This window comes from Acinonyx jubatus, chromosome D2 (assembly GCF_027475565.1).
Source record: "Acinonyx jubatus isolate Ajub_Pintada_27869175 chromosome D2, VMU_Ajub_asm_v1.0, whole genome shotgun sequence".
In the NCBI taxonomy this organism is placed as follows: Eukaryota; Metazoa; Chordata; class Mammalia; order Carnivora; family Felidae; genus Acinonyx; species Acinonyx jubatus.
This window is the reverse complement of record NC_069393.1, coordinates 45,816,254-45,886,498: the sequence shown is the minus strand read 5'-3', so window position 1 is coordinate 45,886,498 and position 70,245 is coordinate 45,816,254. Positions and strand designations below refer to the sequence as shown.

Here is a 70,245-nt window from a genome sequence, read left to right as displayed (position 1 = left end):
CCTGGGAGACCACATTGGAGGAACAGAAGCACACCGGTGTGGCAGAAACAAGCCCAGGGGAGGCAGGTTAAACCCAAAGACGAGACAGAGGCTCTCAGAGACGTACAATATTCACTTAACAAATGATAACACAGCTCCATTTCTGGGCCAGTCTTGGACACAGCCAGGCTTCAGAGAACTCAATGTTTGGTGATTTTCTTTCTAGGACTTGGCCAAGCATCCTGGTTATGAATGGATGCCAGGGCTGTGGAACACTCCAGGTGTCCTCTTGAGCCATCCCCAGATGCCTGACCATGTCTAAACCCCCCTCGCAATGACAACAAAGCTCTGGACTCTGAATCTGGACCCCCCGGGGCCCTAGCACCACTCAGTGCTGTCCGAGGTGGATAGTGAGCTGAGGCCTGGCTGGCAGGCCCAAGGGATCTCCAGTCTTTGTGTTTAAGAGAAATGACTACATCCTGTCCCCTAGCTTGAGCTGATCTCCTGGCCAAGCCAGGCCCAGATGCTCCCTCGGTCCTAGAGCAAGATCCAGAATCTATCCCTAAACCCACCAGGAAGGGGCTGCCTCTTGCCTGGACGTGGACTTTTAAACCACCTTTTTCTGAGCTGCCTCAAAACAAAGCAATGTATCTTGGTGGAGGGTAGCATCGTCTGGGTACCCTAGAAGCATCTACGGTCCTTACATTCTGTAGGATAGGGCTTCGGAGGCTGGGCCTCGGTGTTGAGCCTTCTCTTCCTGCTGCTGTCCGCCATCTGCTCTCAGGCTTCTGAGCTGGAAGGTTGGCCCCTGCTGGGCAAAACACCTTCTTTTCCGAGCCTGGCTCTGTGCAGGAGGTGGGCTATTGTGCTTTAGTGATCTTCCTTAGGGCTTGGGCACCTGCTGCTAGTTCCCCGGACTCTGCTGGGTGCATCTGGGCTCCAGAACTGTGGCAGGGACCCGGGCACGTGGTCAGTGCTGGGGCTGTGGCTGTGGACTCTGGCCTGGATCAGCTGGGTGCCCCAGATGTCATGGCAACCCCTATCCTGAGATGCCCGTGCTGCTGGCGGGCAGAGGAGGTTTGCCAGCTGTAGAATGGCTGTGAAGCCTTGACTGGGGCATTTGTCCAGCTTGAGCAAAGGATCCAGAGGGCGTGGGAGGTGTGGGATAATTGACCTAAGCTGGGGACCCACCACGTCAAGGGCTGCTTGGGCTGTGCCAATGGGGCAGGTGCTCCTAGGGGTCAGGGCTACGTCCTCTGGCAGCCTCGTCCTCCACTTGGCAGAGAGGAATGGCCCTTGCCCTACCCCTGGCTCTGGAGACTCTGCTTTGAGGCTGAGCTCCCCATACAGGTAACACCCCAGTGGGGTCATAGCAGTGTGGGGCAGGCGACACTATTGGCTGTGTGACATTGCACAAGCTGCCTAGCCTCTCTGTGCCTAATTTCTTTTTCTGTATAGTGGAGATAATAATCCTAATTTCAGTTCCATAGGGTGTGTGCGGGTCAAGGGAAACAATACATGTGAAGGCAGTTTGTGAACAACTTTCAGGAGAACAAGGTCATTGGCAGCACGTTGAAATCATGCTGCCTGAAGCTGCCTTTTGCTGCAGCAACTGGGGCCTGGCGAGATGCAGCCTAAGGGCAGAGAGGAAGCGGGTGGCCAGGAAGTGAATCTCAAGGACCCTCCCCTGAGTTTTGCATGCCTCGTGGCCCCTCCCTCTCCCAAGGTCTGGATGGGGCAGCGAGAGAGGCTGAATGACCGTGTAATGGCCATATCTGTCAGCACTGGCCAAATGGTTTTTCCAGGAGTCAGCGAGCTAATGGCCCCGCAGCCTGGAGACAGTTTCTCCTAAGTGGATCACTTTATCTACCGGGGAACACAAGAGCAGCATGGCCCCAGGCCGCCGGGATTCGGAGAACAGCTGCTCCTCTGGCAGCCTTGAATTAGCGCCCTGTCCCCACCGGCTTGTCTCGCACCTGCTGCCACATGCCAGCCTGCAGGTGGCAGCTGAGGTGGCCAGTAGGGGGGCATGGGAACCCAACTGGGGGTGTCATCAGACCTGTCCTTGAATCCAAACCACGGCCGGCTTTGGGACCTTGGCAAGTCCCTTGCCCCCCCCCTCCCCACCCCCGCCCAAGCCTCAGTTTCCTCATCTAAAAAGCAGAGACAGTGAAGATTAGGCGGGATGAGACGATGCTGGGCACTATGTCTGGCACTCGGGGGTTACTGCTGCAAAGGGGGACCATAAGCTCTTCTAGGTGATGACGATGATGAAGAGATTCAGACTGAAGAGGGAGAAGGACCCTGTGGTGAGGGAGAAGCCCTGGTAGGTGGAAGGGGATGCAAGAGTGCCGTGAACCTGGGGCGCCAAGGATGCTGTGTCGACAGGCCCTGATTTCTCCCCGAGTGCACCTCAGAGGGCACGAATGTCCTGCAGACAGAGGTCAATGGCCACTTACACCTTATAGAATGGGCTCTGTCTCCAGAGACCTACATGGTATCACAAATTCTTCAAATATTGGGTGCATATTTTTGAAAAAGTCCTTTTACTGTAAAATAGTTTCAGATTTACATGCAAGTTGCAAAAACAGTAGAGTTCCCATGTACCTGTCACCCATTTTACCCCAAAGACACAGTTCACATAACCTTAGTGATCAAAACCAGGACATTGACATTGGTGCAATATTATAAACTACAGGCCTGACCTGGATTTCCTTAGGTTTTCCATGTGCTAATTTTTTTTTGCGGGGGGGGGGGAGGGTGGATATTGAAATCTGATCTATATCTCCCTATAACCATACTACAGTCAGGGTACAGAACTGCTTCACTCCAGAGTTGTCCCCCCACCCCCGACCCCACCCCTAACCCCTGCAACCACGGATGTTTGCTATCGCTATATTTTTCTCATTTCAAAACCTCTACACAACATAGAATCACAGAGCGAGTGCATATGTTTTAAAAAGGGAGTGTGAAACATGATGCGGTATTCATGATGATTTAAAACATTACATAGAGAGTAAACATTAACTATATACAACGTGACTTCTAAGGGGCTCTGTCAGATAACATGTGGTGACGTTTATGAGACAGAGGAAATTTATTTTTATTAACTTACTTTTCATTGCGGTTAAATACACGTTAACGTAAAATTTATCGTCTTAACCATTTTTAAGCGCACAGTTCAATCGTCGTAAGCATATTCACATATTCTTAACATATCGTTGTGCGAACCATCACCAAAAGTGTTTCATTTTGCACAGCTGAAGCTCTATGCCCATTAAGCAACCACCTCCCATTTCCCCCCTTCCCTCAGCCCCTGGCACCCACCAGTCTATTTTCTGTTTCTGAGTCTGACTACTCCGGGTATTTCGTATAAGTGGAGTCATGTGGTATTTACCCCTTTGTGGCCAGCTTACTTCACTTAATACCCTCAAGGTTCATCCATATTGTAGATGTAGCAGTATGTATCAGAATTTCCTCCCCTTGAAGGCTGAATAATATTCCATGGTAGGCATCCATCACATTTTACCCATCGATCGATGGACACTTGGGTTGCTTCCACTTTTTGGCAACCATTATGGTGACTAATGCTGCTATGAATATGGCTGTTCAAATATCTTATCAGGACCCTGCTTGCAATTTATTTATTTATTTATTTGGGCTCCATGCCCAGTGCGGGACTTGAACTCACAGCCCCAATTTCAAGAGTTGCATATTCTCCCCAACTAAGCCAGCCAGGCGGCTCTCAATCCTTTTACATGTACGTCCAGAATGGGATGTTGGATCATAGGGTAGTTCCAGGTTGAACTTTCTGAAGAGCTTTCGTATCGTTTTCCACAGCGGCTCCTCCATTTTACATTCCCTCCACAAGTGCGCAGGGGTTGCAATTTCTCCAGGGCGTCGCCAACACTTGTTAATTTGTTTAATTGATAGTGGCCATCCTAACAGGTGTGAGCTGGTATCTCATTGTGGTTTGGATTTGCATTTCCCTAATGACCAATGATCTGGAGCATCTTTTCATGTGCTTGCTGGAGGAAATTATCTTTAATGTGAAAAAGGCTTCCTTGCTGATAGGGATCCTGCAAAGGATTGAGCAGGAGAATGTGAAGTTGACTTTGGTGATGTTTTATTAACTTCTCGGAATGATTGTCCAGAGAAGATGGCAATATAATGTCTGAAAATTCTGCTTATGGGAGAGTTGAGGTATTCTTGTCAAGAACCAATGTAGTCCCAAGAGAGAAGAGCAAAGCCAGGAAGGACTGGGGTGTTGGGAGAGGAGTAGAGAACACAGGCTGGGGGCCGACCAGACAGGCCTTGTGAGACAGGGTCAGCTTTACCCTGGCAGGGATGCAGGGAAGTCTTGGCATCTGAATGGTTGTTGGGTTGACTTTGTCTTTTATTTTATTTATTTATTTATAAAGTTTATATGTTTATTTTGGGGGGGGAGAGAGAGAGAGAGAGAGAGCAAGTGTATGTCAGCAGGAGAGGGACAGAGAGAGAGAGAGAGAGAGAGAGGAGAGAAAGAGAATCCCAAGCAGGCTCTGCACTGTCAGTGCAGAGCCCGATGCAGGGCTTGAACCCACAAACTGTGAGATCATGACCTGAGCCGAAGGAAGCTTAACCAACTGAGCCACCCAGGCACCCCTGTCTTTTATTTTAAAAATAACGATTGCTGATGGATACCATCTCTGGGCCAGGCGTTCTACCAGATGCTTCTCACGTATTATTTCTAATGCTCGCATGAATTCATGAGGTTGGTTTCTTCTTCTCACTTTGTATCTGGAAAAAGCAAGGCTGGGAGGGTTTAAGTGACATCTCCAGCGTCAAAGAGCTCGTGATTGGTGGAGTCAGATTTTTCACGTGGGGTCATCAACGCCAAAGCCCTGGCTCTTTGCCTTTCACTGCACTTCCTTTCCTACTATTGCTGTCTCAAAGTGAAGGCATGTTCCGTGGTGAACACCAAGCTGTTGTGAGCCCTCCCGCTGGGTTGGAGTCAGGAGAGTGTCCTGCCGACTGCAGTGTTGGCCAGTGGATTGGATGGTGCGCTTTCCCTTGGCTTCCAAATAGAGGCGGGCCCTCAGCCCCTGTCCACTTCAAGGCAGAGAGCTTGATTCCCTGTCTTTGGGCAGAGTAACCAGGCATCCCACTTCCCATCCCTCCAAGGCTGCTGTGGGGCTCATGCCCTCCCTGTGAGCAAGCTGCATGTCCCAAGCATGGAGCTGGAGAGAGCTTCCCAGAGTGTGGGCATTGCACACGGACCCCAGCCTGTGAGGCAGCCGGACACCTCTGCACAGCCATCAGATCTGCCTGGCTGGCTCAGCCCCTGGTCACCAGAGCATTCCTCCCCTCTGTCCAGTTATCACTCCTGCCTTATCTCCACCAGCTCCCAGCTCTTGGCAGATTCTAGCCCATCTCTAGCAGTCAGGGTCCAGCAGGTACCCTCACATGGGTGATGGAGGAGATCTTAAGAGATGGACTGTTTTCAAGGATGTAGGTGGGGTAAAGGTGGTAAAGCCCCGAAGGATTGGTAATGGTGGGAGCCATTCCCATCCCTGAACCCAATGGGAGGGCACTAGAACCAGTAGGCTCTGTCCCTTGGAGAGGGACATCAGGGAGAGGAATCTAGACACTTCCAGCCCTCAGCCTTCCACCAAGAGAGTCAGGGGAATACATATTCTTGACCCACTTTCCTCCTGCCCTAATTCCTGCCAGTTGTCCATTGCTCAAACAGAAGCCAGAGGGCAAGAAAGCTCCTTGATGCAGCTGAGTGGGCAGAGGGGACATGGGGAGGGATTGGAGGCCAGCTACACACCATCACTCCGGTGCCTTTGGGACATGAGTCTGATTCAGACTTCCACTGTCCTGGCTGGGCCTCCTGCCGTTCCCCCACCACAGTGAGGAAAACTTGACCCTACTCTGCCCTTCCCGGGCTTCCTGGGAGGTGCGTGAGTAGGTAGCAGAATGAGGACAAGACGTGGAAGAAAATGTGAGAGTCCTTAGGAGGTCCTGAACAGAGTAACAAGGGCCTTTGGGGCCCCTCTGTCCTGTCTCGGGGAGCACACCGAGGCTGTCCACCACCCTGGCTCTGTTGGTTTCCGGAGCTCCAGCTCTGCCCTTCCTGACAGTTTAAGTGGTCATCAATTACTCATGGAAATGGATGGCATGGCTACTCTCTCACTTTCATTAATGTCTATATCTCTTTCTCCAGATGTCTGTTCAGAGCTGACTCCCCACTGGCAGTCCTGGGCCAGACGCCCATGTTCCTTCTGAGCTCCTTCCTCCCAGGAACCAGGCGGAGCCACAGCCCCTCTGGGGTGAGCCAGTGAGCGGGAGCCCTGAGGACGGAGGGGACCCCAGATGCCATATGAGTTGGGCTAGCTCATCATTGTACCGAAAAGGTGGTCTGTTTCTTGGTTCCTACTTCTCTATGGGCCACCCTCTCTTGTGGGTGCAGGAGGAGTGGGCATGGGTGGAGGGGTCCTGGAAGAGAAGAGGGTGGGTGTGGACCAGCAGGCCTGGGCTGCTGGCCACACCCACTGCCCCATTTTCTCCAAGGATCCCCTTTACTCTCTGTTATTTGGAATCTGCATCAGCATGTTTATGGGGGAATTAAGGAGCAGATGTGGGGTTAACACAAATCTTAAATTCCTTGTTACTTTCATTACATCTTGTACTGCTGGGGGAAATGTAACACAACTTGGGGAGAAAATATCACATCTTGTATGAACTTCTTCCACCTCCCTCCCTGTCTCCCTCCTTCTTTCCCTGCCTCCCTCCTTCCATTCTTCCTTCTCTCCCTCTCCTTTACCTACTTTGGCTCTCTGGCTTCCTCTCAGCCGGCAGGCTCCTCTGACCATCGGCCCCATCTTTTCACCCCACTCACCCACATGTAGTGAGTGTGGCACGCAGCTTTTAAAATGACCCCCGATGATGCCCACCTCCCATTTAATCCCCTTCCCTTGAGCAGGGTCTGGATTTTGTAACTCATTTCTTTTTTTTTAAAGTATTTAAAAATATATATTTATTATTTATTTATTTATATATAATTTATTATGTTTATTTATTTAATATTTATTTATTTTTGAGAGAGAGACAGAGTGAGAACAGGGAAGGGGCAGAGAGAGAGAGAGAGGGAGACACAGCATCTGAAGTAGGCTCCAAGCTCCGAGCTGTCAGCACAGAGCCCGACGTGGGGCTCGAACCCACGAACTGTGAGATCATGACCTGAGCTGAAGTCGGACGCTCAACCGACTGAGCCAGCCAGGCGCCCCTAACTCATTTCTAATGAATAGAAGTTATGGGATGCGTTTTGGTTTGTGTCTTTTTTCCCACATTGTTCACTCGTTTTGTTTCTCAAATTCCACGTATGAGTGTAGTCATGTGGTATTTGTGTTTATCTGACTGACTTATTTCACTTTGCATATACTCTCTATTTCCATCCATGTTGTTGCAAATGGCAAGGCTTCATTCTGTTTTATGACTGAATAATATTCCTGTGTGTGTGTGTGTGTGCGCGTGCGTGTGTGTGTATCTCACATCTTCTTTATTCATTCATCTATTGATGGACACTTGGGCTGGGATGTGGCTTCTCAGATTCGGCTATGAAAAGACGGTGGTTTCCATCTTGGGGACCACTCACTCAGGGTGTGTGTGTGTGTGTGTGTTTAAGGAAGCCAGATGATGAGTCATGAAGCCATCCTGTGGAGAGGCCACATGAAAAGACATTGAGGGAGGCCTCAATTGAACAGCTTCAAGGATCAGAGGCCCATCATGTCAGCTTGCAAAAACCCTTCCCCAGAAGTCTTCAGATAAGACCGCAGCCCAGCGAACAGCTTGGTGGCAACCTCATGAGACACCCTGAGCCAGATATCGGCCAAGCCATGCCCAATTCCTGACTCACAGAACTGTGAGACAGTAAATGTTTTGAACTGTTGAGTTTTGGGATAATTTGTTGTGCAAATAGTTGGGAGGCTCATTAAAGCATGGCAAGGAGGGGCTGGACCCAAATGTAAGTTGACAGTGGGATCGTGCGAGTCCTGCCTGCTTTCAGAGCAGGAGAAAGGGAGCTGGGTGTCTCTCCATGGCTGTGGCATTGTCTGACAGCCTCACCACTCTTGGAGCTGATATCAGCCTGAGCTCAATGCCAAGGATGAGGGACAGTGGGTGACTTTATTGGGGTGGGGAAGGCTGGGGTTCCTTTCCTTTTATTATTGACGGAGCTCAATGTCTATTTTATTCACAATACATGACTTGTGGTGATGCCTGTGAATGAATGTTTGTCTCCCACATCTAATTGTTCTGTCGGGCATCCCCCCTGTAGATTTGTCATTCAGTCTCTATTTGGTAGTTTTCTTGCCAGTGACTAGTAATGGCAGCAGTTGGAGTCCCTCTTTATGGGAAAGAGTCATCTCTGTTTACTAATGGGATGAATCTGGAACGAGGAGGCCAGGGGGCCTTGAGTCATAACACCCCTGAGCTCCCCTTCCTGCCCCTCCCTCAGCACCATCTTATAACATCACACTTTGGGCAGACTTTTCGAGCTGGAGAGATGTCCCTGCTGCAGACCTGGAGGTGTGGGCCACTCGCTGCCACCACCAGACAGTGTGAGATCCCCCTACTGCCGGACCCACTATTGCTGTCTGACATAGGTTGCTATGTCCCAGGATGGAGCTTTCTAACTTTGAGTGAACTTGACCTTCTGTTGCAGTGCCCTTGATGGCAGCCATGCCTCCAGGCATGGCCCCAAACCTGCAGGACTCAAGGCCAGGGTTTAGGTGGGGTTCTCATTCCTGGTATGACCTGCCTATGTACGATGCATCTTTGCTGATGCACCTGTTCCCTGTCTGATTTCTGAGAGCTAAATGGGCTATGAAGTGAACCTCTTCTGCGTTTATGGAGAAGGTGGAGAGCTGTAGGGGTGAAGCAGTTGCCAGTGAGAGGTTTGTGGGGAGGGGCACATTTCTGTGGATGGATGTAGTTATGCCTCGTGAGGAAAGTGGCTCCAGCCGTTGTGCAGCGCACTGACCTCTCCGAGGCTGGCTCCTCCCAGGGCATCCAGTTGCCCTTTCAGGGCTCCTTCTGATCCCCTCCTGCACTGGTTCGGGCTGCACAGCATGGCTGGGCTCTTCCTTGCAGAGACATGGAGTTGGCGGAGCAGGTCTGGCTCTGCAGTTGGACAAACCTGGGGTTTGGATCCCAGCTCAGCTCCGTGCATGCACTGAACTGTTTGGACCTTAGATTTTTCTTCATCAAAATGTAGAGAATAACAGCTTACCTGTAAAGGGGCTCCCCAGGCTCCTATAGGGTGAGCTGTGCTCCTTGAGGAAAGGAGGGGTGGCTGGCTAGAGCTTATAGCCTTAATGTCTGCCTTGGAGATTTCCCTTGCTGCTGTGGTACTGACCAGCTGCCTCCTCCATGCTGGCTAGGGGATGCGCCTCCTTTAACCCAGTCACAGATACCCCATCTTTCCCTATTCTCCATTCTTTCCTTCCCTTCTTCCTTCCTCCCTTCCTTCTTCCCTTCTGTCTTCAACACATATTCACATATACTATGCATTCAGGCATCTACTGTGTTTTAGCTTCTTTGGATACAGATAGAGATCCCTGTTCTGTGGGTTATCTTATCACAGAGGGCAAAGAGACAATAAGGAATAGGCATGATTCAATCCTAAATTATGTAGTATGTTAGCAGGTGATGTGCATGTGGAAAAAGTACCAAAGAGGAATAAGGGAGGGGAGCCTGGCATGAGGTGGGCAGTGGGTAGGTTTTGGCAGTCAGAGTAGGCCTTATCTAGAAGATGAAGCCTTGAAGGAAGGGAATGAAAGAGCCAGGGGACAGTCTGGGGAAGACCAGTCATAGCAAAGGAAACAGCCGCTGCGGCCAGTGCAAAGGCCCTGGGGCTGCAGCATTAGAGGAGCAACAAGAGGTCAGAGTGGCTAGGGAGACTGTAGAAGTGCAAGGAGACAAGGTTAGAGAGTGACATCAAGGACTGAGGAGCCCTTGTGGGTGGGATGGGGGGGCTGGTGGGAGCCTAAATCCTTCTGGCATCTGGCTTTTCTCACACCAGGCACTGCAAAGTCCAGGGCCTGCCCCAAGAGCTCTGGGCAGAGTATCAGCCTTCCTTCCTCAGTGAACACTTCTCAGAGGGAGTTCAAGGGAGTTCTCTGCTTGGGGCCTGAGTTCGAGCCCAGGACACCGTCCCAGAAGAGCTCTGGCTGGGCCACAGATCAGACAGTGTCTCCGATTCTGCCTCAGGAGCAAGGCCACTCTGGGAGGCCGTGGCCACTCCTGCCATGCTTGCTTCTCAGATTCTGGTCCTGGGGTTGGCCCGAGGAAGGAGGGAGTAACTTTTTTCCAATTAAGCCGCGTCCGCTTTGTCATCTGAATCCAATTCCCCTTCAGTCTCTCAGTCTAGGAATTATCCTTTATTAAACCCGGGCCTTTCCTGCGTGTGCAAGGCTCCAGCTGCCACCGCAGCAGAATCCAGAGCGGTCCCCCAGGTGCCGCGGGGCCCTGCACTCCTGGAGGTTTGCCTCTCGCCGCTTTTCCAGGCCTGCTTGGTGGAAGGAAGCCAGCGGATGAATGAGCTCAGCGTCCTGGAATGGGTGCTGTGGCTGGGGCAGGCAGGACCTAGCCCCTGGCCCAGTCCAGAGGGGTCGTCTGTAGCCAGGCTGCCACCAGACTGTGAGGCGTCTGCTGAGCGGTGAGGGGTTACGGCGGAGGGAACCAGACGGATGAGCACGTCGTGGGTGTTGGGCACTGGGCTAAGTGCTTTGCAGACACTCACTCACCTAATCCTTACTGCCATCCCATAAGGCTGGGGTTAGAATGATCTCTGTCTTACGGATGAAGATATCGAGGGTCAGAGTGACCGGCTCAGGCACTGAGGAAGTGGTCCGGTAGGGATGCGAACCCAGGCAGCCTGATTCCAGGCCTGGGCCTGAGCTCCTTACAGGTGGGGCGTCTTCTCTGATGTCCAACTAAGGGTCGGGTCATTGCTTTCACTGCAGGTCTTCAGGCTTCCCTTCTGGGGCATTGAGGAGAGACCTCTACCTCCTCTCAGACTCCTCGGCTCAGGAAGGCCAGATGAACGTAGCCCTAACAGACATCCCGACTCACTTTCAGGAGAGGCCTGCAGCTAAGCCACGTCTTAGCTCCCGCACGTGTGACCCATGGTATTCAGTGTGAACATAAACCTTTGTGGTTTTAAGCCACGAAGGCTGGTGGTATTTCATCCCACATCAACAGGTAACTAACAGTGTGTGTACGAGTTTGCATTCTCACAAGCAGCCTGTGGGACCTGCCATTGTTCTGCGTCCTTGCCAACACTTGGGATTGCTGGAATTTATTATTCTGCCGATCCTGTGGGGAGGGGATGCTAGTTCACCGTGACTTCAATTTGCTTCATTTACTTTAGGGTTCCGTTATTAGATGCAGGCACATTTGGGATTGTGATGTCTTCCTGATTAATGGGCCCCTTTATGATGACGAAAGGGTCCCTATTTATTCCTCATTCTAGAATCTACTCCGATTGGTATGAATATTACCACTCCAGTTTTCTTTCTTTTTTTTTTTTTTACATTTTTTATTCTTCTGCCACTTTGAGTTTATGCCTGTGAACGTTAAATCAGTAAGCCGTCCGTGTTTCTGTGTGTAATTTAAATCTGTTCACGTTTCTTGCCACGTGATATTCATTCATCTTACTCTAGTATTGGCTTATTAACTATATCTCCTTTGATTTTTAGTGGCTGCTTGAAGGTTTGCAGTTCAGACTCTAACTTGTAATAATAAGATTATCCTGCTTTTTCTATAGCTATGCTATAGAGCCTGACAACAGCTTTCTTTCTTTTACCTTTCTTCATCCTCTGCCTTATTGTGGACATATATTTTACTTCTGCTTATGCTCTGCACCCCACCCCACATTGCCATTATTTTTGCTTTAAACAAGTACCTCTTAAATCTATTAATTACAAGGAAAAGTCTTTTAAATTTACCCACATAGTTATCATTTTTAGGGCTTACAACTCTTCAGTGGAAACCCAGATTCCCAGATTTCCATCTGGCATCATTTTCCTTCTGCTTAAAGAACTAGGATTTTTATTTTAAAGTTTATTTAATTATTTTGAGAGAGACAGAGCGAGAGGAAGAGAGAGTCCCAGGCAGGCTCCACATGCTCAGTGCAGAGCTCCAGAGCCCAATGCGGGGCTCGAACTTACGAACCGTGAGATCATGACCTGACCTGAAATCAAGAGTCAGATAACTTACCCAGCGGAGTCACCCAGGTGTCCCAGACTCTTAACTATGGAGAAGAAAGTGATGATTAACAGAGGGGACGTGGGCGGGGGATGGGTGAAATAGGTGATGGGGATTAAGGAATGCGCTTGCTGTGATGAGCACGGGGTAATGTATGGAAGTGTTGAATCACTACATTGTACACCTGAAACTAATGTTACACTGTATGTTAACTATACTGGAATTAAAATAAAAAAAATAATTGGTTGGCATGGTTTTCTTTATACTTATTCTACTTGAGATTTGTTGAATCTATTGGATCTTTGGGCTTATAATTATTACCAAATTTGGAATAAAGAAGTCATTATTCCTTTAATGCTTTTTTCCCCCCCGTCTTCTCTTTTTTAAAAAAATTCACTTAAATGTATCGTAAACCTCTTGATACTGTCCCACAAGTTGCCGATGCCCTGTTAATTTTTTAAAGTCTTTTTACGTGTCTTATTTTGTAGTTTTTATTGCTGTATCTTCTAGTTTAGTAATATTTTCTTCTGGTTATACAATCTGCTTTTCATCTCATCCAGTGTATTTTTCATTTGAACTACTGTATTTTTATTAGAATTTTTTTTCTTACATTTGTTTATTTTTGATAGAGACAGAGCACAAGTGGGGGAGGGGCAGAGAGAGAAGGAGACACAGAATGGGAAGCAGGCTCCAGGCTCCCAGCTGTCAGCACAGAGCCCGACGCGGGGCTCGAACCCACAAACCGTGAGATCATGACCTGAGCTGAAGTCGGACGCTTAACCGGCCGAGCCACCTAGGTGCCCCTGAACTACTGTATTCTTAAACCCTAGAAGATCCATTGGGTAATTTTTTACATCTGACATCTCCTTCCCCATTACGCTCATGTTTTCCTCTGCATTCTGGAGTACATTTAATATATTTAGAAAAGCTGCTTCAGCTCCTCATCTGCTCATCCATTCCTCCTTTTATTTCAGAGTCTGTTTCTAGTGAATGGTCCCCCACCTCTGACACCCCTGTTATGAATCTTATCTTCTTGCTGTTTTGCATGCCTGGTAATATATGATTGGCTGGTGAATATTGTGATTTTTATATTGCTGGTTGCCTGGATTTTATTGCATTCTTTTAAGTGGAGTTGGGTTTTGTCTGATAAGCAACTCAGTTACTTGGAATCTGTTGGATCCTTTAGAACTTGATGAGGAAACGTTCTAGAATCTGTGCTGTTCAAAGTGGTAGGCACTACTTACATGTGGCTCTTGAGCACTTTCTAGATGGCTCGTGCATAGTATTGAATAGCCATGTTTGGCAGTGGCTACCATATTGGACACTGGAGCTTTAGAGGCTTGTGCTTGCCTTCCAGCTTTTTAAAGGCAGATGTAGTGAATTTTTTTAAGTTTATTTATTTATTTTGAGAGAGAGTGAACGGGGAGGGGCAGACGGTCAGCGTAGAGAATCCCAAGCAGGCTCCACGCTATCAGTGTGGAGCTCGATATGGGGCTCGAACTCATGAACCATGAGATCGTGATCTAAGCTGAAACCAAGACACTTAACCGACTGAGCCACTCAGGTGCCCCAGAGCTTTAATTCTAAGATTTATTTAGCTCCACTACTAAGGTGATGCCCCCCCCCCCCACCCGAAGATTCTACCTAATTCCCTGTGTCTTAGGAGGCATTTAAATCCTGATTAGTGGGAGATGAACTATTCTCAACTTTGTAAGAGCCTGTAAATTGTTCCATCTATGCATTTTCTGGTGACTTTTTCCTCAGCATTGGTGGTTTCCTCTCAAACATTTGCATATTTATACTTGGCCAAAGACTCGAGGGGATCCCTTTTCCAAATTTTCAGAGCTTACCTTCTATAAAACCCCTCATCTCTAATACTGTGCCCTGAAAATTCTGGTATTTTTGGCCTCTTGAAATTCTAATCTCTGTATCTACAAAGCCGGACTGCTGGGCTCTGTTTGGGTTCCCCTCCCTGAACGGTGGCCTGGAAATGGCCTCCAGACAATAAGCTGGTGAAATCATGGGGCTCACCTTATCTGCTTTCCTTCTCTTCAGGATCACAGTTCTATGCTGCCCGTTGTCCAGTGTCTAAAACTTGTTTAATGTGTAAGAAGCCAAGAGGGGAAGCAGAAGAAGCAATGCTTTCACCACATGTAGTTTAGTAGTGATAAAGGTTAATTTCAATGTTTGGTAAATTCATTCGTGAAATATGATAAAATTTGATAAAATATGATAAAATTTATTGTTATTATTATTATTTTAAATTTTGGAGAGAGAGCAAGCAGAGGATAGGGGCAGAGGGAGAGAGAGAGAGAGAGAGAGAGAGAGAATCTTAAGCAGGCTCCATGCTCAGTGTGGACCCCAATGCAGGGCTCGATCCCATGACCCTGAGCCAAAATGAAGAGTTAGATGCTCAACCGACTGGGCCACCCAGGCACCCTGATAAAATTATTATCTTTACTTTTTTAAAAAATGTTTATTTATTTTTGAGAGAAAGGGAGAGTGAGACACGGAGCATGAGCTAGAGGGGGCAGAGAGCGAGACGCAGAATCTGAAACAGGCTCCAGGCTCTGGGCTGTCAGCACAGAGCCTGACGCAGGGCTGGAACTCACAAACTGAGATCATGACTTGAGCTGAAGTTGGACACTTAACCAACTGAGTCACCCAAGCGCCCCCTGATAAAATTATTTTTTTAAGACAATTTCTGTTGATACCGAGTTTCATGAAAAATCCCAAAGACTCTTAAATAAAAATGGCCAAATTGGATGGGCCTACTGATGTCACCTTGGAGGGACAGATCTCTTCTGGTTTTCTGGAGTCCCTGCTCAGGTGACAGAAGGGAGTTGCCCTGAGTGTATTTTGGACCTAGCAAATCTTCTCCAGGGCCAGCAACAACGGACTCAGATTTACTTAGAAAAACCCTGTCTCTTAGCATTTTCTGCCAAAGCTTGGAGGATTCAGATTAGATTCAAATATGTTATGGGAATTTTTGGAGGGGATAGCATGTCTTTTCCTTTCCTTACTCCTGCTTTAGGTGGCTTCTGCCCTGCTCCCTCCCTCACTGCTATGCAGAGCACAGATTGGGGGGAAAGATCTCTCCCTGGGCTGGGTGGGCCAGCCCTGTTAGCATGAAACATGCTCTGGGAAGATGGTATGGTCAGGGGTCTTTTAACAAATGTTCTTAGCTGTGGTCTTCTAATTTTAAGTTCTTGAAGACTCCTCAAGAACACACTCAAAGGAAGCGGTTGGAACTTTTAGGGACATCTTAGTGGCTGATTTGACTTCCCAAGAAACTTGAGAATCATGCTGTTTCAAAAACTCATAGAGAAGTTGAGATGTGAAGGTGTCAAGCAGTGTCTCCTCTAGGACTTTCTAAAGCTCTTCCATGCTTGATAATATTCAAATACTACATAAAACTAGATGTGTGGCCCCCTGAGGTAGTGATGCTGTTTATCTTTTAAAGCCATTTTCCCCTGTAATAATATTTATTTCTCCATCCGTGGAACTCAAATTAGGCAGTATCATTGGATTGAGGGGAAGCGAGGAGAGGACGACAGCTAAATTTACCCTCCTTATCCCGAAAGAGAGCAGCCTTAATTTTCTTTGGGTGACCTAAGAGTTAAACCCCATCTATACCAGCCTGGCCTTCCCACCTGGTAGCCAAACATGATGAAATGCTTTGGAAGACAGCGGTCTGATGCCGAGCCCTCCCATGGCAAGAAACACAGAATTCAGGTTCATTCGCAGCTTTCACCTAATACAATTTGTCTAATGTCCTCATTATTTCCCTCATCACCAAACCAAATAACTCATTTCTAATTTGGGTTTTGCACATCGTTGTGAGTGCGGGGCAAGTCTTTGGCCTCCTTTGGTCGGCAGGTGTGAGCTTCTCAGCAAAGAACATTAGATAAATGTGAATGCTGACTTATGGGGTCCATTGTGGGACATCTGTTCCTGGGCCTCAGGTCCCTGAGACCCCATTTGTGGGGCCACAGCCTGCCTGGCTGCCCATGATACAGGGGCAGGGGAGCGGAGTGCCTGCTCTGGTTAGGGATGGGGTTGACTCATCCACATGCTGGCAACAGCTAGGTGGGAAAATGAGGAAATAAGGTCAAAATGGCGTTAGTCGCTTTCCCAAAATATCCCTTTTACTGGCTTCAACTCTTCCATTTAAAGTAAGAATCCCACTGAATTCAATGATGTTTGCCTGTTGCCCACCTTGGATCTTGCACTGCGCTAGCCACTGGGGATGCAGCGATTATGTGGACAGGCAAGATGCCTCCTTCCAAAACTGGCCATTGAGTAGGTGAGGGAGACAGTTAAATAGGCAGTTAAAATATGTGCTGTGATGGCAGGACCACACATCATGGCGGACGTGAGGTGCATGGTCAGGAGCATGGCGTCTAAGCTGGGGCAACTTAGGGTAACAGGAGTTAGACAAGAGGAGGCTGGCAGGGAGAGGGTGAGAGTTGACAGGGAATGGAGGCTGACAGAAAGAGAGAGCTCTGGTCACCTCTTGCTGTGTCACCAGCTACTCTGAAGCTTAATGGCTTAAAATAACAGCAACCGCTTTATTATCTCTCACGGTTTTATGGGGCAAGAATCTGGGAATGGCTTGGTGAGGTGGTTCTGGCTCAGGAGCAGGAGCCAGAAGCAGGAGCTGGAACGGGAGGATCATGGTCTCTCCCTTTCCATATGGTCTCAGGGCCTCTCCAGACCATTTGAACATGGGCCTGTGTTGGTTTCTTTACAGCAGAGTGAGCCAGGGTACATGGATGGCTCCGTGGCAGCTGGGGACTTGAGGAGTGTATTTTCCAGGGACTGGTGATTGTGGCATGGAGTTTTTTGACCTGGCCTTGGCACACCCACTCTATCCTGTTGGGCACACACCAGTGGCCAAGGAGGCACAGGCCCAACCTCCTGTGGAGGGGTCAAAGAATGTGGAGGGGGTCAAAGAATGTGCAAAGGGCTGGAAATGGCCCATTTGGTCAACTCAAAGACGCCCGGGACAACTGAATTCTAAGGAAGCAGGTGATGAGGCCATTGAGATCCAAGGTCCCAGTGTGTGGAGGCATGTCTTCCTCTGGAGCTGGCTCTTTGCTGAGGTGAGCAGGAAGTCCAGGAAGATTCTGGATCAGGGTGGGGCATTAGGTCTTTGGATTCCCTGTGGGGAGGGTGGTTTGGAAGGGGTTTGTGTGAGGAGTGGGGGCAGAGAGGGGGCTCTAATAGCAGTCAGGGTGAGGGGTAGTGGTGGGGCACTGATGAATGGTGCATGTTGACAGAGGCCTGGAGATAGAGTGGACGGGTTTGAGGTCTGACTGAATTGGGGGCAGGAGATTGGGAGCAGTGAGGATGGGGCCTGTGGCTTGGGCCACCAGGAAGTCGGCAATGTGGCTCTAAGCTGGGGAGGCAGGAATGGGGGAGAGCCCTGGATTTTTGTCTTCATCCATTTTTCTCTTTGGAGTCAGGGATAGTTGCACTGCTATCGTCAGAATGTGGGTCTGAGTGGGCTCCCATCCCTTCACGATTTGGGCCACAGTCCCGAATTCTGCCTTCTCTGGTCCCTGTGCCTTTGTCTCCAGGAGAAGGTGGAGCCCAGTCTGTTCTTGTCCCCATGAGGGGCATGGTTTCCTTTAAATGCCATCGCTGTTCTGGGGCCTCAAGGTGAATGGGATGTCTGTGCTGGTCAAAAGGCTTTATGTTTTTGTTCTGTTCTTTAATCCATGACAAAATATACACACCGTCACATTTACCATTTTAACCATTTTTAAGTGTACATTTAAGTACATTCACCACCAACCATCTCCAGAGCTTTTTGATCCTCCCCAGCTGGAACTCTGCAGCCAATAAACATCAACTCCCCATCCTCCCTCCCCCAGCTCCTGGCAACCGCCATTCTACTTTCTGCCTCTATGAATTTGATCATTCAGGTGCCTCATAAAAGTGGAATCATATAGTATTTGTTCATTTGTGACTGGCTTCTTACACATTGCATAATGTCTTCAAGGTTCATCCTTATAGGCTGTATCAGAATTTCTTTCCTTGTTAAGGCTGAATAATATTCCATTGTATGGATATACTACATTTTGTCCATCTTGTTGACTGACATTTGGGTTGCTTCTAGCTTTCGGCTATTGTGAATAAGGCTGCTGTGAACATGAGTGTGAAAATATCTGTTTGAGTCCTTGCTTTCAATTCTTTTGTGCATATGCCTGAGAGTGGAATTTCTAGATCATCTGGTAATTCTATGTTTAGCTTTTTGAGTAATCTTCATTCTGTTTTGTTTTGTTTTGTTTTTTACTGGGGCCACGCCATTTTACATTCCTACAAGCAATGGACAAGGGTTCCAATTTTTCCACATCCTTGCCAATGCCTTTTTTTTTTTTTTTAATATTAGCAATCCTAAGGGATATGATGTGATACCTCTTTGTAGTTTTGATTTACACTTTCCTCAAGAATAGTGATGTTGAGCATTGGTCAAAAGATTTCCATCAGAAGGTATCCACATTCTGGGAAATCAGCAAACTTGGCAGAAGAGATATAGTGGATGTATGGGGGTCATGACAGGTGGGGAAGCCATTGAAATCACATTGCCTGGTGCAGTGATTGCCTGGCTGGACAGAGGGCCCTCCATATACTCCTAACACAGCACACAACTGGCTAGCAGCTCAAGGAAGAGCAAGATGGGGGCTCCACTAATGGCAGTGTTGACTAAGAGTCTCTGCTAGAAGCAGACCATTTGGTTAGTTCTTGACTTGGCTTGCTGGCACTTTCCAGTTTGATCAGCAGGGAAGAAAGAGCTGCTGAACGCACAGGAATGCAGAGTGAGACTGACCATGTCATCTAGAGTTTGTAAATGTGAAAGAAGAGTACGTCAGCCCCAAATTTTCCAAATCCAGAGGAAAATATAGGACTGACCACAGAAGACAGGATGGCAGGCACCAACAATGTCACTTGGCAAATTATGAAGGGGGGGAGTGGTGAGAGGGCTCTAAAGAGAGCAAGGGGCATCTCCGAGCTCAGGAAGAATGGCAACGAGAGATGGAGGTCAGGGCTGGGACCCAGGAGGAGCTTGAGAACAATGTTGGGACAGTGAAAGGGCTTACAGATGAAACTGCATTTGGATGAATGGTGAACACAGCAAGGCTGGCTTTGCTTGGGGGTGATAATGTGCATAGCGCCTTAATCCTCCATTATCTCCTTGTGTAGTGAGGTCACCGGCTCCACCATGCTGGAAGGGAGCCCTCGCTCCCCACAATGCCCCTCTTCCTCTCTTCTGAGATCAGTCCATGGCTGCCTTTCAGAGCTTCCGGGCATGCCTGGGCCTGGCTCTGGGCAGGGCTGGTGGCTGCATGGACAGTGCTAGAACCGGCTGTGCCTTTGCCTGTCCGCAGTTTTCCACCTGGAGGAGTGTCTCTGTGTCCTCCCTGCCCATAGGCAAACCCAGATGTGTCCTTCCTCCTCAGATTCCTCCACTGAAGGGTCTCCACTGGCTGGAACTCTGGGCCTGGGCAGCTCCAGGCCATTCGTGTGGGAAACCTGCGTTTATGAATCAGGGTATAGCAGAATCTCCTGGGGAGCTTCTCCATTTACAACTGTCCTTTTCCCACACGTAGAGTGTCTGATGAGGGGAGTCAGCAGTGGAGCCGGAACTGTCTGGCTAACAGCTGCCTGGGTGATGGAAAAGCCCAGACAGGCTTAGGCTTCCTTCCTGACAGCCGGCAGGTGAGGGAGAGAAGCACTACCAGAATGCAGTGATGGGTCCGTGTGGAGTCCCAGTGCAAGGAGGAGGCCTCTGCTCGGATGGCCCTGCTACGGTGGTACTAAGGACAGGTAAGCAGATGGTGACAGGCTCCGGTGACAGGGCCCGGAGCTCTCTCTGCTAAACTGGGACTACATATCCGCATGGTGTAGAAGGTCCACACAAGACAACTGTGTGTAACATTGTGGTGTTATCTGGGCCAAAGCGCTTTCCACATGCGTAGAATTTGGGTTTTGCCTACAGCTCCTCTTGCAAATGCCAAAGTCTCACTCATATCTTTCCCTCCTGGGGGCACCCCCTGTTTAGACTTTAGACTCATGACATTGTTACACGGGAGCCCCACATGCAGCCTGCGGTCTCAAAAGATGTCGTTAGGACCCGTCTGACATTGAATCCATCCCTGTCTTAGAAAAGGGTTCGCTAGCTTCTGTGGCACATTTCCGGTGACGGGGGGCTTTGTGCCCCCCAAGCCACCCTAGCCATGTGGAGGCTGTAGTTAGGAGACATGCCCTTCTTGTAGTGGGTGTGAACCAGCCTCCCTGCAACTCTCCCACCCGACGTGTAAGGCTCTCTTCCCGTGCCCATGGCAAAGTTGTAGATATGAGGGCCTGGATGCATGTCTCTGAAATCTTTCCTTTCTGGGCCAGACAGAGGCTCCTAGCACTTTTCAAATTGTAATGCGCAAATGAATAACCGGGTAATCTTGTGGAAATGCAGACCAAGCTTCTGGGTTTCTAACAAGCTCCCTGGTAATGTGGAGACTGCCGATCCATTGGCCACACTTAGAGAAGCGTGAGTGGGGTGTCCACTCAGTGAGAGTGAGAGTGACCTGAGTTCCTGGCTTGGCTCCCTCCCTCAGTGACTGTGTGACTTTGGGAAGTTACTCAACATCTCAGTGCCTTTGCTTCCTTTATGGTAATATGAGGCTAATGAGGGTACCTCTCCTAGGTCTGTTGAGGATGAAGGCCAGTCTCAAAGCTCCTGGCTCCAGGGCTGGCACATGCCATGTGGTTGACAATGTGAACCCTTGGTCACTTTCCACTGAGTAGCCCCAGGACCTTTGATTGTTCCCTTGAGGTACTCTACATCTGTGTACCTTTACCAGAAACACGTAGAGGGGCCAAAACTCATAGGAGGGCCCGTGCACTAAATAGAAGATGTAGGCATGGACTTGACCCACAAGTTCTACAAATAATATGTTTTCACAATTCTCACCACTGCTCTATTAAACACAGTGGTAGAAATAATGGTTTTTCTGGGCAACTCAGAGGAGTGAAATATTAATTCAGAAGCTGAAGGGACATATCAACAAAGGTCTATCCTGTGAGGCTACATTGGTTTCATTCCTGTGTTGGTTAAAAATGCTAAGTAACAATTAGCTAAACCATTGTACGTTGGTGTGGCAAGGCAAGTCTATTAGTATTTAACAAATGTCATCTTTGTTTGCTAGATAAAAGCTGGGAAGTTCTGGTGTCTTCAAAAGCTGATGTATTACTTGGTGTTTCCTAACTCAGTGTAGGTGCCGTTTCCTGTAGGAAACCCCTTTTCTTCCCAGGCTGAGTTAAGTGCTCCTCAGACCACCCTATTAAATGACTTACCACGCTGGACTATAATTATCTTTCTTCTCTGTTAGATTTTACCAGATCTTATTATCATGGTATATCTTTAGTGTCCAGTGAAGTGCCTGGCATAGGGTGGGAACTCTAAAAATGTTTGCAAAAGGGGGGCGGGAGGAAAATAGAGAGAAAGAGAGATAGAGAAAAGGAAGGAAGGGAGGAAGAGAGGGAAAAAGAAAGGAAGAGAGGGAAGGAGGGAGGGAGGAAGGAAAGAGGAGAACGGCATTTACAACTGAGTTGGTCTTCATTGACTTTTGTCCCTCGGAAGCATTACCTGCTTCTTAGCAATATAGGCACCTTGCTGTAAGTGATGGAGGCCCTCCTTCTGGCTGACCTGCTGGGGAGCCAGGTGTCCAAGGAATCCCTGCTCTCTGTGTGCATGTTGCATGCTGCCAGACACCCTGTTCCTTTTGTGCATTCATAGGGAAGTTGACCTTGATCTCTAAATATCTACCTTTATGCTTTTAGCTCCATCAGTAGCCCTGCTTATATTGTTTCTAAGACAGAAGATGGCTGCCTCCCCAAACATAAGCTCCCCTTGAGAAAAGTATATTTTTCCTTGTGGGGACGTCGTTACTACCACTACGGTTGTTTTTTAATTAAGGGACTCTACTTTTTTGGGGCAATTCTTTTCCTGGACCCTGAGAATTCTAAGATGAGGTATCACCTTCCATGTTTAAGAGGAAAGCAAGGTGAGGGGATGCTTGGCCCTGGTGGCAGAGCCAAGATTGCAGCTCGTTCTTCTCACTGGCATCCCAGTGGGTGACTCCTGGGAACCACACTTCTCGGACAGCAGCCTGCCTGTGTCCCTGCCTAAGCATCTGGTTGTCTCACCGCGGCCCTGAGCTGGGGGACTTGTGTAGTATTTGCCCAGTGAAATTAAGGTGTGGCCGTACTTATTGGGAAAACAAACGGGTATAAGATCCTGAGTCCAAATCGTGATCAGGAATATGCTCAGAATCCTTGTATCTGTGCGAGTCCGGGACTTGGTGAGTTCTGCGCCTTCCCGTCTGTTTCCAGCCCGGAAACAGCTATCTTTGCCAAAAGAACCAGGATGATGCGTTTTGTGGGGTCCCCTGGGACGTGGGCAGCATAGTCCCAACAGCTGCCTCGACAGCTGTCCTTTCTAAACAGAGAGGGAGACGAGTTTGCTCCCGTATTTCCCATAGCACAAGAATTACATTGCTTCAGCAGATGCCCTGGGTGGAAGCCTGTGGGGACAGTCCTGCTTTCCTTCTTAGCACAGTTGCCCGCAGTGGGCATCGGCTCACAGACTCTCTCTATTCTCAGAAGTACAGAGACGGTTATCGTATTTTGCTCCCCTGACCTGATTCACATACTTCCCTCCACATCCCCAAAGGCCAGGGAGTCGGGAAAATGCAATTTCCTTTTGAGTATAGGGCACAGGCACTGGTCACTAGATTGGGACAGCTAGGGCCTGACTCAGTTCCTTGGGCCAGCCTTGATGGTGGGCTTGGGTCTTCCTCCTCTTTGTCTCCCAACAGGAATGGAGAGCCTGGCCCCGAGAAGGCATGGACAGGTGCCGAGGGCTCAAGGAGAGACACCGGGACCGTGGTGGGTGCCAAAGCTGCTCTGTTCAGACACGAAGCCCCCGCGTCCCGGTGGTGATGGAAGGCCTGGAAGGCACAAGGCACTTTACTCACCGGTGGAGACCCACCCCGACCCAGAGAAGAGAGACAGGAGTCCAGGACAGAATCACATCTGCAAACGTGTTTCACTTTTTAAAAGGTAGCCTTTTGTCGATCAGACAATAGCCTTCAGAGGAAAGCTTCCTCAGTAAAGAAAACCCATTCTATCCAGATAAACATTTCTGCAAGATTGCCTTGGGTCAGTCCTCAGCCATCTCTGCCTGCAGTGAACTGGAAATGGCTGCTGCGTTGGAGCGAGGGTGGAGTTGTTGTCCATACCACGCTGGACCTGGAGGGGCTGGGCTGGGTGGTCTGCTTGCGGGCAGGGCTCAGCTCAGCGCAGTGCAGCGATTCTGGGGGCCTTGGGAGTTTGCTTACTGCATGAGCCAGCCCTTGAGAAGAAGAAGGTGGGCAGCTGGGGCAGAGCAGCCATTAGGAATCCTCTGGACCCGCCCCAGGGGCATAGCCAGAGGAGGCCAGGGAGTAAGGGAGGGGAAGAGAGAGGGGGTCAGTGGAGCAGATCCAGGATCTGGGAAGGGGCTTGGGAGGGACCCAGTCATGCAAATAGCACCTTCCCAGGGAGAGAAGCCCTTCAGGTGGGGTTTTCTCAGAATCCCTACTTCCTTTGGGAATTTAGGGATCTCACATGGCTAAGTATGTGTTGGGGTGTGTGTGTGTGTGTGTGTGTGGATTGTTTTGGGGAAAGGGGAAGTAAGTTCTTCTGGGTTTATCTGGGGGCGGGGAGGTTAATCAGATGCAATTCTCAAGAAATGCCTTCTGTGGCGAAGTCCTCTAGGTCGTTGGTGGAGATGATGCCCAGGCGTGGGGCATCTCCCCCCTCCTCCCCCAGGCTTGGGGAAGGAGCATCAGGGCGCTGGCCTGCGGAGTGCCGGGTGGTGTCGCCGCGAGGCCTAGGGCCCAGATGGAGCTGCAGGCCGGCGTCGCGGGCCCTCCGGGGCCCGGGCCCAGCTGCCTCGGTGGTGTGAGGGCCTTGACTTAGGAAGGTGGGGGCAGACAGCTGAGAGGAGCAGCGCAGAGGCATCAAGGTCGTCACGGGCAGGGGCCGGAAGTGGGGGTACAGCATGTAGGGAGCATCCGGAGTGTCTGGCGGGGGTGGCTCCGGGGAGCCCCCCTCCGAGGTTGGGATGGAGACCTTGACGTATTTGCCCGTCTCGGGGTCATAGAAGGTCTTGATTCTCACCTGGAGTGGCAGATCGAAGACAAAGTATTCTCCAGATTGGGGGTCTTGGAGAACCTTCTGGGTGGCAGGGTAAGGGGGCAGGGGAGTAAGGGACTGGGATCCCCCAGGCTGCCTCCTGATGGGCTCTGAGAAGGCAGACACTGAGTGGCGGTGGATGGGAGGGGGCAGGGAGCGGACGCCGGGGCACCTGGGTCGGGGCCTCTCTCCGGGGGCTGGTGGCCCTCGTTCAAGGTCCTCCAGGCATGGCTTTTCTTCCAGGGGTTCGCCATGCTTTTCTTGCAGTTGGTCAGTCTTCCTCCTCTTGCTGGCCAGCTTTTTTGCCCGCCGCAGGGCCTTCTCTGTTTTGGGTGGGACTGCAGGAGGCTTGCTGGCCGCCCTCTCCAGCGGGGCGGGAAGTTCTGGTTTCTCAGGGAGGCCTGCTGAGCCGGCAGCCGCGTCCAGCACCAAGCCTCTTGGAGAAAGTGTCCTGAGGTCTTCTGCAGGTGGCTCAAGTTGGGGGTCCGAGCCAGCCTCCCACGTGAGGGCGTGGGTCAGGTCCTCCCTGCGGGCCACCCTGGCAGAGTAGGGGCTGGCCCAGGGACTGGTGTGGGGAGGCTCCCCCGGCAGCAGGCCCGGCTCGCTGGGGGCCTGGGAGGCATCGTCCCAGGTGCTGCTGGCGGCAGGGGAGCACGCGCTGCTCTCATCCGGGGAGCTGGCATTGGGGGAAGTTGCCATCTCACCGGGGACCAGTCTTCTCCCCGGGGGCCCTGCTCGGGGTGTAGACAATAAGTGACTTTTGAAATCTTGTGTGTGCTCTTCCCAGCAGGTTCCCGGCTGCTGTGGGGGTGGCTGGTCTTCCGGGTCGCCCTCAGGCAAAGCGATGGTGGGGATGCACCTTGGAGCATCTAGCTTCCCCTGGACTGTGCAGCTGTTCTTGCCATCGTTTGCCACAACTCGACGTGCAGCCTCTGGGGGTGGCTTCAGCCCTTCAGCCTCTGCCACGAGTGGAGGAGATGCGATGTTCCCCGTTGGGGCTGGCACCTGCCCGTGGTCCTCTGTGCTCTCCCAGGCCATGTGCTTCAAGTGTGTGCCCTGCGTGTTAGCGGCTGTAGGCGTGTTGGCCACTTCCTGGCTCTCAGGGCCACAAAGACCAGCCTCTTCTCCCCAGCCTGGCTTTGGCAGGTCTTCCTCTTTGTGGCCGCTGCCCAGAGGGTCCTCTGATGACATGGCCCTCAGGAGGGGCAACATGATGGGTTTTATCACGGGGGTGGCCCTGAGGGTGTTGTCTTTAATTGCAAACAGTTTGTGCTTGTTCATAGTGGAAGATGGCGAGGGGGTAGGGTCTCTGGTTGTATCCTTACTTCCCGCGATCCAAGTGCCTCTGAAGTTAGCTTCCTCTCTCGATGCCTTCCTGGGTCTACATCCAGATGAGCTTTCCCCTTCTCCTTGCGACGATGCCCCCTGGCTGTGCTCCTGCACGCACACCTGCCCGTTACTTAAGGCACCGTGCTGTGTCTCATCTTTCCCTATTGCTTTCTCCTTCTCGTCCTTCTGACTGTCACCTGCACTTACGTCATTCCTCCTGTCTTCCTGCTGGCTCTCCGTGAACCACGTCTTCTGCTGGTCCTCAAAGGAGGCAAAGGACTGGTCTGAAGAGCTGGTGCTGAATTTGGCCTTACTTTTGAAGCATGGCATGAAATCCGATTGGCTGTCACTGTAAAACACATCTTCTTCCTCGGGAGAGAGAGGCCCTGGGGAGAATTTCTGGTTGAAGTTTGGATTCTGAAGTCCTGCCTCTGTCTCGGGTTCTGTCTCTTGAGACACGGATCTCAAGAACCCCTTTTCTAGGCTGGGAGTCTTTGGTTTCTCTGCAGCCTTCCCTGCCTCAGGCTCTCTACTGCAAAGCCGCAGAGACAGGTGCTTCCTGGGGCACTGTTCCCTGGACTCTGGACACTTCCCAGACCTGGTGGTGCCCATTTCCGGTTCTCCATCGTCCTTCTCATAGCTGTTTCTGTCAGCTCCCTCCCCATTGACGGAGAAGGGGGCTTGGGTGATGGCTGGAGGTGAGTTAAGAGTTAGATAGTTGTCCACAGAGGCTGTACCAGGGTCAGCTTTAGGGTCCATCTGGGGACTGATGTGTGACACAGAAGGGGCATCAGCTGCCCTTTCCTTAGAAAGCTCATTTGGAGGGCTCTCCTCAAGCCCATTGGGAAGGATGATCCCATTGCTCACGGGTTCTTGCTTGCCCCTGGTTTTCTCCTCGAGGCCTTTCGAGAGAGGTGAGGGACTATATGTGCTCTTGACACGCTTCCGTACATCCTTCAGGTTGAACAGCAGGCTAGGGGCTTTGGATTTGTAGCTGTCCCGAGACTGACATTCACTGGGTTCCTTCTCTTGGTACCCGTTTAGCTGTCCTGAGGGTGATGGGGTTATCTCCACCGGCTGGCTGTCAGATGGCTCCAGGATATTCTTGGTGGGTATGATGGGGGTCAGAAGCTTACTGATGTTGAAAGGAGGGCTGTAATGCTCGTTGGGGTCCATGGGCATGTCAAGAGCCTCGTTTTCTGGAAACTGTCCCTGGGGATTGTGCTTTGTGTACAAGGCTGGGCCTCTTCTGGTGGCCTGCTTCTTCTCTTCCGATGCATCTTGTAGACTTTCCTTCTTTCCTTTGCCGGACTTTGGTTTCCTCCATGGTGGCTGGGTGGGCTTCCCCTGAAGGTCGGGCTGGGAGCTAGAATTTCCCTCTGTACTGAATACCTGGGGCCCCGAATCCCGAGGTCCCCAGGGTCCCGATGCAGAGAGAGCCCCTGCTGCCAGCCTGCTCTCCTCCTGACTGCAGCTGGCCCGGGCCTGGCAGGGGGAGACTTTGTGCTCAGAGGCCGGGGGCTCTTTTAACAAGGGCGTGTTCTCGTAATGCTTGGGGGCTTTGCTTTCTGGGACAGGGTCAGCAGCCTCCTTTCTCTCGGGCAGCCGCGGTTGGTGGGCATTCCACGACTCAAAAGCACTGTTTTCACTATGAAGAAAGGTCCCTTTGCGAGGCCACTCCTTACCTCTTCCAGACTCACCCTTGGATGGCTTGTGGGGAGGAGAGGGGAACTTTGACTCGAACGCATTGGCCATGTTTTCAGGTGTTGGGAGGAAGCTGCTGGAGCTGTGACAGGCCATCTCGGGGTTCTTGGGGGACTCCTGCTCTCCGTGCTTCTTGCCAGGCTGGTGGCTACTCTGATGGGCTCCAGAGACTTCAGCGGGCACCCTCCTGACAGTCAGAAAGGCAGAATCGAAGCAGAAGTTGACGCCACTTTCTGGAAGAGGAGCAAATTTGGGGGGGTTCTTGAGAGCCGGGGGCTTACTGGTTGGGGGCCTGCTGTCACAGCGTTGGCTCTCAGTCCTGTCAAAGGATTTAATTAGCGATGACACTTTGGAAACAGGCTTGTTGCTGCTCCTCAGGCCAGAAACTGGCACCTCCAGTCTCCTCTGGGCTGGTGTCAGTGGGGGGCTGCTTTTGGGATACTTCTCCTCCCCTTGAACGTACTTGGGTAGCTGCTGGAACGTGGCTGCCCAGCCCGCATGCTCGGTGCCTTGTGATGGTAACTGGCTCCAAATACCACTTTTCCTGTGGGTGTGGCTCACCGTTCCCTGGTGAAGACTCCCAAACACCTGGCGGGTGATATCCGGGGACAGGGTCAGGTCGGAGTCGTGGAAGGATGTGTCCTCTGAGATGCACAAGCTTCTGAACGCCCGGTCTGTGAGGCTGCTCACCTCCCTGTCTGCATCGTCCAGCACACTGCCGATGCTCGAGGAGTCGCTGAACCCGTCCGTGCACTTCTTATTCCCCTGCATCGTCCGCCAGCTAGGAAGACTACTCCCCGGTCAGCCAGCGGGTGCCTCTGGGTGACGGTTCTAGAGGGGTTAGATGCAGCCCTCTTTCCACAAAACTAGAGCTTCCTGGTGACCAGACGCAAATTGCAAAGTGGGATTTTTTTTTTTTTTCTCTGCAAAAGAAAGACGTGCAGGGCATGAACAGGCTATCCGACTTAGCGGCTCCCTGTGAGAGCTACACACTGGTCCAGATGGGTAATGGTGCCTGTGGTGGTTAATTTTATGTGTCATCTTGGCTGGGCCCTCGTGCCCAGTTTTTGGTTAAACACATCTAGATGTTGCTATGAAAGTAATTTTAAGATGTAATTAACATTTAAATCAATAGACCTTGGGAAAAGCAGATTACTTACTCTCCATGCTGCGGGTGAGCAGCATCTCAAAGACTGAGCTCCCCAGAGGAAGGGAGGATTCAGCCCCCAGTCCTTGGACTGCAGCTGCAACACTGACTCCCCCCTGGGTCTCCAGCCTGCCCCGCAGATGTCAGACCTGCCAGCCCCCATCACTGAAAGAGCCAGGTCCTTAAAATAAATCTCTTTCTGTATGTGCACATCCTATTGGTTCTGCTCCTCTGGGGAACCCTGCCCAAGACAATGTCTAAAGTTCAGATGTGTCATTTTTGCAGAGAGGTCTTCCCTGACATGCCATGGGGGTGTCCCCTCCCCACTTTCTCTCACAGTACCTGGTTCATCCTCTTTGTGGTACTGAGCATAATCTAAAGTTAAGTTGCCCATCCCATCATTATACTGTAAGAGCCAGGAGCTCAGGAGCCGCTAGACTGTCTGTCTGCTCATTGAACTTGTCCTGGAGCCACCCCAAGAGGGCACAATCCCAAAGAGCCTGCATCACCGGGGCCCCTCAACTCTCTAAATTGCCCTTGGGTGTGACCACTGGGAGATGCTGGGTGCAGCCTGGAAAGACCTAGAATCCCTGGCATTTCTCCCCCATCCCTGATTCTGGCTACGGTGTGGGGTCTTGGCAATGCTGTGGTCCTCCCTTGCTATGGCCCCTCCCCAGGCCTTGGTCTCTTTCTGGGCCCAGCAACACTGCTCCCCTTCTCCCTGGGGGCTCCCGGGGGCGGGGGGGATGTCTCCCATTCCTCCTGAATAGCTCCAAGTGCTGGGGTCTCCCGAATTCTTATGGCCTGTTATGGTCCCTTCATTAGATTTTCTTCTTTTTTAAAAAAAATTGTGGTGAAATATACAGGACATAAAATTTACCAACGTAAGCACTCTAAGTGCACAGTTCGGTAGTATTAAGTACGTTCATACTGATGCAACCACCATTCCTCTCCAGAACTTTTTACAACATCCCAGACTGAAACTCTGTACCCGTTAAACGCCAGCTCCACTCCCCACTCCCCCCTACTGCCGACCTCAGCCCTGGCAGCCACTGTCTACTTTCTGTTTCTATGAATTCGATTACTCTAGGCACCTCATACGAGTGGAATCACACCATATTTGGTTTTTTATGGCTGGCTGATTCACTTAGCAGAATGTCCTCAAGGATCATCCATTTCCATCCTGTTTCCCTGTTTTTTTAAGGCTGAATAGTATTCCCGTGTCATCACATCCTTGCCAGCACTTGTTATTTTCTGTCTCTCTCTCTCTCTTTTTTTTTTGTAGTAGCCATCCTAATGGGTGTGGGGCTGTACCTTGCATTTACTTCTGAGTCCTGTCTGAGATGCTGCTTCCGCTGGGGACCCTGGCCGCTTCTCCCGAGGTACATACTTACACTGCCTGGAACAGGCCTGGCCCAGGCAGGAGAAAAGTCAAGGAGCACATGACAAGTCAGCTAAAGTAGCAAGTGTAGACCCTAGCATGGGCCCAAGTGGTGGGCATTTGGGACGGTGAACATCTGGCAGGGTGCTCTGAGTCGTCAGCTGACAGATGACACTGTCACACAGTGGCTTCCTTCCCATCGGCAGTAGAAGCTGGCAAGGCTGAATTCTTCCCTCCTTGGCTGGCTGGTTGGAGGGATAACACTGCCAGGGCTTTAGGGGACGGAACATGAAGATGCTTCCATCAGGGAGGTAGGGCCTGCACACCTTGTGTCCCTGTCCTGTCCTGGCCCCACATGGGGGACAGCGCACGAGGTGTCCTGCCCAGGCCTGAGGCTGCTGGGCCAGCAGCATTGTGTTTCAGTCCTGGAGGCCAGCCTTCTTTGGGGCTTTTTGTTTCCTGTGTCTCGACCACAGCCCTCCGGTGGGTTTCCAGTGTTGACTCATTGGCAGGCAGACCTGGTTTTATGAATGGGAGAACTGAGCGGGCTGTGCTGGAGAGAGGAAGGACCACAAATTTTAGCAAACCCCCAATGCACTCTGCAAAAGCCTCTAATGACGTGCTCCTCAGCCCTGCCTTGAAAATCAGGGCTGCTTCTCCCAGAAAGCATATTACAGGCCTTTTAGGGGGCAGAGGACATCTGCTTCAGCCCTCGGGCCCTGCTGGCTGGCCAGCCTCACTCCTTTCCTCACAGGCTTCCCCTTCTAGGCGGCACGCCTCTGGTCACAGGGGTGGGAGCATTTGGATGTCAGGGAAAGTTCTGGCCTTTCTGATCAAAGGAACAATCCCTGTGGTCTCCACCCTGTTGACGCCCTTTCTTCCTGCTTCGCACGGGGACACAAATCCTGGAATGGAGTGTGTTTGTTTGCTAGAGCTGACACAACGAAGTACCACAAAGTGCTGGCTTACACAACAGAAAGTATCTCCTGGTGCTAGAGGCTGGAAGTCCCAGATCGAGGTGTCAGTCGGATTAAGTCCTTTTGCAGGCTGCAAGGAAAGGGTCTGTTCCAAGCCGTTCTTCTTGGTTTGTAGATGCCCATCTTCTGTGTCTTCTCACTGTCTTTCCTGTGTTTCTCTCTGTCCAAACTTCCCCTTTTTATAAAAGCATCAATCCTTTAGGATTAGAGCCCACCCTAATGATCTCATCTTAACTAATTACAGCTGCCATGACCCTATTTCCAAGTAAGATCTCATTCTGAGGTCCTGGGGGTTAGGACTTCAACGTGTGAAAATTTGGGGAATACAACTCAGCTCACAACACCGAGGCCTTCAGTTTGCAATCTTGAGGAACGAGCAATGACAATTAAAGACCAATATGCTGAGGACGACCTGGTGGGCAGGACAGTCCTGGGTCATCAATGACATGGCTGAGTGGTGAGTCTGTGCCAGAACTACCTGCTCTGGATTTGTGTAATTGGGGTGGGGCGGGGGACTTTAGTGGCTTCGACCACGGTGAGTCAAGTTTTCTGGATCTTGAGGTCCTGCCAATACAGTCAGGGAGGCTTCCGGCATCCTGAATGCTGGGGTCTTGGTCTTGGCAATGGCTGTGCTCCGTAATGGTAATACTGGGGTTTCCATACTTCCACATTTACGTGAAAATAGGACAGTAGAGATTTAAATTTAGAATCTTAAAGTAAGCAACTCCCAGCCAATTAAATACCACCCCCATTAGCAGATATTTGTTATTTTTTGAACGCTCAGCTTCCATCCATCTCCTCTGAGTAAAAGCACTTGATAACTTTGGGGCAATTTCCTGTCTCCGCTGTGGTTCGTCTTGGTGGGGTTGAAAGTTCAAGGTGCCTGCCGAGATCTCCCCAGGTCAAGAGCAGACGTGAGACCCAGGCCAGGCCCTTTGTAGTGTTTCTTCTAAAGTGATGCCGGGATGGAAATGTGCTCGGACGTTCTTTCCAGCGGCAGAGCTGTCTGCTCACTCTTGCCCAGGCTGGGACTTCACCATTCACCTGGAGTCTGCAAGGGCTCCATTTTCCTTTTAATACTCATCTATTTCAGCTGAATTTGCCCAGTTTCTGTTTCTGTTGTGCATGGCCAAAGAACCCTAATTGATTTTGGGTTGTGTCATAATTCCACACACTAATAAAAGATGTTCACTGATATTTGGACTATTCAGAAAATACAGTATTTTCCCCTTATCCATGAGGGATACATTCCAAGACCCCCAGTGGATGGCTGAAAACTGTGGGTGGTAATATCGAACCCTGTCCATACTATGTTTAACCTATGATAAAGCTTACTTTATAAATCAGATGCAGGAAGAGATTAACAACAATACAATAGTATACAATAGTAAATAGAACAATTATCACAATACAATAGTATACAATAATAAGTAGAACAATTATCACAATATACTGTAATAGAAGTTATGTGAATGTGGTCTCTCTCTCTCAAAATCTGACTGTACTGTACTTACCTTTCTCGTGATGATGTGAGATGATAAAATGTCTATGTGAGGAGATGGCAGGGAGTGAATGACGTGGGCACCGTGAAGTAGGGTTAGGCTATTACTGACCTTCTGACTGTATGTCAGAAAGAAGGACCATACATGCTTCCAGACCGTGGTTGATTGCAGGTGACTGAAATCGCAAAAAAGCAAAACCATGGATAAGGGGGAGCTACTGTAACCACATTTCTCCTGCCTTGGGAAGAAGAGAGGCCTTTATTCAGATAACTTCTTCAATTCTGATTTGATTTCCCTGGCTTCAGATGGGGCAGTCATAAATTTGGTTTCACCCTCCACCTCTCCCTCTCGTCTCCCGATGTCCAGTGGAGCCAGCACAGCGGCTGACAACCGAAAGTGTTTCCTTGGGTTGGTTCCATACCTGTTATGGCAGTGGGGACTGCAGGTGCCTGCCTCGCTGGGTTTTAGGGTCTGTCGTTTTAAAACTTCTTCTCATGCTTGCATTCACTGTTATCATTGCCCCATCTAGAAAGAAGAAAAATAATATTAGTGGACCCAACTGACCAACTGGTCAAGCACATACTGGGTGCAAAAGATGTCTTTAAATGTCAGTAAGACACTTGGCTTTGAAAGCGAACTGTCTTACTGACATTTAAAGACACACACACACACACATATATATATATATATATATATATATATATAATATATGTCTATATAATGTATGCATATATATATGTGTATATATACTATATATGTCATAATTATATTATATATTATATATCTATATTATAGAATATCTAAATATATTATAATTATATTATATAGTATATAATATAATATATATGTATATATATAAATACACATGTATATGTATATATTTAATCTGAACTTGAGATTAAATATTATATATTATAAAATATTATATGATATTATAATATATAATATAAAGTGTATTATATATTATTATATATTATAATTATAATATATATATATATATAAATACACATATATATGTATATATTTAATCTACACTGGAGCTCAACAAAATTCCAGACATAGGCATTTTTGGTGAAAAACAATATAGGGCCAGTATCTATACCTTCCAATCTTCATTAACTCATCTCTGGTCCAAGGAATCTTCAGGAACCTGTACTAAGCTGTTGGGATTTCTAATACAATTGGCGCAGTTGTGAATTATTTTTTGCTGGTCATATCTGACCAAAGGCCCTTTCCCATGTGGAGTCATAACTCAGGTTTTGCAGTAAAGAGGACTGGCGTGGCAGAACTTGAATCCACTCAGCAAGCTGTAGCACAGTGTTCGATTTATTGTTGGCAGGAGGCTTGAGTATCTATTTTGACAGCTAAAAGAACCGAAAAGCTGCCCAGGAGAATTCGAAGAGTGTACAGAATAAAGTGTAAGCTAATTAAAATAAATCCATTATGCAAATTTTAAATGCAGACCACTGGGGCTTCCTCAAGACCTTCCACACCTCCCAGCTCCTGGATAATTGATCTGGTCCGTGGTAGTTTATTAATAATATTAATAATCATACTAACTCAGATTTGTGGAGCACATTTCTTTGGAGGCTCACAGAGGGCTTTGTGTCTAGCACCATCTGTCTGGCCCCATCCCTGACTCCTAGGCTGTCCTTTGTCCTCACACCACGCCGGGTTCCCTATTTCAAGCTCATGCCGTATTGTCACAGGTCACATATCATAAGCCACATATCCCGGGAATTGACGGTAGCTTCATATTCTTCTCAACTGGAAAGAAAATCCCCTGAACCCAGAAAAGAAATCTTTAAACCCAGAAAAGTAAATCAATTACTTGCCTTTGTGGACTGAGCTTGTCAACATGGAAGCAATGCTCAAACTAGGCATAGAAAAGAAGGAACAAGAATGAAGGAGACATTCCACTGGAATGGAGAAGGACTGCTGACCTTGGATATTAAGACCATCTGAAAAATTCATATTGACCCTTTTGTGTCACTAGATAGTTGGTCCATTTCATTGCCTGCCACTCCACCGAGATGCAGCTCAGAGATAAGGACGAAATCAGTCCATGTGGCATGTGGCCGAGAGGTAGATGTAGAAGGATGTGGTGACGTTTATTTTGTGAACACTTAGGGAGACTATCACTCTGTGCTTGGATTCATGGACTCACTGTCATTGCTGCTGAAACACACTTTTTAGAGGCTGACAAATCTGCCCCACTCACTGCTTTGGGGACTCCCTTGGGCTATGCAACATTCATTCTCAGCACCGCATTCAGGAACAGCTCGTAAAACTCAAATCTGTTCATGTCAGCCTCTTTATTAGAACCCCTCAATGGTTTCCCAGTTTTCAAGAGTGAAAATCGGCCTCCTTAACAAAAAGCCTTCCTTTCCATCTTCCTCTTGTACTATTTCCCCCCCTTGGCTTTCCAGAGTGTGCCTCAGAGCCTTTGCACACATTGTTCCCTCTCCCTGGAATAATTTACTTTCACCTTTTCCCTATTACCTGCTTAACTCTTACGTATGCTTCCGAACCCAGCTCACAGGACCCTTCAATAAGGCAGCTTCTTCAGGCTATTGTAAGTCTCCCTGTTATACGCTTTCTTATCTAGCCATACCCACTCCTTTGCAGTAGTTAATATAATTGTACTTAAGTAGTTAACTGGGCAATTATTATTTAATGTTTGTCTTTACTGATAACCTGGGCGCTTCTCTGTGGCTGTGTCCCTGTCTGGCTGGCTCTCCAGGCTACCCTCAGGGAGCATAGCGCACAGTGCAAGAAACATCTGGTAAATGAGTGAGCAAATCATTTTACCTCTGTCATATTATTCACACTGCTGACTGGCTCAGCAGGACTTATTTCATGGGAAGTCAATTATAATTCGATTAATTCCAGAATTATCACAAATCTCAAATTAGTGAATTTGAATTCAAGTGGATTTAATTTACTTTTTGATTCCCAGCCCTAAAATATGTAAAGTCTGCCTGTGGTAAGAGGTGGGAACAGGTGGAAGAGCTGTCTTAGAGATAGCTCCCAGGCTGGCACGCTGGAAGGCGTCCATTTGCACCATGGCATATACCATTTAAGTTAGGATTGAGTTTCAGGTTAATCCGGGAGAAGTAAGAAGCAACTTCATGACCTCTCCATTTTCCCATTTGTCTTGTTAATTGCACTGAGGGCTCCAGTTGGGGGATGACTTTGATTCCCTCCGGAGGGCCAGCATCCAGTAAATATTTGTTGAGCACATTAACTGGGGTGTTGTTTACGGTCACATCACAAATAGTCATTAACTGATACATTATCTAAATCGTGGGTGCCAGCAGATGACATGTTGGCCTCTGCCCTGTGTTGTACAGGCCATCCTGGAGAACACCCACAGCACTCTGTTTCCTGGTCCTCCCGACACTCCGCCTGCTGATGCCAGATGCTGGGAAAGCTGGCATCGGGTAGAGCGGGTTCTGCAAAGCATCAGGATGCACAAGGGGTTTGGGGTACCCCGGCAGGAAGTAGTGGACTAGACTTTCCCGTTCAGCCGCTGGGGCGGGGTAAAGGGGCTGGTGACACGTCCATCGTGAAGACTTGCTTGGTGGGGGAACTGGGGGCATGTCTGCACCCTTGTGGCCTTCAGCCTGGGAGAGTTAACACTTGAGGATGTATTTTGTTTTTTCCTTATTGCCAGGGTCATCTTTTGGGGTCAGAATACCTATCAGACAAACCACATCTGAGTGTGCATCCTCACGAATCAGCTTTTTATCCTGACGTGCAACGAAATGCCCTCTGCACAGTCATCACTAGGTTCTGTCTCTTCTGAAATGTTTTCTCGTGTGGTGCTGTTTTCTGTGCCACACTGAAGGATGCTGTCGAACCATCGTGCACTGGAATATGCCGACTTCTGCAGATACAGTTTCCTCTCTTCTGGTCCCTTACAAATGCCTCTGCGCGACCCCAAAGGCCCTCTTGGTGGCAGAGCTGGGGCTCTCCCCATGCCCGCCTCTCTCCAGGCCTGCGGTGCACTGATGAAGGAGCAGTAGGCCCAGGTGACTCTTGGCTTGGCTCCTTGGAGTCCTACCCTCGCTGCCGGCCATGTCTGTCTGTGTCCCCCGGCCACCGACTGCTGACTGCTTCCTCCTCAGCTCTCCTCTTCCTTGTAGAGTTTGGTTTTTTTTCTAACGGCTTTATTCCACTGTAACTGCTGTAAATCCATCTTTCCAACAAGGTCTTGAGCTCCTTGGAGTGAGAGCCCCGACCTGCTTCGTCTTTGACTGAGAGGATCGCCGGTGCATGGTGGTCACTCGGCACTGTTTTCAGCTGCTGCAGCTGAATGCGCTTCCTGGCTCGTAAGGGTGTGAGGACCGAGGCTTGCTGCAAGTGTGTGGTGTGGTCGCAAGAGGGCCGAAAGCTCTGCCACCCCGCGGTCTCCTCGCCTCCCACCGGACTCCTGGCTGGAGCCCGCCCAGGCCTGAGACGACACGCAGCCCGACTTCTGCTGGTCTGTCCCAGGCAGTGTGGATAGGAAGTGGCTGGAGGAGGGGACTCATACCCCTCGCCCTCTGCACGCCCTTCTCCAGACGCCCTACATACCGCTACTCATCCCAGCCCCGTGGCTGAAGAAGTGTGACAGGCCCCCAGAACCGGGGCCCTGCTCGGAGACCCCAGCTCCAGCACCAGAATCGTCCGGGTGGCTGTGTGCCATCGGCTTCGTTTCCGAGATGAGACCATTGGAGCCTCAGAGAGGTGAAGCGAATATTCCCTGCCACACGGCTGGTGAGAGACAGAGCTGGGCGTAGGACCCAGGCCTGTGTGTTCCTAGAGTTGGACACAGAAAGGGAGGGAGGAACTGCCAGTTTGTCATGGCTGGGTTGCCAGACTGAGCTGATTAAAAATACAGGACACCCAGGGAATTTGAATTCCAGGTAAACAACCGGCTTAGTATGAACGCGTCCCGTGTAATCGTTGGGATACACTTTGTATCAGAGTTCTCCGTAAAATTAATCATCACATACTTAAGTTAAAAACACGTGTTCATTGTTTACCTGAAATTCAAATTTCACGGGACATCCTGTTTTTTATCTGGCAACCCGAGGTCCTCACGACTTTTGGAACCCAGAGCGGGTCACCCTCGGCGGAGGCCAACGCAGTGAGTCAATACAGGATGACTCATGTCTGCACGTCACCCTGCAGTTCGGGACACATGTGTTTGATTCCCATCATCTCTATGAGGTGGGGTGAGCGGGCCTGAACTGTCACCATTTTCTAGGTGGAGAAGGAAAGACACAGAGAGGTGCAGAACGTTGTTCGGTGTCACACAGCCTGTAAAGAAGAGAACCGAGGCTGGGATTCAGCTCAGGCTCACCATCACTCCGCGCCTCCTCCAGGAAGCAGTCTTGACCCTCTGGTCCCTGGGCTCGGGTGCAGATGGGCGTGTCTTGGGCTCGTGGGCTGCAGTTCAAGGGGGGATCGAGGGCCGGGATGGAGAAGAGGAGGGTTTTTGTTTCTCATCACCTCCCACGGATCTTCTCAGCTCCAGTTTTCGTGAGAACCACAGGAATGGACGTGCTGATTCAGCTGGTGAGCAGAGGTCCTCCCTGTCGGGGAAGGCAGACGGCAGGCAGGTTCGGGTGGGCCTTGCAGAGCCGGGAGGGATGCTCTCCAGCTGCTAAGAAGGCCGTTTCGTTCTCCTCTGGTTTCTGTCTTTGCACAGGAAGCCACTGGGGTTTGCTTTGCTGCTGGGTTTGACCACTTGCCTGTAGTGTGGTTTTTTTGAGCCCTGGCTCTTTGGGTGGATTTAATTACCTTAATTGAATGGTGTTTTCACTTCTCAGCAAAGCGGAAGCAGGAAGCTGGTGGAGATGACAAGGGTTGGCTTTATCACACCCAGAAGGCCCTAACAAATTGGAATTGATTCTTCTTGGTATTCTTTCTGGGTGGTTTTTTGAGATGTTGAGGTAGGCATGCCTTGAGGAGCAGTTCAGCGTAGCGAACACGACAGCCCCCTGTCTGTGTGCTCACGGGCCTTGTTCTAGTCTGTGAATGCACAGACGGCCCACAGGCAGCCTTCCCCACCCACCCCACACCAGGCCAGTGCCTTGCTCTGGACCCCTGCCCAGAGCCAAGCTCTTTGACCTCCCTGTGCCATTGCCAACAGCCCTCCCGCTTGGCAGTTTCCGAGGGAACGCCCTTGTCTACATCGTATATTTTACAAGGTGAACGAGGGTGGCAAAATCGACTTCCTCAGTTAGGGTCCTTCGGAAGGGGGAGCAGGGCACGTGCCTGTGTTCACTCATTCCTCACTAAAACCCATCATCCCGCGCCTTACAGATGAGGGAACTGAGGCTACCTGGGTTACTCGCTGTGTCCTAGGGAGTGCTGGAGCTGGGATTGCGAATCTTTTCTCCAGGGCCCTGCTTCCTGGCCCCATGATGATTCCTCCTCGGCTATCCCCAGTGCGATGATTGCTCTGTCCTTTTAACTTTTGGAAATTAGAAATTTCAAGGTCATTACATTGTGCTGGAAGAAAACATGGGTTCTCATAAAGCAAACTTGAAGGTCTTTTGTGCAATCATTCGCTTGACAACTATCCCCAGAGCCCTACTGTGTGCCACCCTGTTCTGGAGCTGGGGATACGGCGGTGGTAGGACTGACCTGGGCTCTGGCTTGTGGGACTCAGGTGAATCTCCACGGACACGGGGCCACATATACCTCAGATTGCCTCAGATTGGCTTCCATTGGGCAGGGTCTCTCATGCATGGAAAATGCAGGTTTGATTTGCACACGGGTCATTGTGCATCTGGTTTGGCCATTTTGGTTCCACTCGTCTGGAGTGAGCAGGGGAAGAGGGTGGGCCTACATCCTGGCCTGGTTGAATGGCCCCAGCCTAGGAACTAGACCTGGAAAAACAAAGGCTCTCAGACTGACCCCACTCTCTTGTGCCCTGGGAGAGGACAAGCCTGGCTTCCTCCAGCCCCAGGAATACAGTGTACAGGAATGCACCAGGGGCCCCAACGGCAGCACTGGCCTGGCTTCCCTGAATCGCATCACATGTGCGAGGGGTTTCCAAGCCCTGCAAAATGTAGGAGTCCAGGAATCGCAGGGAATGTGGCTGGAGGAACCAGCTTGGCCAGGCGCGTTGGACTCACAGAGCCAGTTGTGAGCAGGTGAGCACAGCTACTGTGGGCATTCTGCTGCCCTCAGGAGATAGCCAGGGAGGAGAGAGGCTTTCTCCCTGGAGCTCAGCTCAGTCTGAATCGCATTTCCTTCCTGAGTCACCAGTCTGCCGTGTCTGGACGGGACATTTCCTCAGGGGCCTCTGAGCATTACCCATGTCTGCAGCTAGAGGTCAGGGAGCCTGGCATAAGGAAGGCCAGGCCTGGTCTGAGTTCCCCACACTCCCAGTGGAGCTCCCAGTCGCAGGATAATGGGGGAGAAGCAAGATATAGAGGCCAGGGGAGGAACGAGAGAGGTGGAAAGAGGGGCTGAGTTCAAAGACCCAGCAACTTGACCCTGCTGGCTCCTGTTTTGTTCCCTGGTTGTGTGACCGGGGGGCTGAGTAATGTTTAACAACTGGCTGTCCAGGGCAAAGTTCCTGCTTTGTAGCACCGGCTGATTTCAGTGGCTGACACCCAACTGCTGACCCAGTATTGTGGCAGTTGGTCTAACATACAGATAGTGGACCATCCCATGTACGGGGCCTCCGGGAGCCTCTGGATTCTCACTTTGATAAGGATCCTTGGGCAGGGGTGCCCATTTCTGGTGGCCGGCCACTGTCGGGGAACACTCCTTGGAGTTCCCAGTGGCCAGATGTGCTAGACTCAGCCAGAGCTGTTTTTGGACACCCCCTTCCACCAGCAAGGAGATCAGGCCTGGCATCCCTGGGCTTTGAGAAGCAGATCCACCAGGTGCTCTCGGCAGATGGCCTCAGTGGACAGACCAAACTCAAACTCCAGGGGCTATACTGACCATCAGGCCAGGGCAGGGCAGTCTCTGGAAGGGGGACACACAGCTCTTTCAGAAACACAGGGGCCACCAAAATGGTGGGTCCACCTGGGTCTTGTCCAGGCTCTGGTGCTCGTCTACATGCCCTGGGTATAACCTCAGCTAAATTACAGCAAGTCTTTGAGCCTCAGTTTTCTCATCTGTAAAATGGAGCCAATGTTATGCACCTGTGTATAAATAACGGGGGTTCTCAACCTTGGCACTATTTGCTGAAGTTCCCTGGGGCAGATTTGGCACTGGCTGAGAACTGCTGTTGTGGAATCAAGGAGAAAACATTAGCCCAGCCACTGGAACATCATTTGTGCATTCATTCATTCATCCGTTCATTCATTCATACCTTCCACATTTCCAAGAACATCTTGCCCTGAATTCTGGAAACGGTAGGAACTAAAATGAGCTAGCAATCAAATAGGCAGTTCTAGACAGTAGAGAGAGCTGGAGGCCTGGTACCAGGGCAGGGTTGTTCTTGAGCAAGTCACTTAACTTCTACCTATTTGTAAAACAGGAACCATAAGAAACAAACTGGCTCTGCCCATCCTCTTTGGGCTGCTCCCCACGCTGGAGAGAGCTGAGGAAAGAAAGGGTCCTGAAATTGGTCCCTGAGGCAGTCACTACCTGAGTCCCCAGGTGATTAGTGCCACCCGACTCCCCAGGTCCTGGGTCCTTCCCCGGCCAGGGGGACACCGCCCCAGGAAGAGGCCCATTGAGCCCCAGCCACCACAGAACTGTGTTTTACCTTTTGGCCACTGGGCATGAAGGGAGCTATGTGCGTGCCTTTCTCCACATGTCTCCCAAGAGTGGAGGTTTTTGACACCTGCTTGTTTTTCACTCAACACAGAGTAGGAACTACACTTCCCTCACAGCACAGAACCTGCTCAGAGACATATACAGTTGACCTTTGAGCAACATGGGTCCACTTATACGCGGCTTTTTCCATAAATACAGTATAGTACCATACATGTGTTTTCTCTTCCTTATGCTTTTCTTAATAACATTTTCTTTTTTCTAGCTTCTTTTATTGTAATAATAGAGTACAGGCTATATATGTATTCAACTGTTTATGTTATCAGTAGTTAAGTTCTGGGGGAGTCAAAATACACGGACTTTTGACTGCATGGGGTGGACATTGGTGCCCCTCACCGCCTCGTTATTCGAGGGCCAACTGTAGATCAAGGAAAATTCAGGAAGCAAAATTCACTCTGCTTATCTGTACTACTCTGATACCTTCTGTTCTATCCTTCCATTTAAAAGAAAACCTATTTGCAATTTGGTAAGTGATTTTTATACCCAATAATGAGTTCTGATCTGCAGTGTGTTTTATAAACTACTCTGGATCAGTAATTTCAGGCATTCCGGGTTAGGCTCAATTGTAGTGACGTTGGGCCTTCCTTTGGATGGAGAGGTGGAGAGCTGAGGCACTTGCTGTGCCTGGCAAGTTCCGCCCAGATGCATGTGGGGGAGGGGAGGAGACCATCTCAGGTTTACAGGCCAGGCCTTGCCCTTGCTTCGGCGCTGTGTCCCCAGTCCCTGCACAGTGCCTGGGCCTTTGTCAAAGGAGCAAATGAATCAATGAATAAGAGACATCCCCCTGTACTAAGTGCCTGGCATAGGACAAGTACTTCATATACCCCAATATTATTGATTAATGTTTATTATTATGTAATTAATATTTGCAACAACCTTGAAAAGCGGCAATTACTCTTGTTCCTTACAGAGGAGGAACCTGGAGTCTAGAGGGGTTTACTGCCTGAGGGTGTGGGGTTTGAACCCAAGGCTGCTGGGAAGGAGGGGGTGCCTACAACCGGCATTTAAAGGGGTTCCTCCAGGAGCTTCTGAAATGCCTCATGGAGGCTGAGGAGTTCTGCTCAGGACCATCCCACCCCTGGCCACCCGCAGCCCCCACTCTCCTGGTTCTTGCCCTCAGGTCTCCTAGGAGCTCATCTCACGACCTTGGGTCACAGGATGTCCTATTGCCAGCACCCCATCACACCTGACATTCTGCGTATGGTGCAAAGGCTGTGAAAGCCTGCCGTGCCCCTTACTGGCAAGCATGGCTCTCTTGTTATGAGCTGTGGAGTCAGGCACACCAATAACCTGATTATACCCAATAACCTGAACTCCACCTTGGGGAGCCTTGTCCAGAGAGGAGGCCCCTTCAGCGGCTCCCAGAGGAAAAAACACTTGGATTTGTTGGGAGGAGGGTGTCCCTTGGCACCCATCCTGTCTCCAGCCCCTGGGAAGAGAACCAGGAAATTTGGGAGAGGGCACCCCATGAAAGCATCCCTGGAGCATTCCAGGTTTGGGCAGGAGAGGAGGTTCTGGGCAGGGCACCCAGATCATGGGGTCAGGGGTGCTGCAGCGTTCACCCATCTGTAAATCGGAGCCATGGGGCTGGGTGGCAGAGGCAGAGAAGCAGAGCTGGGAGAGCCTTCTGTGAGCATCAGCACCCTGCTGGACAGTTCCAGGCATCTGCCCCATTTATGCAGCTCCTGCTACCCACCACACACTTGGTATCCACGGTCTTGCTCAGTGGTCACAACCAGAGGCAAGCTAGGCAAGGTTCACGCCAAAGGAATCTGAGGTGGGAAAATTGAGGGTCAGAGAGGTTGAGGAACTTGCTCAAGGTCACACAGCGAGAGAGCACCAGAGTTGGGATTCAGACTCAGGTGTCTGTGCTACCTGACTCTGCCCTTCCTATGCAGCCAAGGCAGAGAGAGTCTTTGGGTTTCTGGGGGCCTCCATCTGCCGTGGTGTCCATGCAGGGTGGGGAGTGGCAGCAAGCTTCTCTCTTAGCACCTTCTCTTCTACCTTCTATGGCCCTCCTCTTCCCATCAGGGAGCATCCGCTTTGGCAAAGCTAGACCTGGCTGTCCTTCAGGGAGCATACTGGAGGGTGCCATATTCCCTGTCCCTGCACAGCCAGGAAGGCATGACTTTATGGGATCGGGGAGGGGCCTTGCCTGGAGAATCAGGAAGTCTTAAACCCAGGAATTCCTAAACCCCTAAACCCCATGCGCACGCATACACACACACGTATACACACACACCAGAGCCTGGCTGTCCCTGGCCTTCTCGCTTCCTGCTGGAGGTTGGAAGTAGATGGCAGATGCCTGTTTGGTAGATGACAGCTGTCCTTTCTCCCAGGGGCGTGGCAGTGGAGAGCCCCGCTCCTCCAGGGAAGGAGAGACAACTTCCTTGCCATGAGGGACTGACAACCACCCCGCCTTCTTCATGGAATCCCTCATGGGATGCTTTACAGTGGCAAGAAAAAGAATTCAGATGTGGCCACCCAGGTTACCCTTCTAAACATGAACCCTGAAGAATGTTCTTCAGACAAAGTTATTTAAAACCACAGCTCCAGTCGATGTGAAAAGATCAGCTTCTTGGAGCATTTCCTACCATGTTTGAGGACAATGTGGGGACCTTGTCCCCTTTCCTTCCCTAAGGCAGGGGTCCTTCTCAGGGCCCCAGAAGGCTTGTTGGAGTGCTGGGCCCCACCCGGGAGATGTCGACTCGGGAAGTGGGGGTGGCGGTGGGGCACTGGGGATGCTGGTGCTGCTGGTCTTGGGACCACACTAGGGGCACCGCTGCCCTAAGCTGGAGGCTGTGCCCCTTTCTGGGAGGTTGTGTTGATAAGTCATAGCTCTTGGGCCACTTGGGCCACATGGGTGTCAACCCCTGAGGTTTGGACTGCGTATGCCTCGCTCTAGGCCCGGCTCTGGGGAGGCTGTGCCTGTGTGGGGTGCAGAGATGAATCAGAAACACTGCCCTCCTCAAGGGACCATCCCCTGTGAGGGGAGAGCAGGCAGAGGTGAGTGTGAGCTGCCCGTCCAGGAGATGGAAGGAAAGAGGTCTCACCAGGCGGGGCTTGCATGCAGGCAGCCGCGAGAAAGCTTTGGCTGCCAGTGTGTATGTGTGTGAGCACCCACCCGGGTCCCGCCTGGGCACACAGCAGAGGGTGGTGGAAAGTGCCCGAGATTGAGAGTCAGACCAGGGCCCCCCTTTCCTAGTCCTGTGTGACCTCGACAAGTTACCTCCCCTCTCTGAGCCTCGGATCCTTCATCCGCAACAATAGCTACCTCACCGGGTGGTTGTGAAGGGCGGGGGTGAAAACATATCAGGAGGCCCGAGGACACTTACGCAGCATAAGGACTCAATACATGGAAGCTACCGCCACTGAGATCTTGGGCTTTTGAAAGCGCAGAGAAGGAATCCCCTATCTACCACTGCGTAACACCCGCCAACAGGATTGCCGAGTGCGTTAAATGAACACGTGTGTGTAAAGCACATAGTAGGTGCTCACTAAATGCCAGCTGGCATCATTTCTAATCTCCAGAGGGGGGCAGTATAACATAATGGGAAGGGCAGACACTGATGCCAGGCCCCCTTGGACATGGCTCCTGGTTATGGCAGCTGTGAGTGGCCCTCCGCAAATTATAAACCCTGTTTGTGCCTCAGTTTCCTCATCTGTAAAATGAAACTAACAGTAGTACTTGCCTCATGGGGTCGTTGTGAGGACCCAGTGAATTCACATCTGTGAGGTGGCTGGCAGCTAGGCACGATCTGTAAATGTCGCTATCACCCCCACCACGCATCCTGCCTAACCTAGGGCCGGGACATGGTGGTCACTAGGACAACACTGCCTTTCCCCAACGTAAAAGGGAGAGAGAAGCAAGGCAGTGACTGACCAGTGTGCCCAGGGGGCTTCCCTGTCCTGGGATCCACCCCCAGGTGTGCTCTCTCTGCCTGGTTTCTCTGCCTTAGTAGACCACTCCGCTCCCTCACTCTTAGACTGGATCTTGGCTGACCTTGCACAGCATTGGCGCTTGTAGGGTGTTCCCCTTAAACAGCGCGTCTGCAGCTCCTGGGCAGGCCCCCAAAGCAATTTGGGGAAACCTTCCACGCTCAATGACAATTTGGACTCCCGCCCTTGCCCTTGAGATTTAAATTAAGATGAGGTAAATTTACATTAGGTAAAATCAAGTAAAGTTTTAACCTCCTTTCTCCCCCTCGGGAGGGGCTGGTGGGGCAGAGCAGGGCGTCCTGGCTGATGATGGTGTGCACGGAGTGGTCCAGATGCTGCCCACGTTGCCTTGTGGGTGGGAACATCACTTCCCTCTGGGGCTGAGTCCTCCACCCCACGTGCTAAAAGGTGCACAGACCCAGGACACAATTTGGTATGAGAGGGAAGGTAATAATGACGTGTGAATGTCCAGTGGTCACTGTGAGGATGGGTCAGTCCTCCATGGTGCCAGCTGCTCTACAGCTGAGCAATAAACATGAATCAGCTGAGCCCTGATTCATTGGGGTTTCTCTTTCGTGACCTCTGGAAGGAAAAGATCCAAGTTGCAGTTTAAGCAGGAGAGAAACAAATCGGCAAAGAGGGCAGTTGCGGAAACAGTCGTCATATTTATTGTGCGCCTGGTACTTTTCATATGTTTGCTCAGTTAATGCACGAAGGAGCCTTTGAGATGGGTTCCCATTGGTTGGTAGTCCCATTTTACAGAGGAGGAAGTTGAGGCCCAGGGGCTTGCTAAGAAAGGTGGAGCCAGACTGAATCTAGATTTGCCCCACCCCAAAGCTCCTGCTGAGCACCTCCAGCAGGGCTGCTCGGAGTAGCAGGGAACTTCTGAGGCTCTAAGGGAGGAGCCTGTCTGGGCTGCAGGGCTTCTCTGAGGAAAGTTTTGACTCTGGTAAGTGGACTGGACTCCTCATAGAGACTCATTTGGATGTGGAAAGGACATGGGCTTTGGACTCAGGTCCCAGGTTTGCATCTCAGCACCTTATTCGCTGTGCATCCTGGGACAAGTTACTGAGCCTCTCTAAGCTTTGCGAAGGGGATCCTGAAACCTACCATACTGGGCGACCTTGGCAGTAAAACCCGGACAATCTTTGTAAGTGCTTTGCACGTGGGAGGGATGAAAATGGTGGGCGCCCAGGGAGAGAAGTCGTTCACAGCTGGCGGGTTTAGCCCAGCGGGTTTGAATTCTGACCCCTTGACCTCCGCGGCCTTTAGGCTTGATCTGCCTCAGAGAAGGGCCGACAGGGCCAGGTGAGGGACCAGCTAGTGGTCCTGCATGTGGCCAGGCTGCCCCAGGAGATGGCAGACCAAGGGGAGGCTCCAGCATGACCTGGCTGTCGCAGGCGGGGCTCAGGGGCACGAGGCCTGAAACGAGCCTCCACAGTCAGCAGGGAGTGCGGAAAGCACTGGGCCACTCAAGCAAATCTCGGTTTCCTCTCCCCCTTGCCTTCCGTTAGCTTCAGGTGAAGGCTTGCAATCCCTCCGTTAGCTCAGCCTTGTAGCCTTGCGTAAGCTCAAGCCCATCCTGGAAGGGGCTCCTGAGGGACAGAAGGGGCCAACTGAGGCAGGCACCAGCATCCAGGCTGTGGAGCCCCCGGGCTCTTGCAGGCATCTCTGTGGGATTTGGAAGCTCTTCTAGGCCCTAGGCGCCTGCACTGTGCTCATCCTCTCTGGGCCAGAGCCTTAAGGGACGACCACGCAGAGAACAGAGGACACAGGGAAGGTGTCCTCACTTTCACGTGCCGTGGTCCAGAAAGGTCCCTTGTCCTTTCCTACTAGGAAAGGGAGGTCTGTCTGTCAAGTCCTGGGGAGAAAGCCACAATTGGTTGACCCTCTTGCTGTCAGATTCCCAAACATTCTGACTGCCGTCAAGCTCTCCAAGGCTGACGGATGCAGGCTTGGAAAGGAATGCACTGGGCACCAAGCGGTCTTCTGTCTCCCACCTGAGAACCGAGGTCAGCCGACAACTGCTTTGCCTCCACCTTGAATAGGAGACGTGCAGCCCCCTCCAGGGAACGCGCCCTAATGATACTGATGACTTACGTTGTGGGTGACACATCTCAGCGGTGCTCCACGTTCTCCACGTACCTTGACGGATCCCCTGTCCTCTCCCCCTCCATCTGTCCTCACTAGCTTGTGCAACCCCTGGGAACCAAGTAGAAATGAAGAGGTATTTGGGGTCCTCTCAACCCACTGAATGAAACATACAATCGAGTTGTAGGGTTACAGATTGGCTGGCTTCGGTGAAATGTGGTTTAAACCCTCAAATGGAAATGAAACTGAGACCCTGTGTAGCCTGTTGGGAAATGTCAGCTCTGATGTCTCCGTGAGGGCCACCTTTCTCTTGAAGCCCTTTGCATCTCTCCAGCAACCCTGCTCAGACGGAGTGAAATCCCAAGAGCCAGTGAGGAAGATGGCCCAGCCCTGTCTCCACTGGCTGGCAGGTTTCAGTTACTGAGATTTCTGGCATAGGCTAGAGGAAAAGGGCTATTTCCAGACTCGGGGTTTCCCCTTTCTGTAAGGGTCTCTAAGGCTTCTTTAGGGTCAGGAAAAAGAAGCAGAAGATGCCAAGACACTTGCCTGCACACTGGTGAAAAGACACCGAGGTGGGTGCATTCACCTTCTGAGGACTGGTAGCCTTCTGTAGCCTTCCCTGCCTCCTCCCCACACCCCTTCTCCCCAGGTTTCCAGGGGATCCAAGCCCCTGTTTCCAGGACCCAACATCCCACCAGCCCTCTTCCTCCCAGTAGACACAGTTGCTCCCATCCCAACTGGCTTCTGGTCACCAAACAGCAGGCACAATTGTTCTCCTCCCAAAGACCCAGGGGCAGAAACACGCTGGACTCGGGTCACCCGGAGGTGTCTATTTATAAACCATCCTGATAAGCACAATCTGCCCTGCTCAGCCCAGGCCACACTCCACAGCAAGGCTAACCTCCCAATGGTAAACTGAACATTTTCTTTACCAGCCAGACTGGAAAAACCAGCCCTGAGGAGGGGCTGGGGCTCCAGAGCTGGCCACTGGTCCTGAAGGGTCGGTCCAGCTTACAGGCTGTTTTAACAGCTGGAAATTTCCCTCCTTTTTTTTTGGTGTGGGTACCAGATCAGCCCATCTCAGGAGTGTTCTCATACAGCAGGGGTCAGCAAACTTTTTCTGTAAAGGGCCGCATAATAAATGTTTTCCTCATTGCTGGCCATATGGCCTCAGCCTTGGTAGCTATGGGCAAAATGGAAATGAACAAGTGTGGCTGTGTGCCAATAAAACTTTATTTACAAACCAGGTGTCTGGCCCACAGCCGTGGTTTACCAACCACTGTTGTAGAGGAAGCTGGAATGCTGGCAAATTAAACGTGTGTTTAATCTACTTTCCAGGATTCTTATACTTATAGTCTTTAAAACTATTACTTCAAATAGAGTTCATTATAATTGGGTTAGATGCATTGAGAGAAATGGCCTATAATTTAGTTTCAAAAAATAACTTGTATTTACTAGAGGAGTTTTAGGTTAACAGCAAAACCGAGCAATTTAGTGAAAGGTATAGAGATTTCTCATATATTCCGTGCCTGCCTCCAACCCCCCCCCCCCCATATACATGGCCTCATCCATGATCAACATCCATGGGAGGGGTTTATAATCCTAAATAATAATTAAAAAATTTTTTTTAACGTTTATTTATTCTTGAGAGAGAGACAGACAGAGACAGAGTGTGAGTGGGGGAGGGTCAGAGAGAGAGAGGAAGACACAGAATCTGAAGCAGGCTCCAGATTTGGAGCTGAGCTGTCAGCGCAGAGCCTGACGTGGGGCTCGAACTCACAAACCGTGAGATCATGACCTGAGCTGAAGTCGGATGCTTAACCGACTGAGCCACCAGGCGCCCCTAATTAATAATTTTTGAAGGCTGTCTAGTTTTCCACACAGATTCAGTATTTACTCTCCTCAGCGATCAATTCTTCTTTCGGAGAAAAGAGAGATACGGCTTTAAATATGGCCAAGCGTGAGTCTGGTCGAGGACCCCCAGGGTGTGGGAGAACACTGTGGGGATTTCCACGTTCGGGAGACACATACTCTCAGAGTCCACGGGCCAGAAACGTCCCAGTGCACACTCGTCCTGGCAACGCATGACCTGGGTTCATCCACAGGCTTGTGCCTGCTCAGCCCTGCGAGAGCAAAGTGCCCAGACACACGCACGTAAGGACGAAGTCACACACATCCATCTGCACCCTGAACGGTGTACCCCTCAGGGTCCACACGGAAATCCAGCACCCCGCTGAGAACCTCAGCCCCCAGCGTGCCCTTCCCACTCACACCGCCCTGCCCGGCGCCCGGACACAGAGCTCCAGCCCCGACGGTGCCGGTGGCCCAGAGCAAATGTCCCTGCTGCGGGGAGCGTGAGCCTCCCTGCCCACGCCGAGAAACCAGACAAGTGTCTGCGCCCTACCTTCCGCTCTCCGCGTATCCCAGCTGCTTGCTCTCCGGCCTCCCCAGGAAGGGGGGACAACCCTGACTCTTCCAGCAGCCCGGCTCTGCCCGGCAGCCGGAACTTCTTCCCTCGTTCGCTGGCTGCCCAAAGACGAGAGGGCCACGGATGCAAGACCCAGACCTCTTATCTTTTTCACAAACCTGCCCACCTGAGGAAAATCAGTGGCCAGAAGTTGTCCAGCCACTGGAAGTTCATGAAGTGTGCCTACATAGAGACCCAGCCGGGGGAAACCAAATGGTGTTCTTGGTGGGGAAGGAGGCAAACAGTCCGCACAGCAACACCCGCGTGGTGTCAGGTAACAGTCAGATTAAACAAACAGCCTCACCAGCTATTTTTACATCCAGATCGGCCACTGGTAATAGATAACTTGGGGAGTGAGAAATTGCTTGCCGCTGAGCTGGACCCTAACCATGATTCCAACTTCAATCCAGAATGATTTCTAAAGCTATTTCAGCACCCAGGTTCAAATACAAAGATCCCAGGATGCGAAGGAAAACATTTGTCTAGGGAAACGTTAAAAACACGATAGTGTGAGCCTTGGAGCCAGCGCCCGGAGGCCTGCTGATGTCCCGGGGGCAGAAATAGCCCGTTTCATCATCGCCTTGGAGGACCGCAGCCTGCATTCCTCGAGTAAGGAGCCGCGCTCTGCTGTGCTTTTGGAGCAAAATAACACGCCCAGCTGCAGGCTGGGGGACGGCCAGGCTGGGATTTCAGGGTGAGAGTTTCAGAAGGATGAGAAATAATCAGGGAAGAGGCAAGGTAAGTGCCCACTTGGTGAGCCTGGCCGGGGCAGGCCTCGTGGCGTGTAGGGTCCAAGTGCTGGTGGATGGGTCTCGTTCTGCAGCTGAGAGATCCCCTTCTCCGTCTCTGGGAGGGGCTGGCCCAATGGCCACTTTCAGGCTTGGCCTGGGGTTCCCTGCTCTCCAAACTGCCTGCAGACCCCCAGACATCTTCCAACCCCTTTGCATTTGTTCATGCTGTTCCAACACCTGGGAGCCCTCCCCTTCCCTTACCCTCCCCAAGTTGGCCCTGTGACAGTCTGCTCACTGTTAGGATTTAAAGCAAGAGCTCTTGTCTTTCTTTTCAAGAGCGTTTTTTCGTGCTCCCCTGCCTGTGGACTGGGAAACCCCAGGGGCTGGTCCCCACCAGGTGCCCCGCTATTTGAAGTGCTCAAAGCCCCCGAAAGTCTGCACCACACTGTATCTCTGTATCTATTGGTGGACTGCTTCCCGTCCACCCCGCCCCTGTGGGCTCCTCACAGCCAGCAACCTCTGTCCCAGCCCTAACTCAGGGCCTGGCACCACCTCCAGCCTTGAATCTGCTGGTGGCCAGGGTCACAGGGACCTGGGTCTGTGAACGTCAGTTGGAACCAAGTCCGAAAGACTTGGTTGCCCTGCAGGTGGAGGGGTCTGACCACTAACAGCAGGGTTATCCAGTCCCCTTTCCTCCCCAGAGCCTTAAAACTTACTTGCCTTTTGCCCTGGGGACTTAGGACCCGACTGCAGGGACTGATCAGTATTCAGAGATGGCTTAAGGGAGACTCAAAGCGAGCCCCTTGATTTTACCCGCCCCACCCGCCTCCCCTGCTTGCCAAAACCAACACTAGCCAACCTGGCCAATGAAAAGAATCAACTTGAAATGTGAGCCAGCATTAAAACCAAAGCAAAGCAAACGAAACAACACAGCACAGCACAACACAAGAGACTCAGAGCCCTGGCCCCTTGTATTTCCCAGCTATTTGACACCAACCAAATCCCTTAACCTCTCTGTGCCTCAGTTTATTCATCTTTAAGATGGACAGACTGCCTATGTTCTGTTGGGTTGAAGATCAAATCAATTTGTGTACATGTATACGCTTGTATACGGCAAAGCTTCTCAAATGTTAATCATTTTTTGGGACGATTTTGTCATGCCTTCAACCGCCCGTACCATCACTTACTTGTTATATTTTTGTAAAGAGAATTCAAATCGACTTTAAAAAAAAAAACAAACAAACCAGAGCTTTGTGGTGAATAACAATACCTGTAAAATCAAGGGTTTGACGTTCTAGTTCCTTTTTTTCCCCTATTACACATTCAAGCACGATTCACAGCCAGTTCGCACGCTATGTGTGTATGACCCAGATCATTTTGTTCCAGATTTTAGGGAAGCCTGCATCACGAAATCTCGTTTTATGGGGGAGTTTGCTTTGGGGTGTGAGTAACAGGAGGCAAAGCAGGGCCCTGGTCTTCCTAACCCGCTTTCCTCCCGCTTCTCAGCATGTTTCTTCCCCAGCTTACTTTTAATTCTTCCCAGGTGGACAGCATGACCGCATGTCTGGTTTGGAGTCTTAGAAGCGGTGAGGTTTGCAGTGTGGCAGGACCTGGCGGTGTTTGCTTCAAGTGGCTGCCTGAGAAAAGAAAGACATGAGGGTGACCCAGGGAACTTTCAGGGGGCAGGACAGTGGCTGGCAGCTTTGTTAGCGTCAGCAGGAGGGGTCAGGAGAGAACAATAAAACACAGTTGACCTGGCAAGAGCCCGGGCTGGGAGCAGAAACCCTCAGAGCTTGGCTGGGGGCCCCATCCGGCTAGCCTGACCACAGCTGACCGCTGTAGAATCCCATTTCTCCCAGAATGGGCCCTACCTGCCCTGGGCCATGGATTCCACATCTGGTTCCGGTCATGGTGGGCACACCGGCGTGGACCACCCCAGCCCAGAGCACAGCCAGAGAACTCGGCCCAAACTCTGGACCAGGAGCTCGAGGTGAGCTGGCATCTTCCCAGGGGACGGGCCCAAGCAAAAGTAACCACTCTCTTCCAGTCCAGGAGCCGTGAGCTGCGTGGAAAGAATGTGAATGAAGACACAATTCTAAATGTAGAACCTCGGACGCTATGTGAGCTGGCTCCCTAATCAGCCAGAAAAACAAGGCCTGCATGTACATTCTGCAAGAGCATAAATAAAGCTGTCCTCAGGCGGCGTGCTACGGCATCCCATCCTTGCGGTGACGTCGTTGGCCCCCACTCTCAGCAGAACCTCTGCGACATTGTGGGAGGTGCCCAGCTGCCTGACTGCATGGATGAAAATGGCCTTGCTCTTGCCTGGACACACGCGATGCTTACTGACCTAACCCTGCAGCAAAATGACTCTGGTCTGCCTCTGTGTTATTCAGAAATGTTCAAAAGCTGCTAATGAGGACAGTGCAGAATTTCTGGTTCTGGGTGTTTGAAGTCATATCCCTGCAAATGGCATGAGGCAACTCCCTCATTTCTTCCACCATTGTGGTTATACTGGACCACTTGTCAGGAGGTTTTCTTCACTAGTGCTCAGCCTTCTTCTTCTTCTTCTTTTTTTTTTTTTTTTGATTTTTTTAACGTTTATTTATTTTTGAGAAGAGAGAGACAGAGGGTGAGCAGGGGAAGGGCAGAGAGAGAGAGGGAGACACAGAATCCCAAGCAGGCTCCAGGCACTGAGCTGTCAGCACAGAACCCGACACGGGGCTTGAACTCACGAACCGCGAGATCATGACCTGAGCCGAAGTCGGATGCTGAACCGACGGACCCACCCAGGTGCCTCTTCTCAGCCTTCTTTAGGAGTTGTTCGAATAAACTTCTTCAGAAGGGTGGAGCATTTCCTGGGCTTAATGATAACAACAAGATAATAATGTTAGATAACACTTATAAAACCTTTACTTGGTGCCCTGCACTGTTTTGAGTCTTCACCCAAATGAACCTATACACTGTATACTCTTTATCTCCGGGCCTGGCACCATTTTGTTCGATCCCCATGGACTGCTACCTGCCAGGGAGCTAAGCAAAGACACGATGAGGAAACCAGTATTTCCTGAGCACGCATAATGTGCCAGGCACTGCCTGTGCGTTCTTTCACTAAATCCTCACGCTCTCCTAGTGTGATATCTGTTCATACTCGCTCTTTACAGATGGGCAAACTGAGGCTTGCAGAGATCCTGGATGTCGTTCAGCTAACATTGGCACTGAGGTTGCAGATGAAGGTTTGTCTGTCTGCCTGTCCAGTCTGTATATCTCTGTTGCACCCGCCCCCCCCCCCCAACCCCCAACACAAGCACTCTCCCAGCCCAAGTCCGGGGAACATGGCTTCCTTCCATCCACCTGTTTTCCTTGCTTCTCTCTGGTGAGAGAGCAAAGTCTGGCCAGGGCACCTCCTTAGCTACTGATTTGTTATGGGAACCAAGGGGATTCTGTGCCTCAGTGTTGGCACAGTGAAAGTATATCCTCAGGGCTGATGGCAGGATGGGTCGTCACTGTAAGGAACATACTTCTGGAGCTCAGGCCCCACTGAGCTGCTCACCTGCTGAGGGGCCTGAGCACTCAGACCCCTCCTTTCGAATGGATTTTCTTACCGGGAACTCTGGCTTGGCTCCTTTGTGAAGGGTTGTTACTTGATAATGCATGTCTGGTGCCTAGCTCAGAGGGGTTGGATTTATCGAGGCGTGTGTTTGGGGAGACCCTGTTTATGGCCCACAGCTGGAAAACAGTCCACTGGCTAAGTTTTCTGGTACACCCTACCCTTCTCTTCCCACTCCACCCCATCCGCTGCTCTCCTGGCCTAACCAGCCCGGTGCCAGGATGGTGGTATCACAGTCACCTGTGAGAGTCCTAAGGAGAGTCGGAGGGGCTCTCCTCAAGGCCTTCCCCTCGGAATTCTTTGCTTTGGAGTTTCCAGCGAAAGATTTCAATGTAAGAAATAGAACCTGTGCTGTGAAATGAAGTAAATCCAGTTTATGAAAATGCTACCAAACACCAACAAAATCATGGTGGCCTAGCTGAGAGGTCGGCCGCCAGTGCCTCTGGAGTCTATGTAAGTCACCTCTCCACACGGAAGGATCTGGCAGTCTAGAGTCAGGAGGAGTTGGGGGAGGTGTGCTCTACTGTCTAACATATGGGTCCACAAACTTTTTTTGTAAAAGGCTAAAGTAAATGTTTTCAGCTCTGCAGAGGCCACATGGTTTTTGTCACAACCGCTGAGCTGGGCCATGGAAAGTGGTCAGAAATGATCTGTAGACAAATGGGTGTGGCTGTGTTCCAATAAAACTTTATTTATGGACACACAAATATGAACTGTATATCCTTTTCACGTATCATAAAATATTCTTGTTTTGATTGTTTCATTTAAATAGGCAAAAGTCATTTTTAGCGTATGAGACTACACAAAACCACGGGCAGGACAGATTGGCTCACAGGTCCCACGTGCCGACCCCTGAGCCACTCTGTCCGCTTCAGCCACCACCAAGCCCATGTGGCTAATGAGCACTTGAAACCTGGCTAGTCCGAACTGAGACATGCTATAAGTGTGTAAATGCACCCTGGATTTCCAAAGCAATGCCAAAGAAAATAAAAAAAGTGTAAAAGATCTCCTTTCTAATGCTCTGTGTTGAACGGTGTATTGAATCTTGGGCTGATATGATGATACTTTGCATGTTGTGGCTTTAATAAAATATTATTAAGATTGTTTTCACATGTTTCTTTTCACTCTTTTAATGTGGCTACTGGCAAATTTCAAAGGACACATGTGGGTCACGCCGTACCTCTAGCGGGCGGTGCTGGGCTGCTTGTCTCCTGGCTGTGACCCTGCCCCTCACTGCCGCCTACATCCATGAGGCCAGTCTGTCCTGGGATCAAGGCTGATGTGCTCAAGGTGGAAATGTCTGAATTTCTCCATCGTCAGTTGCTCTGCCTTCAGAAGTTAAGCAAGAAATGTGTATTCATAGTTCACCAGTATTATTATTATTTGGTTCTTCCATTGTCTGTAAAATATTGAACCTTAAGAAAGAAAACTTTCTGCTGATGAAGAAAAATGGGGATAGCTGCCATTTTCCAAGCACCTACTGGATACTGGGTTAACTGTCCCATAGCCAGCGTATATTTTAATTTTTACAATAACCCTTGGAAGTGGGGGGTGGGAATCATTCCTGTCTCCATTTCCAGATGCAGAACAAAGTCAAAGAGGTAAAAGTCCCTTGCCCCAAATTATATAACTGATGGCAGAGCTGGTTTCAAAGTCTGGTCACCCTGTCTCCCCAGACTGAGTATTTTCCTGGTGCCATAATCACTAAGGTGTCTATAGAAGCAGGGCCTCCTGGAAGAATTTCTTCTCCTTACAGTATAGAGAGGTGGTGGATGGATCACACAGAGCAGCCGGGCTATGAGGGGAGAGGATCTCAAGGCAGGGCTGGGGTGCAAAGCCAAAGTACACTCTTTTGCTGCTCTGCACCCCCACACATTGCCTGCTCTGTCTGCCAGCTGCAGCTGGGGAGGAAGGCCTTTGTTTTTTGGTTCCATACCCATCTCTGACCCAGAAGTCAGATTGTTCTGACGTCCGAGAGGGACCAATATAAGCATCTCTTCTCTCAGTCTGGTTCTAGCCATACTGGCTCCTTGCTCCCCTTCATGTATGTAGCTCCATCCTGCCTCTGGGCCTTTGCACCTGCTGATCCTCTGCTAGAAGCACTCACTCTGTCCCTGATATTTACAAGGCTGCCTCCTTCTCCCCGTTCAAATGCCAGCTCAAGTGTCACTTGCTCAGACAGACCTTTCCTGACCATCCCATCTAAAGACTCTCACTCTTAGCCTCAGTCATCCTCCAAGACACCACTTTGTTTATATCCTTCATGGCATTAATCCCTAACAGGACCCTCTCCTTCTTTGGTCATGGATTTACGTTCTGTCTAATGCAAGCTCCAGGAGGACTTTTACTCTGTCTGCCTTCTCCTCCCCTGCTCCTAAGCTGTGCTAGTGGATGAATGGGAGGGCAGTGAAGGGAAGGGGGCCCATTACTACCTTGTGTCTCTCCCCACCAGTAAGAACTCAGAGTGTTGACTTGAGGTTGGAGCAGTGGTTCTCAAGTCAGCTGGCAGGCTGGTGAAAGCACAGATTGCCCCGCCCTCCCTCTGAGTGTGTATTTCTAGCAAGTTCCCAGGTGGTGCTTACCCTGCTGGTCCAAGGACCATCCTTGGGGAAGAAGGAGCTGCTGCTGGACAACAAGGCCCATTCCTCACTGTTGCTCCTGGTGATTTTCCAGAAGCTGCTGCTTCTGAGTGGCTTCCCACTCAAGGTGAAGCTTTATCCTCACTGCATCCCCGGGGCAGATTGACAGGTAAGAGAGCTCAGACACGAGTTAAATAAGTAGGAGATGAATTGAATTCAGGGGTTCCGGCACTCAGCCTAGGTGGGCTCCCACCCACCTTGCCGCCTCTCTGGAGGCCTTTGGAGGTGAGTCCTGGGTGCCAGGTAGATCCAGCCACCTATTTCCCCTTGTAATCTTTGTGATGCTTGGCGGCACTTGGCAGAACTTGGGGAGGCACAGCCAGGAGAGTCTGTGGAGCTGCGTGGCTAAGATTGTAGATTCTGGCCTCAGAGATAGGCAGGTTCCATTCCCAGATCTACCAACACCCGCCATGTGCCCTTTGGCCTGTGATTTGACTTCTCCAAACCCCAGTCTGGTCATTGCAAATAGTTAACAAGAGGATACGAGAGCCGGGCGCTGGTAACTGCTCACGGATAGTACAACAGGCTGATGCCGCTCTCGTGGCGTCATTCTGATCCCCTTGGCTAGATCGGGTTGGGCAGGAGAGGGACAGCAGCTCGGCACCTGTTGAGAAACCTGGGAGCCTGGGTGAGGAGGTGGTGAGTGGAGGACCAAGAGCTGGGCTACACCTCGCAGTGGAGCACTGTGCAGCTGTGGGAAAGAACCAGGGCACCTCTCCATTGTTCCCAGGGCAAGGGGAAGACTCGCGGGATCGTATGCTAGCCATCTACTCAAAAAGAAGAGCATACAAATGTGTGGGTATTTATATGTGTTTGCTTATATTAAAGGAAAGCAATAGGAGAAATAAGAACCCAGAAAAGTTACTTGCAGGGAAGGGAAGGCACAGGTGGTTGGGAATGGGAGGAGGAGCTGGGCTTCTCTGAGTCTAACCTTGTTTGGTAGATTTAATGCGTGGCCATGTAAGTGCCTGACAGATTATAAGGCTAGATCAGTCCAACACTTAAAAAAAAAAGGCAGTCCCTAAAAATTAGAGCAAAGTGAAACAAATGAACTTAATGTGTAGGTGTGGCAAGATTTCACAGAGGGGAATTATTTCAAGTGACTTTAAAATACACTGATTTGACTTAGCATCCATAATCAGGATACAGACTAACACCAAATTGACTGTAAAGTAAAATCTTAAACTGTTCTCAAAAATATAGGTAGATTGATCTGGAAAAAGCAAATTAGTAAGTATGTTAATGTCGTTAGAAAGCCAAGTTGTTTTAGAGAAAACAGATGCAAATATAAAATCAAAATGGCCAGTAAGACCCAGTACTTGTATATTTGAATGTCAATATGAAGAGAGCGTGTAACTATCAAGAACTATATAGAAACTACAAAGAGATCAAATGTGAAATCAATATAAAGGGAAAGTATATCAACTTTGTCTTAAAAAAGAAAAGTATTTCCTAATAAAAAGGCAGTAACATAGTAGCTAGCGTAATAGCAATGAGTCTCCTTGGCACCAAGATTTTTGTCTCTAAACATGATTTCTCATTAAAAAGAACAAGCATTCTCTGAGCTGAGGCAGAAAACGTAGGAGAAAGAGTATGAAACTCCTTGTCACACCGAAAAGCAGGCAGGCTAAGAAACCCCCTGGGAGGATATCAAAAGAACACAGCGCCAACTTGAATTGGTCCCCACCAGTGAAAAGTGGCACAGTGTGTTTACCGGTAAGAATGAAAACCACGATGTGCTGAAACATACCGAATTTGCTTGAACCCAGGAGCTATAATCATACTGAAAAAAACAAAACAAAACAAAACAAAACAAAACAAAAACAAAACTCAAGCCACCTTCCGTGGTCCCCTGGGCAAGTGTAGGGGGTGGCTTTATTCTTTTGAAAAGTGGAGCAGGGTTGAGTACCTCACCTGGCTTTCCTGTATGAGCTGTACAAAATAGTTCAAGGACCCAAAGGATGGATGAAGAAAAGTTTCTCTAATAAGGAGGGAAGGGTAGAACTAAATATTATCATTTTCAAACCCCTGGCAGAATAGTAGGTCAAGATGACAATCTTCCATGGGGCCCCCAAAGAAAATACATATTGCCCATAAAGTATTCTTGCCAAAAAAACCCCAAGCCTAAATCCGAACAAGTCTCTAACTCTGGATTTAACTACCAGATTAAAGGAATACCAGGCACAGAGAAAAATCATTAAATGACACCGTGAGGAAGCACAGAGAAAAATCTGGGGTATAGAAAACTCTACAGGGCAAGTGACCAATTTCTTTTACACCTAAACCATTGAAATTGAGGCAAGTAGAATCACTTGATTAAAGGACACTAAAAAGACACACCAATTAAATGCCACATTTAGACTCATTTGGGATTCTGATTCCAACAAACACAGCAAACATTCATAAAACTTGAAAATTTTGAGTGTTGCCTGGGTATTTGATGGTATTCAGGGATTGCAGTAATGTTTTAGGCATGACCATGGTATGTGAAAGAACGAAGCTTTATTATTTAGCAAGACCTGCACTAATATTTATGAATGAAATGAGATGGTATCTGGGACTTACTTCTAAGTAATGCAGTATATGGGGTCATGGGTCGGAGTACGTGAAACATGATTTTTGGCGTTGGGCATTTGCTATACTATCTTTTGAACTTTTGTATACATTTGGAAAGTCCCATAATTAAAAAAAGAAACAGAAAATTCTCTGGGGCAGGGACGAGAGAAAGAGTGGAAAGAGAGGGTCAGGGTGAGCTGGGGGGGAGGTGGGAGCTCCGGGGAAGGAGAGAGACGCTGCAGGGAAGTCAGAGAAATCGGCAGTCAGGAGGCTCTGTGGGAGCCAGGGTGAGATCTGAGACTGTCCCTGGGGCCACGTGGCACAGGAGGTGGCACCTGGGTCTGCCTGGCCCATCCCGTAGACTCCAGTCTGTCTGGTAACCTCACTTAGGGTTATTTGATATAAAGTAGCTTCAAGAAGGCCAACATCTCTACAAATGTTGGCAGGTGTACAAAACATCAGAAACAATTAAATGTTCACTTTTAGAGTTTGGTTGGCTCAGCCTATGTTTAAAAATTGAAGGCTTAAAATAGAAGAAAGTATTTATGGTAGATTGTTAAGTAACCAAGTAAAAATGTGTATGTTCAAGGAAAGAAAAAAAAAAAAACCCTGTAAAAAGGTAGCTATGTAAAAAAAGTTCCCCAGTAATGTATCACTAAGCATTAGGTATAAAAGATACCTAAAGCCAACAGATGCTGTTTCATAAGTGGAATATGTGTGTGTTGATTTTTTCTTTTTAAAAATCACGCTAATGCATTTTTCACTGAGATGATTTGCAGCAGGGTGAAGAAAACCTGTTCCTACTTTTGACAAGAGATCATAGTTGGACCAACTTGCAGGAAACTTGAGTCCAGAGTTTTAGTGGGGCACCTTCAGTTCCCCCACCCCACTAGCCTTGCTGGAGCCACCTTCCCCTGGCAAAGGTGAGTGGCTAATTTCACCCATGATGTTAACACCCCTGGAATGGCTATATGGGATGGTGGGGCTAAAAATACCCTGGTGCAGGAGGAGTTTCTCTAGAAAGCCTGTAGCTGTCTACTTTCTCCCAAGGGCTGGGGAGGTCACTCCCCTGCGGGCAGTGCTGTGATGTGATGACCGTGTCTGGGGCAGATACTGTTTCCTGGACGCTTGCATATCCCAAAGTCCCCAAGGCATTGCCTTTGCTGCAGAGGGTCCCAGGAAGGAGGTGGGGGGTGCTCACAACCACAGATGGGCAGCCCAGCTCATATACTTTTAATCTAGTTTCCTGTTGGGGTGGGAAAGAAGACACTAAGACTTCATTCAGGCACCTCAGCTCCACCAGAGGAGGTTCATTTGCATTCTCCTGTCCAGTTTTAGGGCACAGAGAAGGAAGAAGACAGCCACAGTGGGACAGGGACTGACTCAAGCAACTTGCAAGGTGGGGACAGGGTCAATCTGTGCACTCTCAGACGACTGGCTTTGCAGGTTACCGTTTCCCCTCCAGCTTCCCTAACTGGGACATTTAGATCCCAAATCCCCAAGACAAGTTTCCAGAAGCTTCCCGGGGCTTCCAGAGGCCAGACTTCAGGGAACTCTCTCACAGCTTCCCGGCATCCACTAGTCACCGTTCTGTTGGCACCAGTGGGGCTGTCTGGTCTGCAGAATGCTCCCCCATCACTTTATGGGATGCTGGTTCTTAGTGCAGCCCTTTGAGGAAGGCTCTGCCACCTTGTGACCCTTCACTTTCCAGCAGAGGGAGGAGGGTCTTAGGGATTTATGGAAGTCACATGACTGATAGAGAAGATAACAGAGCTAGTACAGACCTCAGGTGCTCAACAATTAAGGTAGGTGATTTCTGGCTCTTTCCTGACCTTCGTGGAGCAACCAGCATATACCTTTGCTTGCACATCCCTGGCTCTTAGCTCTAAGCCCCAGATTCACCTAGAGTGGCCCATGGCCGGATGTGGCCCAGAAGGCTGTGGGAGGGTTTTGTTTTAACAGAATCTGGATCGGTCAGTGGCTTTTAACGTTTATTTATTTTGGGGACAGAGAGAGACAGAGCATGAACGGGGGAGGGGCAGAGAGAGAGGGAGACACAGAATCGGAAACAGGCTCCAGGCTCTGAGCCATCCGCCCAGAGCCTGACGCGGGGCTCGAACTCACGGACCGCGAGATCACGACCTGGCTGAAGTCGGACGCTTAACCGACTGCGCCACCCAGGCGCCCCGGTCAGTGGCTTTTAAAGACCAGGAGATTTTTGTGGCAAGAGCAGCATTTCTGGTTCTTTTTAACAGAAGATTGGGCACCACTGGGTAGCATTCATGCGTGGGAGGAGGTGCTGGGGCTGAGGCTGCCCCTTCAGATAAGGCACACGCCCTCCTACCATCCATCCCGTAACTTCGCTCCTTTACCTAACCTGTCAGGAGGAAGATTTTGGTGTTTGCAATTGCTTTCTAAGCAGGGGATGGTTTAGACGGTGTTGGAGAGGGATGGCTGATCGCAGCAGAGCTAGCCTGTCTCAATGTCTCCCCTAAAACCAGGGCCCGGAACCCCCAGCTCCGCCACCCTCTTTGCTGCTGGACACCGTCGAATACTTGCAGAACTGGGAGCCATGTTGTGTTGAATTAAACCTTGACTAGGACATAAACCAGGACGTGTCCTACTGGCATTAATACTAAATAAGGCTTATCTTCAGAAGCATTTACCTGCTGTGAGCAGATATGTCTTCATGAAATATGAAATCCACCCAAATTTATTAAAACCGCCTGCGAAGTGGTGGGAACTCAAACTGAGCAGTGCTCCGTGAGAGCCTCATTATTATTATGACATTATTTATTTATATCCCACCCTAAGACAGACATGATGTAATCCAGTAATTAAGATTGCTATGATTGAATATTTATTAAGCACCTACAATAAGCCAGTCACTGATCCACATAAAATGAGTCTTTACCCTCAAGAGCTCCCATCTCGCTGCCACGGGGAGCTCAGTGCCTCTCATAGGGGAGCAGGCGGGTAGTTTAATGGATTTTGTCTTCTCTGAGCAAGCCTGAGAAATGACACTGATCAGAAATTGGACTCAGTTTAGTCTTGCTGTTCATTCCGAATGAAATGAAAACAATCCATCGCTGGCTTAGAGAAGAGAGAGTTGTGCAGAGGCGCTGTCCCTCCGAAATGTCTCGGATGGGTAGTGAGGCCTCCCAGCACCCCACGGTGGGTGGGCAGGGCCTCCTCTGTCTCTCCCGCCGACCTCCACCCAGGCCAAGAGGCATGCGCAGCTTGGGCTGCTTTTTAAACTCATTCCCAGGCCCAGATCAGGTGGCATTTTTGTGCTTCTCATAAAATTAGCCCTGGGCTGGGGTGCCTAGGTGGCTCAGTCGGTTGGGTGTCCGACTTCGGTTCAGGTCATGATCTCACGGTCCGTGGGTTCGAGCCCCGTGTCAGAGCCTGGAGACTTCTTCAGCTCAGAGCCTGGAGACTTCTTCAGATTCTGTGTCTCCCTCTCTCTCTGAGGAGCCTCCCTGGCTCACACTCTGTCTCTCTGTCTCTCTCTCTCAAAAATAAATGAACACTTAAAAAAATTAAAAAAAAAAAATTAGCCCTGCTCTGACACGTCATAAGACGACATTTGCTGGGTCCCTCCTGTGTGCTGGGGGATGGGCACCAGATACAGCCTGAGGCCTCCTGGAAGCCTTGTCCCCAGACAAGGCTCCACAGGGAACTTTCTCCATCTGTTTCCCTTCAATCGTTCCACTGCAGCCTGTGAGAGCTTCCATGGCTCTCCTCTCTCCGGTTCTCCCTTACTTGTCCTCTTCCTTCGTGCCCCTCCCTGGCCCACTTCTCCCCAAAAGGACCTGCTGGGCCGTGAGCTCACCAAGGTAGAGACCGTGCTCTGGGTACCTCCTGCCCCGGTGCCTGGCAATTGTACAGTGAAAGAGTAAACGAATGAATGAAAGCATCGGGGGTGACTGAGCAAAACACAATCGTATAAACATGTGCCCGGCATTGATGTATGACCTTCTGAGACTTTCTTCACTTACAATTTTTCCCTTGCAGATTGTTTCTGTGTTTGGGAAGAGGATGGGATGTCTCCTGGATTCTCTAGTGCCTTTGGTAGGAGCTGTTTTGAAAGCTGACACATGCATGCCACGCTTGCCTTAGCATTAGTCCTGACTTCGGCACGTGGTTCAAATAAAATCCACCTTATCGTGGAGGAGACCCTAGTCATCTCCATAAAAGAGCAGGTTATTTTTTTTTAAATAAATGTCATTAAAAAAATTGTGGTTAAGTACATTTAACGTAAAATTTATCATCTTAACTGAGGCTCCTGGCTGGCTCAGTCGGTAGAGCATGTGACTCCTGATCCCAGGGCCGTGAGTTCAAGCCCCACGTTGGGCGTGGAACCTACTTAAAAACAAAATCATCATCTTAACCATTTTTGTGTGTACAATTCTGTGGCCTTAAGTGTGTTCACTCTGTTGGGTAACAGTCGCCACCATCCATCTCCAGAACTTTTTCAGCATCCCAGACAGGAACTCTGCACCCCTTAAACGATAACTCCCCCTTCCTGCCTCCCCTCAGGCCCTGGCAACCCCCATTCTACGTTCTGTCTCTCTGAATCTCACAACTCCAGGTACCTCATGTAAGTGGAATCATGCGGTATTTGTCTTTTTGTGACTGGCTTGTTGCACTTAACATAATATCCTCAAGGTTCATCCATGTTGTAGCCTGCGTCAGAATTTCCTTCCTTTTTAAGGCTGAATAATATTCCACGGTGTGTATATATCATATTTTCTGTACCCGTTCATCTATTCATGGACACTTGGGTTGTTTCCACCTTTTGGCTATTATGAATAGTGCTGCTATGCACATGGGTGTGCAGATAGCTGTTCAAGATCTTGTTTTCATTTCTTTTGGGCATATGCCTGGAAGTGAGATTGGCTCTCTAATTTTCTGAGGAGCTGCCATGTGGTTTTTCATAGTGGCTGCATCACTTGACATTCCCACCAACAGCGCGTAAGGGCTCCAACTTCCCTACATCCTCACCAACACTTCTTCTTGTCTTTAAAACGGTTTTGCTAGTAGCCATCTTAATGGGCATGAGGTGGTATCTCATAGTGGTTTTGATTTGCATTTCCCGAATGATTAGTGACGGTGAGCATCTTTTCAAAAATATCAGAACTTAAAGACATCACTTAATGGGGCTTTATTTTATTTTATTTTATTATTAAAACATTTTTTTAATGTTTATTTTTGAGAGAGAGAGAGAGAGAGAGAGAGACAGAGCACGAGCGGGGGAGGAGCAGAGAGAGAGGGAGACACAGAATCCAAAACAGGCTCCAGGCTCTGAGAGGTCAGCACAGAGCCGGACGCGGGGCTCGAACTCACGGACCGCGAGATCACCACCGAGCCGAAGTCAGATGCTTGCTTAACCGACTGAGCCACCCAGGCGCCCCTATTTTAAAGGAGAGTCTTCTTGTTGAACATGCCATATGGTCTGTAACCATGTCTTTTGATGGGCACGCCAGGTGACCAAGGGTGAGACCCTGGGAAGGTGTGCAGCTGTGAGAGTGCCAGCTATGCCCACGTCTTCCCTCTAACGCAGGGCCAGCTGCAAACTGGTCACCTGTGGAGCACCACACACGGTGATGCTGCATGTCCTCTTACGTGTCTGATTTAATTGGTCTGGGGCCGCGCTCGGCCACACATACAGGGGAGGGCAAGTGTGATGTGCAGCCAGGATGGCAACCATCGCTTCAAGCCGTGCTATTGTCTCCTTGGTGTGGGGAACTTTGGGGGCCGGAGATGGGACATAGCTGCCTGTGTAAAAGTGAATGAGTGTGCTGCTTTGGGCAGGTTTCTTTTGGTGATGAGGACCACACTGAAGTCCACTCAGGTCCTCTTCCTTCTCTGACACTTGTCCTGAGGCCATCGGAAACCCCTGAAGTCTGGCTTGCATGCTTTACAAGGTATCTCCTGGTAGGCTGGGGACACCTCTCCCTTGTGGAAAAGAGGCTGTCACTTATTAGCCACGTCCCCACTTGGAGGGGACATGGACCATTTGCTTTCACAGAAAGCCTCTGCATCTAGAACCAGCGGTTAATCTACCGTGTTTCCCAACCATCTTGATGATAAGACTGGCTAGGGGGCTTCTTCCAATGCAGATTACCAGGCCTCTCCCTTGGAACTTGTTGGTAAGTCTGGGTCGGCGCAGGAGAATCTGTTTTGTTTTGTTTTTGCACGAGTTCCGCAGATGATACTTATCTGGGGTGAGGAAACACGGCCCTAAAGTGGGTGGGTGGTGGTGAGGCGTCGAGACCCTGCCCTGCGTCACCATAATGCATCTCTCACAGTGTGTCTGTTCGCTCCTAGCCAGCCGTTCGCCAGGTGTGGACTCTGAAACAGCAGCATCAGCATCCTGGGGCTTGTTAGAAACTCAGATTCTCAGGCTCCGCTGGGTCAGACTCTGTGGGTGGTCCCCAGAGAGTTCTGTTTTTCAAGCCCTCCAGAAGATTCCCCTGCAGCTGCTGGTCTTCACAAAGCATTTTCACACATTACTTCTTTTATCCCTTATGTTTCATAGGTGGGAAGCCAAGACCCAGAGAACAGTATGATTTGCCCAAAGTCAGACACCGAATGGGGCTCAGAGCTAGAACTCAAAGCCATGGTTCCAGACTCTGGGTCTAAGAACTCCCATGAACTTCCCCAGAGAACATAGGGGTGGAGAAGGATGGGCGTGGAGTCTGGGTGTTCAGGAGGTTCTTATCCCCGCCTCGAGCTTCACTGTCACGGATGTGGAGATCCAGGGATAGAAGGAAAGAAATATATGCTGTTCATATAAATTAGAGTATATTTGGCTAATAAGCACATAAATGACCCCCATCTAAAGACAACCGTTGACCCCCACCACCCCCTGCCAGACAAAAGTCCTACAATTAAAGTCTAGGATTCTAAATTACACTAAAGGGGAAGAACAAAGGATTGCCCAAGTAGGCAAATCGGACATAAATATGATGTCACCACCCATGGATGTCATCCACGAGAATTGTGTACACCAGAAAACAGGACTGCCATTGACTGAAGTTCTAATTTGGAGCAAGATCAAACCACCAGACCCGGGTCACACCCTGCAGGAACTATTAAAAGAGATTGTTGTCGAAATGCCAGGTCAGCCCAGAGTAGAGAGGAAACCTCCAGAGCGGCTGGGCTTGAACAAGGAGCAAGACTTAAAGGCAGAGCTGTGACCTCAGGGAATGTTTTCCACCTCCTGTAAGGAATGTTGGCCACCCATCCATGCTCTCCCAACCCTTCCAGATGAAAGGGGATGGCGAGGCAGCCAGAGGAGAGAAAAGGGGTGACCCCTGACTGCATAGTCCAGTTTGGCCTCTTATTAGTTATATGATATGGGCACATTGTTAATCCACCCTCTGCCTCAGTGGTCTTCTCTATAAAGTGGGCATACTAATACTGACCTGGCAGTTTTGGTACGGATTAAATAAACAATGTGTATTCCATACTTGACGTGAGGTTGGCCCTCAGTGAGAAGCAGCTCAGATTAAGAGAATGGTATGTTGTAGTCCTTAAGAGAAGTGTCTTTGAACAGACCCTGCCCTGGTGGTTGGGGCCACCAGTTTAGACAACAGAAAGCAGTGCCAGGATGACTCTTTGCCCTTAGTAAGTGTTCTGGGCAAAAAGTCAGTACCATCACCCCTGAATGCTTCCCGCCCCAGAAAGACAAAAATAGCCCAGACTTTGATCTATTTTAAACCCCCCAGGGAGCTTGTGGCCTCCATTTCCCCAGTGTCATTTCCTCCTAATTCAGACCCAAGTTTCATCTTTTCCTTTTACGTTCCATTGGCTGGTCTCATTCCTAAACATTTTCCACGTACACTTACAATACAGTAATTTGTGGGGGGTGGGGAGGGAGTGGAGGTGATGATGAAATGTATATGGATGTGTGTGTGAGTATGACAGAATATGCATGCATGTATGAATGTGAGTGTGTGTGTGTGTGTGTGTGTACCACGGGCAGGCCTGGGGGTCAGACTTTGCATTATTATCTTACCGAAAAGATAACAAGAAGCTGATTTCCACTGTTAGCTCACTCCTTAGCTCTAAGGATTTTCTAAGGATCTTATTTTCTAATTAGAAAATTTTCTAAGGATCTTACCCTAAGTTCTTTGTACACATTACTATGTACAACATAAGAAACAAGTATCTCATATTTTGGAAGAGCGTCCGTGTTGACAATTCATTATATATTCAAGTGATCCTTAATGGGATCATAGCATCATGGAAGGAGATCATCTTACCTCCTCATTCTACTTCTGGGGAAATGCAGGCCCTGAGAGGGAAGGAGCCGGGTCCAGAGTTATGTGGTATGTGTGCGACAGACCCCAGTGCTGGCTTCTCTCTTCTGCAGAGCAGCCGGATGGAATTGGCCCTTAGAGTGATCTACCAGAGACCATAGCACTAGCTATGGACTGTTCTTCCGTGGCAGGATCTAATGCATGTAAACTCCACCATCACTGCCCAGAAAATCCCATTTCCCAATTTAACGCTGCAAAGAGGGCCAAGAATGGGCCTACAGATGCATCCACTCATTCATTTAACATTCCTGTGTCCCCACTTCTGTTTCTGGCTACTGGGGACTCTGAGATACATACACAGCCCTGGCCCCCACCCAGCTTTGTCCCTCAGCCCCCTGCTGGTGGGCTGCTGACATTGCAGGTCATGTTCTCTCCATTGCTATGGAGAGCGAGAGCGCAAGAGAGAGAGAGAGACAGAGAGAGACAGAGAGAGAGTGCGAGTCGGGGAGAGGGGCAGAGGGAGAGAGAGAGAATCTTAAGCAGGTACCACGCTCAGCGCTGAGCCCAATGCAGGTCTCGATCCACAACCCTGCGATCATGGCCTGAGCTGAAATCAAGAGTCAGATGCTTAATTGACTGAGCCACCCAGATGCCCCGTGAAACATTATTTTTAATGGCTTAATATTCCATACTCTGGGATTTCAATGTATTTGGCTCCTTAGAAAAATGCCACCATAAAGATGTTTGTAGGTAAGATTTACTCTTGTTTGGACTCACTGCCTTAAGATGTATTTGCAGATGTGTAATTACCGGAGCAGAGATGCACATTATTAAGCTCTGTATGCATACATCTTGCCAAATTGCTTTCCACTGCCACCAGCAATGGGAAAGCCTGCCTGTTTGACCACATCTCTGGCAGCATTGAGTATTTCCTTTTTACAGCTTCTTGCTACGATGAGTTGTAGGAAATGGGGCCTGATATACACAGAAATGTCCCTGGTTATGACTGAGACCACAGCTGCCACAGCCCACGTGGGAGGCCTCTGTCAGAGTTGGAAAGGACACAGGTGAACCCCATGGCAAACCCAGCAGCTCTGATCACCTCGCCCAAGCTGTGCCCAACATACCCCCCAGTGGGCATGGCCAGGCCATTCAGCGTTTTGCGGGGTGAGTATCTGGAGGCCAGCCTTCCATCTTTCTTCTTTCTCGTCTTTGGGATGAGATCATGAGATGCAGGCTGGTAATTGCCCGGGAAAAGAAGGCTCCTTTTTAATCAGGTGCTAAAAGTGTTTTCAGCAGCCTTGGACCTTGCTGCTGACGGGAGCAATCTCCAGCCAATTTCGTGACACTTCAAAGAGCAGAGGTAAGATTGCTTCTGGGAAATTAGCACCACCACCTCCGCCCCCAACCTCGATTTTCTTGGACCATTTAACACAGGTCAAACCCAGAGATGGGAAATATTGATGTGTCTGCAACACAAATATTGCTGAGCCCCCGGTTGAGACCTTAGGCAGAGCACCCTCTCTGAGTGTTGTGTTCTGTTTCCTCATCCGCAGAATGGGGAGAGATGGACGAAATCCCACCTAGTAGGAGACAGAAGGGGAGAGAAAGTCGCAGAGTGTATTGTGCTGCACACTTTTCAGGTCCTATTTCATTTGATATTTTCAAAAACTGTATGAGGCGGGGAGCATCATTATCTGGGATTTGGATCCAGCCTGCGGCACAGCCCAGGCCCCCTTCCCAGCACCGATGCACCGCACAGAGACTGCCCGCCGGTGCAGGCACCCGGACACACAGAAGCAAAGCCTGGCTTTGTGACCCACGGCCAGCACACTTCTTACCTCTCTTGTGCCGAACACCTCCTGCTGCATATGGAGCTCCAGACCAGAATCGCTTGGCAAATCGCAAAGTCTCCCTAACACTGGGAACAAAGATTGTTCAGAAAGTGGAAACTTACCCGAGCAGTTAATCAAGGCTGCACAGCTGGGGCGGCACAGGGTGGGGGCTCTCTCTACCCCTCCCTCCCCCTCCCCAACCTTGTGGTTCTGCTCCTGATAACATCTTAGGTCAAGCATGTGGCTAAATATAGCTGCTCTCCCAGCTGGGCTGTCATCAGCACTGTCAGTGATGTCCCAGGGTTTCAGACTTAGCGTCAGGCTGTGACTTGACAGCCAAGTTCAGTTATAGGGTCGGGATTTTGTTTTCAGGAGGCCTACCCTCCCTCCCACTCCAATTTTAGGCACTGGGATGGACCCCACAGAGAGGACTGGAAGGCAGGTGTGGAATGGGGTGGGGCTGGAGAGAGCCCCGTGGGCCAAGTCTTCAAGATCAAAGTCTCTGACTACTATCCCCCTTGGCCTTGGGCATACCGCTGCCTCACAGGAGCTGTAAGGCTCATCCCTAGGGCCAGGCTACATCACTGTCTCACCGCCAGCACTGTGGGAACTGGGGCAGCCGTTGACCCTTTTGAGCTACAGTGGCCTCATGTGCACGAAGGAATAATGGTAACTTCGTGCTCACCATCATGGTGGCTGCAGACCAGCAAGTGCGTGCTGACTCTCTTGTGAAGCGAAGCTCCTCACACTGGTGGAATTGCTGTGTTTCCCATCTCTCCACCAGCCCTGCCATACAGATA

At 50.1% G+C, this 70,245-nt stretch overlaps 1 protein-coding gene, 1 long non-coding RNA gene and 1 other non-coding gene across 14 annotated transcripts; 2 read left to right on the top strand and 1 right to left on the bottom strand.

The window, feature by feature from the left end:
- Nucleotides 1–23,313: 23,313 nt before the first annotated feature.
- CD2H10orf71 (chromosome D2 C10orf71 homolog) lies at nt 23,314–52,672 on the bottom strand. Of its 10 annotated transcripts, XM_053206913.1 has the most exons (6): nt 52,407–52,672; nt 52,063–52,172; nt 37,865–38,096; nt 32,936–33,039; nt 32,523–32,689; nt 23,314–28,430 (listed from the first exon to the last, which is right to left on the bottom strand). In XM_053206913.1, exon 6 carries the CDS (start codon nt 28,276–28,278, stop codon nt 24,022–24,024), a length of 4,257 nt encoding a protein of 1,418 aa, XP_053062888.1. In that variant the 5' UTR covers nt 28,279–28,430; nt 32,523–32,689; nt 32,936–33,039; nt 37,865–38,096; nt 52,063–52,172; nt 52,407–52,672; the 3' UTR covers nt 23,314–24,021. The 10 variants fall into 10 exon arrangements, 9 of the variants coding, with proteins under 9 accessions (XP_053062888.1, XP_053062885.1, XP_053062890.1 ...); XM_053206910.1 differs by lacking the exon at nt 37,865–38,096; XM_053206915.1 differs by lacking the exons at nt 37,865–38,096; nt 52,063–52,172; nt 52,407–52,672 and adding exons at nt 47,347–47,448; nt 49,742–51,334.
- On the top strand, nt 37,294–55,243 carry LOC113600217 (uncharacterized). 3 transcript variants are annotated; one of them, XR_008292012.1, is made up of 3 exons: nt 37,505–38,079; nt 43,647–50,542; nt 52,079–55,243. It is a non-coding gene; the product is annotated as an uncharacterized LOC113600217 (long non-coding RNA). The 3 variants fall into 3 exon arrangements; XR_008292011.1 differs by having other exon boundaries at nt 37,506–38,079; nt 52,583–55,243; XR_008292010.1 differs by having other exon boundaries at nt 37,294–38,079; nt 43,647–55,243.
- An 8,383-nt stretch (nt 55,244–63,626) lies between these two features.
- On the top strand, nt 63,627–63,699 carry TRNAR-CCU (transfer RNA arginine (anticodon CCU)). Its single transcript has one exon. It is a non-coding gene; the product is annotated as a tRNA-Arg (tRNA).
- The last annotated feature ends 6,546 nt before the right edge of the window (nt 63,700–70,245 follow it).

Excerpts from the sequence above, each read along its gene's own strand:
- CD2H10orf71 (XM_053206913.1), bottom strand. The coding sequence starts at position 28,278 with ATGCAGGGGAATAAGAAGTGCACGGACGGGTTCAGCGACTCCTCGAGC.